The sequence below is a fragment of the Muntiacus reevesi genome, chromosome 9, assembly GCF_963930625.1.
Source record: "Muntiacus reevesi chromosome 9, mMunRee1.1, whole genome shotgun sequence".
In the NCBI taxonomy this organism is placed as follows: domain Eukaryota; kingdom Metazoa; phylum Chordata; class Mammalia; order Artiodactyla; family Cervidae; genus Muntiacus; species Muntiacus reevesi.
The window spans coordinates 32860201-32932289 of NC_089257.1; the positions used below are offsets into that span (position 1 = coordinate 32860201).

The following is a 72089-nucleotide window of genomic DNA, read 5'->3' on the forward strand; positions in this document are numbered from 1 at the left end:
TAAATACGGATCTGCAGGGCTGAACGCAGAACTGGGAGATTTATTGCAAAATCCCGAGAAGGGGGGGAAACGGGGAATGGAGGGGCAGAATTTAAAGGTGCAACACTTGCTTTTCCCCAAATCAAGAGGCAACCGGTCGGCATTTTTTTTTTCCTCGTCTGCCTGTCTCTGGATTCTAATTCACCAAGGAAGAGGTGTAAATATTGTGACATTTTGAGGCGGTTTGATGGATGAGAAAAAAATCATCTGTCACTCTAAATTGCAGAGTTCCCTGTCTCCTCGAAATGCCTTGCTAGCGAATACTCGCTGCTGCCTAATACAGTTGCTAGGGCTTCAAATGAATGCACCGTTAAGGGAATATTATCCTTTTAGTCGACTTGCCAATTTATCTGACAGCCAAATGGAGAAAATTGTAGATTTCGAGTCTTCGGGAGACAAGGAGGGAAAATGCTTACCTAATTCTTGTAACCTCGAGATCTTTAATAACTTAAACCTCAAAAGTGTCACGTCATCCTCTCTCACACGCACTCACGTACATATCCTTGACTTGTAGGTGAAATGGTTTCGCCTGGTGTTGTGAAAATGAGTATCACTTTAAGAATAGTGCACCTGATCGTCACTGTTTATGTGTATTTACATAGAGTACGAACGCAAGAAATTTCAACTGTCCTGTTTGAAACTAGAGAGAACATTAGGTGTTAAAAAGGAGAGGGGAAGAAAGAGGAAAGGGGTATTTTTGACCTTAAAAAAAAATGAACAGTTAACTAGCCTACTTTTGTGCCCCCTGGTCTTGCATGTTAATATTTCTGTGTGTGAGACTTTAGCTTGGTCTAGCTCCCCCAATGGAATATATCAGTATTGATTCAGATGAAAATATATTCATTTTGCCTGTAGCTTTTTCAGTGTCATTGATAGTAAGACCTACAACACAGCAATTTTTGGAGGATAGAAGAGAATGTCTGAAAGAGCTTTGCAAACTGGGAAGAAGACACTCCATAAGGGGGAGGTATCACTATGTCATTCTCTGTGTACAGAATTTTCATTTCAACCAGAGTGCTAGTTATTTTTAAATATCATCTAATGTATATGGTAAAGCAGTAAATGGGATATTAAAAGGAAGTTTTTGTTGGCTTACAAAATTTTGTTTGTAAAATTGTCTATCAGTGTAAATTGGAAAGAATACCTTTAAAAGATCTAAAATCAAAATTCATATGCTTCTTTGTTCATTTGCCAGACTCTTTCCCTATCGAATCTGTAATCTATATTCTTAATAAGAGGAGAAGCTAGTGAATTTAGTTTCTTTCCTTTTCCTGGCCTGTCCTCTAGGGGAAGCTTAGTAAGAAACAACATTCCAGGATCAGGCAATGTATGAGGCAAAGGCCTGGATGACCACAAAATAGATAATAAGCCACAAAAGCCAACAAATAGAAATGAGGAAAAAATCATCACTGTGGCATGACTTACAAACGATTTTTATTTTTATTTCTGTGATTTAGGGACGAGGCTCCAACTTGCTCAAATAACATTCATTTAATCAAACTGCTTACAATATGTCAGTTAAAATGATGTCTAACTGAACATAGTTTTTATTAAATATACTTCTATCAAAAGCCAGGAAAGCTAATCCTTTTCTTTAATTAGGAAAAGCTAATCTAACCATTTAACTGATTCTGGTGAATATGAACTGATATAATCTGATTTTAAGATTCTGCTTAAAACTAAATTTGTTCTAAAAAGCACTGACTTGCCAGAAAAATATCTATTTTTGTAGCTTTCTTTTCACTCTATGGATAATTTAATGAGTTGCCTATTTTAATTTTACAACTGCTACCTCAGAAGTATCTCAAATTATCTTTCTTTGGCTGGTCTCTTTCTCTGCTGATCTGCTACTGCTGTGTGTATGTGTGTGTGTGTGCTCTTGTGTGTATGGGTGTGTTTGTGTGTTTCTAGAGAATTTAACAAGCAGTGAGTCTCTTAAATTTACATGCCACGATCCATGTAAGGGATACTTTGTGGCATTTAATAAATAACAATAAACATTAACATTTAGTGAGAGCTTACCAATATTGAATCCTATGGAAATGGAAAGAGGGGCTGTTACTTTTAAGGGGAGAAAGATTAAATTCCTAAACAATAAAAAGAAATTTTCTCTCCTCTTTGGCCAGAGTGGCTATAATTTCAAAAATATTAAATCTTCTTTTACTTTGGATGTTAAAGCTACTGCTTGAACAAGTGTGTCTTGAGAGAAACACATAGTCCCTAAAGACTAATACCCCAAAAACACCAGGGTGCAAAAATAAAAATGTCAAATCTTTATCCCTGCCTCCATTGTCATTTGACAATTTTTGGAGTGTTCATTCTGAGTTTTCTAAAGTTCAGATTAACTTTTCCCCTTTTTTCTAACATTCTAAAGGAGTCCTATAATGAATTCTATATAATGCAGACTTTATTTGTATCTGCTAGTAATAATACTTTATACTCACATAGCGGTTTGAAATTTCTTCACAGCTTTCCTAATCTGATCTCAGCCAGGAGGGAAGGGTAGGAATTATCAATCACCTTTCACAAATGAGGAACCTCAGGTTCAGGGTTTCCCAAGCATTGCCAGTAAGAGGGGAAGACTGACTCAGAATCTTTCTTCAGATTTCAAGATTTTAAGCTCTCCAGCCCATGCTGCCTCAAACCCCACTCTGGCATCTGAGGGGCTTGTAGGCATTATTTGCTCCTGTTTTGATTTCTTTAATTTAAAAGGGGGAAAAAGTTATCTACAAATCATTCCCACAATTCTGTAGGCCTAATGAAAAGTTTTTGCCAGTCTATGACCTTTTCTTCCTAAGCCATTCTTTCACTCTCCCATAATTGGAGGCTTAAAGGAGGCAGGGATATTTCTAGGGTTGACACATTGTCTAAAGAACAGTCACTAATTCCCCCCAAAACAACACAGAGAATAAGAAGAGCTGAGGACAAAAAAGGACTCTTACTTGGGAGTTGTAGACTCTGGTGCCTGGGAGGGTTCTCAAGGTCATTTCTGATGTGTGAATTCATGCTGGCTTATTTTCTTGTTTAGTTGTCCAGTCGTGTCCAACGCTTTTGCAACCCCATGGACTACAGCCCGTCAGGCTTCTGTGTCCATGGGATTTCCCAGGCAAGAATGCTGGAGTGGGTTGCCATTTCCTTCTCCAGCAGGTCTTCCTGATCCAGGGGTCAAACCCAGGTCTCCTGCATTGGCAAGCAGGTTCTTTACCCCTGAGCCTCCTGGGAAGCCCTGTTTTCTTTTAACTCTCTGGCATTTCATCCTAGTGTTGGATCTTGCTTCTCTTGGTAGATACTCTGATATTTATGGGGATCATGAACTTAACAGGCCATTTTCCATTTGCCCAAGAGGAATGTTTTCTATAGAGACTATAATGTTCATAATTTTATTCTGTAAGCATTAACTGACAATCTACTATGTGCCAGAAACTATGCTAAAGTCTGGAAATTCAGCTGTGGGTAAGACTAAAAGGTACTTAGCTTGATGGACTTCCAGCTTAGAGGCCTGATTTGTCCTTTAATTTCCCTAGAAGAAGACAGACTTCTGGATTCTTTTCTTTTCCAAGAGAACACAGTGAAGTAGATTAAAAGGCTGAGTTCAAGCTCTGCTCCCAATTAATTTCCCGTAGCTAGAAAAATCAATCATTCCCCCTTGATCCATATTTCCTCATACAGAAAACAAGGAGGCTGTTCTTAGGATAACCTCTAAGTTCCGTTTTAGCTCCAAGTTTGAGTGATATGATGGCTAACTAATTTCTCGGGCCTAAGTCACCCTAATCTTTGATGATATATAATTCTGGGTGTTACCAATTTTTAACTTGTGTGTTAGGAAGTACATTATGAAAAATCAAAGCAACTTATTTGAATCTAGCATAGAAAGAATCTGGATATTGAACCAATCGTTTTTTTGAGAAACAAACTTGGAAGGTTTTCATCTGAATGATGATCTCAAACTTCTGCAGGTTATTTTTTAAAGGGATGGGCTGATGAGAAACTCACTAACAAATTACATGCTTATTTTCTTTGTGCCAGCAGAAGTTCTCATTTTTCAGGTCATTTCCTTTTAAAATCAAAGATATTACACCCTGAAATTGTCTGGGCCTCATGAATAGTGCATTATATACACATGATAATAGGTAATTAGATGGACCAACCAGGAGAAACATGAAAGGGAGCTGGTAGCCCAAGGATTGCAGAAGGTGTGTGGGCATTTTGACATCCAGGAAATGCTATAGGTCTGTCCTCAGCTAACTCAGCCTGGTGGAGATAATTAAGAAAAATGTGGGTGTAGAAAGGCTGCAAGCCATTCCTTGGGATTGGCTAGATCGCTGCAGTAGTTCAAAAACAATTGGCACAGCCACCCACACTGGACATGATTGCCCTTTGATGAGGCAGCTATTGACTTTTATAAAGATGCCATATTTAAAATAACTTCTGATGCACTCAGGATGACATGCATCATTCTCGAATTCTATTTTAGACAAATGGGAAAATATATTCCAAAGTATTAATTTAAAAATAAAAAACTTAAAAGTCGAGTTGCTAAAAATCAGCAGTTTAGCAGTGTGTGACCTCCGAATTTAACTTCAGTCTAGGAGAAACCTGTGGCCTGTGTGAGGCATTTTTGACCATTTATGAACATTCTCTGGATCACCCCAGGAGGTAGAAAGTACTTGCCACTGTTTTTAACCTCTGAGTGAATGTTAAATGCACTTAAAAACCGTCTCACACTGGAAAAGGGAAACCCAATCAATTGCCTGTAACAGCAGAAGAAGATGCTTTGAGATCTTTGTGCCCAGAGTGCGTGCTATGATGCTATGGAATTCAGGATCCCTTCGGAGTATGCTAAACCCCATACCCATCGGCACCATCAGGAGTTGGAACTGACTTGTCTTATCTCCCTCTTCAAGGGCAATAGCAACTACTATTCTCCCTAGGTAATAACGTGACTATGGGGGAAAAAAATACCTAAACTGGGGGATTGCAGAAAGGCTCCATAAAATCTAAAGCCTGTGGGAAAGGACATTACAGGGCAAGTGAATGGGAAAAAAGAGAGGGAACATGGAAAAATTGAAGCAGAGAAATAAAAAAGAAAACCAAAACAGCATTAGTATTAGAATACTGGACGTGTTATTGAATAGATATAACCTCTCTGAGGGTAATCTTCACATCTGTTTCTCCACTGAGCTAGATCTCTACCATCCTTACTCATCACTATTCTGGTTATGTTGGTAGCAAACAATGATTTCTTCTACTCTTACCTTCCTCCTCCAGTAAGGGCTTCTTTCTCCCTCAACAACTTCCATAGCCAGTGTTTGAGAAAGGCCTTGCTTTTACTTCTCCTTGGGGTGTGTTGGATTAACATGGGCTTGGGTAACCACTTCTGTGCCATGGACTCCACTCTTTTGGCAGTCTGGTCAAACCTGTAAACCCTTCTCAGAATGTTTCTAAATGAATAGAACTTAAAAGTATACGATTACAAAAGAAGTCAATTGCATTGAAATATAGTTGTAAAAATATTTAAAATGTCGATTGTATGATATAGTAATAGATATGCTGGGCTGTGCTTAGTTGTATCTGACTCTTGCGACCCCATAGACTGTAGCCTACCAGTCTCTGTCCATGGCAGTCTCCAGGTAAGAATATTGGAATGAGTTGCCATTTCCTTTTCCAGGGGATCTTCCCAACCCAAGAATTGAACCTGGGTCTCCTGCGCTGCAGGCAGATTCTTTACCAACTGAGCTATGAGTGAGATGCCCAATATATGTGCTTTCTTAAAGACTAAATAAGATGAAGCAGCAGTGTGAATACTGTACTTTTCCAGGAGTGATGAGCCTCTGTGTATTTTGGGATGTCTGTAACAACTTACGTGTGGTGTAAAGGTGACTGATTTCTATTGATGGCAAAGTCTGGCAAATACTACTGAGTAGCATTTCCCAAACGTATTTGACAATAGAACACTTGGGGAAGGGGGTGCTTATTAACATGGCATAGATTCAGAGATGTTAGTTTAGTCTCTTCCTGCCTTTCAGTATGAGCCATTGAATGTTCCATCCTGGCAAAAGGATGCTGGCATTTGGAGAAAACTTTTAAAGTTCACTTCTGCCACTTGTCAAGTTGCCAAGTGTGTGAAGAACCAGCCAATGAAATGGCTAAGGTGTAGTAGACGTGTTTCTAACAGCTGAGCTTGCTATTGTTGCTGCAGTTTAGTATGTCCGACTCTTTTGTGACCCCATGGACTGTAGCCGGCCAGGCCCCTCTGTCCATGGAATTTCCCAGGCAAGAATAATGGAGTGGGTTGCCATTTCCTCTTCCAGGGAATCTTCCCAACCCAGGGATCTAACTCACATTTCCTGCATTGCAGGTGGATTCTTTACCACTGAGTCACCAGGGAAGCCCCTGTTACTCTGAGGTTTATCCTTAGTACCGCTAATACTACCCTCACTGCTCTAGAAATCCATCACTCCACTGATAAAGAGAAAAAGTTCAGACTCTGGTCATTAACTTAGGGAGCATTCCTCAGATTCCTGGTGTGGCTTCACTAACCTCAAGAGGCTATAAAGACTCCATTTCTGTCATTACTACACTATGAGAAGGTACTTGCAAATTATGATGGGATAGCATTCATTTTGCATTTATCCAGTGCCAAGTTGTTTCCTTTGCATTTGACATTTATTATTTAACCCTCAAAGCAGTTCTCTGAGAGAGATTATATTGTTGTATAAAGAAGGAAACTGGAGCTCAGAGAGTTTATTTACCCCAAATTATATAGCAAATCTTAAATGGAAAAGCTAAAATTCAAACCTAATGTTCTCTAGTTCCAGAGTCCATTATAATATTACACTTCCCTATGGAATAGCTACCACACAGATGAGACTTGGATTTCCCATTGTCAGGTTGGCACACACATTTTTGTCAAGAGATCTTTAACACAACCCTTTGGTGTGGCTGAGAATCTCAATATCAGTGGCCACAGATGCTGCTTTAGAATTATATTGAACCTTTGATAACTAATGAAAAATTTTCAAACCACTGATTGTCCCCTATCCTTTCTGAAACCCCATTTTCACAATCATAATATGGAGAAAGTGATACTGCTTAAAGTGGGGGAGGACCAAATAAATTAATCATTTAATCTAAATTTGTTGAGTTCACCATGATGAGCGTTCTACATTCCCATAGCTGAGTTCTTGCAATGATCTTTCTAGGCAGAGATTATTAGTATTCCTATTTTAAAGATAAGGAAACTGAGGCAGCCGTTAATTCCTTAGCTGTCCTAAATTAGCAGAGTCAAAAAGTGGTTAAGCTTGAGTAAACCCATGTCTGTCTAATTCCAAGCCCTTTCTTTTACTCAGTAAGCTAATCTGTAAGTCCCTACACAGTCTTAGCTGTTCTTATTATAATTGTTGTCATGTTTAAAACACTAACAAGAGAGAAATGAGTATATATTGTCCAGAAATAAGTATATAGTCATTGAAGAGAAAGACTACTCCATGGAACGCTTCACCTGCACATTCTTCCTTCCACTTACTTTAGTTTATGAACCCCATGGATGATGTCTGACGCTTTTCTTAACTTGTTTAGGGCAGTTCCAAGTTAGTTGACTTCTGAGAGTTATTGAGTAAGAAACGTTATAAATTGTTTAGATTAGGATTTAGTATGTTTAGAAGCCTTTTCATAAATTTGCCTTTTCAAACTGTTACTGGCTATAGCACTGCAGATGCTGTGATGAGGAATGCCTTCTCCAAAAACCCAGTGGATGACAAACTTCCAAAGCTAACATGTTGTTTACAGAGATGGAGAAGAAGGGGATTGACAAGCACAATCCTAAACGTAATTACAAGGCTTATAGTCCCTGCTGGGGACTAAAATGTTTATTGGCTTTTCTTGTGCAATTCAACGTTCTTCCTCCCAAAGCCCTACTCCAAACTTGGAACTTCTCTGGAATTAGCATCTCGTTTGGGAGAATGCCAAGTATTGGTGTCTGGGTCCTTTGCATCTTTGCAGCAACTTAGAACTCAGGATAGCAACTCTAAAACTAAGCTGGAGGGTAGTCTGGGTAAAGGAGTTAAATATCCACTTGGGCATCTTCCTAATAAATTTCATCCATCTTCCTCCTGGAAAACAACTCTTAGAAAGATGTGGTCTTTAATGAGGGAATGGATGCAAACTGGTAAGTCCAAGATAGTACAAGTCAGTGGTCTTTGCAGAGTTGCCAAAGTCATATATGGAATCAAGTATCTGGAGGCTATGGAAAACCTCATCCCACTGCCATTGTGATCTATGCAAGCAGGAATGGCCTGAACTCACAATACATTTGATATGTCCCAGAGGTAAGAAACCAGTCCGGGGGAAAGAATATTAAAGGACATTTTGGTGTATGAAAAAGTCTACCTAAAACCTCATCAGAGATAACTATGTAATATAAAATATAGAAGAGTATGACTCCTTACCTTGGCTCAAGGCTCTAAATTTAGGGGAAATAATTACATGAGTTCCAAGTTTAGTTTACCAAAGATATACAGTTCCTGTAAACAGTTCAAATTTATATGGGAAAAAAGTACCTTAAAGATGATCTAGTTCACAAATTTCCTTAGTACACTAAAATTACCTGAATTATGTATTCATTTGCGCTAAAGTCAGAATGTGCTACTAGACTTGGCAACCACGGCTTATAGCCCACTGTCCTGGCCTCATTGATCAGGTGACTGAGAAGTACAGTAGTTAAAACTGTTCCACTTATTCAATAAACATTTCTATGAAACTGATAGTATTGATGTGAACAAGCTTGGGCTGGTGAAGTGACTTTCCAGGTCACATGAGCAGAGAGTGATAGAGTTTAAACAAGAATCCAAATTCTCTTGACTACTGAAGGACTTACAATCACATCATACGATAATGATACTTCTTCTATATTCTAATAATCAGAACATAAGAAAACAATAAATAGCCTGAGCAAGGTTTTAATTATCTTGATTTTTCAAAATATCTTGATTTTTGTGTATATACCTTGATTTCTTAAACATAAACATAATCAACAAAATCTTAATAACATTCCAATAAGACATTCCTAATTTCCAATTGTTGGGACAAAACTAATTATAATATTTTAAGTTTCTTAAACACTCCATTGATCCTACTGGTGGCTCAGATGGTAAAGAATCAGTTTGCAATGCAAGATGTCCATGTTCGATCTCCGGGTCAGGAAGATCCCCTAGAGAAGGGAATGGCAACCCACTTCAGTGTTCTTGCATGGAGAATTCCATGGACAGAGGAGCCTGGCAGGCTTCAATCCATGGTTTGCAAAAAGTTGGACATGACTGAGTAACACTTTCGCTTTCAGGACAAAACTAATCATAGTATTTTAAATTTCTTCAATACTCCATAGTTACTTTATGATTATTGAGACACTAACTAAGACAAGATGAATTAAAACCTCAAGTTTTCATTGATTCTTATATTATTCCCAGTGTTTTCAGTTGGTTCTAGCTTTTTATCTGAGGTTTGGCAACAGCTTTATTTATTTGTTCTTGTAGCATACTCCCCTCTTACCTAGGAAAACAAAGCAAAACAAAAAATTGATTTATTTTTCTTAAAACAACAAAAAAATAAGGAAAAAATTCTAAAATTCCTTAAAATCCTTTTTCTTAAAAATGCTAGGAAATGTTTACTAATTTAAGTTTATATTTTTTAACTCGTTTTCCAAAGAAGTATTCTTTGAGACTGTTTCTTTGTACTTCATATGACATTTATACATGTAATTCTGTTTTCAAGATTAATTTTATTATTAAATACTGTCCCGAAGTTGTATTCTTATCAATTCATTGAAGGGTAAATTAGACACTTTATAAATTTTTCCTAGGAATGGAGGGCAAAATCATATCAATAAATAACAATTTGACTTATCAAAAACACAGTAACAAAAAGTAAGATTAGAAAAAATGTTAATTAGTCAAGCAAATAGTCAAAAATATGTCAAACTTTGACATATTTTCTGAGATAAATTGGCATCATGCATGTTAGCATGATTCTTTTTTATGGAATTCAACTTATTTTTACTCACTTTAATTAGTTTTTGTGTGCAGATAAAATGAAAGGCAATGGAAATTTGGCTTGCAAAGTAGTTCTAAGATGATCTACATCCACAATCTGGTTGTAATACCATAAAAATATGTTTATTATGTGAGAATGGTAATTCAAGTTAGCATTCATCATAGACATAAAGCAATGAGCAATGCAAGTTAACTTCAGTTATTTATCCTGGGGACTTTTTTTTTTTTTGCTAAAAAGGCCAAAATGCATGATAGCATTGGCTCATTCTTCTCAAAGCCTCCTGGAAAACATGTCTCTGAAATAAAAGCTTCTCAATGCTAAAAATTTTACTGCATTTGGGAGAAGCATAAAATTTGATAATAAAGAATTGGGTCTTCATTTTTCTAATTCAGTATGGAGTCTGTTTTGAGGAAAACTGACAGTGGGATGAATTTGCATCCTAGAAATATATTTAATTTGTATCATAGACTCAAAATCTGACTTCCAAAATTGGGCATCTATTTTCCCCACCTCTTAGATATCACCTCCTCTCCCAGGTCATGACTTCAGTCCAAGCAGAGAAAAATAAATTTCCTTGAGGATATATGTAACTATAACTAAAATGACAATAATAATAATAATAATGAAGAGATCTTGGAATTTAAATGTGTGGCTCTGCTTTTCCGCATTCATTTCCCACTCTACCCCATCTCTTTGTCCTCATGTTTTATGAGCTATTATATTTGTCTTATCCATCTGTATCACCATCACTCTTTCTTAGACTTTGCACTTCTTGGTACCCTTCTTGGTACACTAAAGTCTTAGAAGCAAATGGTCTTAGTAATCTTTTGGCCACAGAGTGCCTTGACAGTTTCTCCAAATGATGTTAGGAAGGGGAAGTAAATGTCCCCCATTTCTACTCAGTTTCTTTTTAGAGTATTGATTTCATTCCATGTCTGGCTTAATTTCTTTTGGGAATTGCTGAATTGATTTTGAAGTCACCATTGAATTCCTTCAACATGGCCTAAACAGACAACGGGGAGTAGTGGGGATGATATTTATGCTAATCTTGTGCTGTTCAACTGGGCTATCAAGAATTAAAAGTCCCAGAATAGTTGGTCACATTGGATTGTGATAGGTTTGGAATGCAGATGAAATGAAAAGACATGGTTCAATTTAGGAGAAAGTTCAAAGTTCAGAAGTCATGTAGTATTTTGTAGACCTTATGTTCTGAGAGAAATTATTTGAGACTGTGAAAGTACTATCCTAATTTATCAGATAAAGGTCTACAACTTGGGACATTAAGTGGAGAACAGAAAAATTACTTGTTCTTAAACAATTTTGCTGAGAATAAATAAAAACAAAATGTCCTATTAAAGATCTGTTTCTTTTGAAAAATGTTTCATCTGAAAACTAAGGATAGAATATATAGCTTTGACATAAAGGCTCATCTTTTTATGAAACAACTGCTTCTGTCTCCAAGTTGCAAGGGAAGGATTCATCAATCTGATTGAATCTTCCCTTTAGTTTTTCCCAACAGCTGTGTTCAGCTAATTCATGACTCCCATGTTTCCTGAGCCCTGGATAATTTCACAGACATGTCTAATACAGGCCTCTACATTTTCAGAAGAGTATGGAGATCTTGGAGGAGGTCCAGGGTAGACCAAGGAACTTGATTAATGGATTGGAAGTTGGAGTTTATGAAGAAAGGTTGTGAGATCCGATTTCTCGCTATGAGAAAAGCTGAGGGGTGACTTAATAACATAAGACGGTTAGGAAGCAGCTGGTCTCTATCTTCACTAAGGTTGGATGAAATGAAGTAAAATATAAATTGCAACAAGAACAAAAATATGTTACAAGTGGGATCTTCCAAGCACTATGATGACTCGATTCTTAGAAAGGTCGTCAGAAGAAGTATGTGTAGTCTATTTTCCTGGTCTGTTGTGATAGGCCTATGAGTAGTGAGCAAGAGGAGATAATCTTGAAAGATCCCTTCTGGGTCTATCTTTTTATAAGTCTGCATGTGTGCATGCTCAATTGCTTCAGTGGTGTCTGATTTTGTGTGACTCTATAGACTGTAGCCTGCCAGACTCCTCTGTCCATGGGATCCATGGACAGGGAAGAATACTGGAGCCAGTCACCATACCCTCCTCCAGGGGATTTTTGCAACCTAGGGATCGAACCCTTGTGTCTCCTGCATTGGCAGCTGGCTTCTTTACCATTAGTACCACCTGGGGAGCCCATTTTATAAGTCTACCTAATCATATTTAGAAAAATTAATTTCCTGAGCTATGTCTCATTTTCTCTCTATCACTAACTCGACCCTAATTTCTTATCCTTTGTCTGCTTTCTGTAAGACACTGCTAACCAAAGATGGCTAGGGCACTGATCAACCATGAGGGGCCCTCCCCAGCAGCCAGCTGTCCTTTCAGCTTTGGGAGCAAATTTCTCGTCCATCACTGCTACCCCTTGACCACGAGGGTCATGTTGATGGTCATCTTTCTACACAGTAAACCCATGGCAAGGGAAAACAAAACTAAACAAAGCATAATTTCCTACTTTTAACTAGCTCATATGTGGCCCAATGGATTAAAACACAAACCTTTGGTGTAGAATTTGAGCAGCTGAAGGGCTGAGATGTGTCTTACTCATTTGCATGGATGCTAGTCCATAGAGCATTGTCTGGCAGGAGGTGCTCAGCAAGTTTTCATCAATTGAATGAATGGAACTATGAAGCAAAGGTAGTAAACTGAAGTTAAGAGGATCAAGAGTGTCAGAGGTTTCTAAATGATTGTGTATGAGGCACAAATCTAAAACCTAATCCTTGCATGGGTGCCACTGGGGACTTTATTCCTACCAGATCTGGGTTACCCAGAAGATTTTGACAAGAGTGCTTGAGTCCTTTGTCCCCAAAAAATATTCACCATAGACATTGTGTAGATTCAGAATCATGGAAAAATAGGCCAAATTCTTGGTGTGGTTTTTAAAATATGACTTTAGGAAGTTCAGTCATTATTCTTTTCTAAATTATCTTTTTTGCGTATGTTGCTAACTTTCTCCACGAAGAATATAAAATTTAGAAGTAGAAATCTCTCACTCCCATCATCACACAACCTAAATAGTTGGGTTTCAAAAATAAGGTAACCTGCTCCTTACAGCCTGATTCGATGTCCTAAAACGCTTTGGTTTAAACTTGCTAACTTTCTTCCTGGCTCTTCTTGCAAAACCAGCAATCAGCTACCATTGTCCATTCCAACACTTGTCCTAAAGCCCACAGTCAGGTCCCTTCTGACCATCCTTGTAGAAACATTGTAACAAGTAAACCAATTTATTGCTCACTATTGGTTTTCAAATGTTTTCAGGGAAAATCTGGTAACTTGGAGGGCTACAAGTTGATGACTCTCATATGTTTGGGAGTTAGTTGTTTCATAATGGTTTTTATGCTTTTTTTTTTTTTTTTTTTTTGATCCAGCTAAATATTATTCCCAGATGGGATCAGTTTTTGACCTTCTTGCGCTCCTCTCCTAATCTTGGCCCTTCTAACATTTTCTTACTGTGATTCTTTTCTTTTGTTCACCACTAATGGCCATGCCAGGTTACATAATTTCTGTAACAGGTGTTGACCCATTTGGATGTATTTCAGTATGGCACACAGTTATTCTTATGGTTCATGAAAAGCTTATGGGTAAGAAGTACACCTCATATTAAGGTACCATCTAGTGAATAGGGATATTATTTCTCCTGTAAGATTTTTCTCAGGATGGGCCTTGCTCAATAATTTGGAGGATTATGAGTGACAGTTTCACACTGGATTGGCCCTTCGTAACCATAGATCGTGAATTTGAAAACATCTTTGCCACTCTGCTCAGCAAGAGAGTTTTCTGTTTACTTATTATTTCCATTATGCCAATTTTCAGCAGTTTTTGAGGTCAGTTCATTTGATCCTAGACAATTTTTTTTTTTGCAAGGAAGACTGAAGACAGGGGTAACTAGGAAACTTAAGTAAACATAATTAAACATAAAATGCTTATAGTGATAGTAGAATTGACCTCAGCCAATTAAAATTATTAATAGAAAAAATATGTCAATGTCACATCTGAGCTTACTGCCTCTGCTCCCACTTGGATAATGAGGATTAGTTCATATTTCCTGACAAGAATAGATGGGAATTTCTCCCTGACCTTTGTCCTTCTAGAATATTGTGTTAGAAGGATTGATTAGACCCTAACCAAAAACAGAGATTTTTATTAATTCAAAATTAATTTTGTAAGTCCCACAAAAGTAGAATTGAGAGCATTTTCTTTATAAGCAGTGAAGTTTTTCCCCCTTTTGGTGACTGAGAAAATATTCAGATTACAAACTTGGAATCTTTGCTCCCACAGCAATCATGTCAGAGACCAATCTTTAAAAAGAATCAGAAATACATGCTCTATATTTTCAGCATCACCCTTGATCACAATAGGAAAATGATTTTTGTAAAGCATTTGATCTTAGACCTCTAACACTATCTCTGTATGCCACCTGAATTAATCAAATAAAAATTTTTTCAGAATTCCAATCAAGACACTGGTACAACTTTATCTTGGCATCATTGTTTTTAATGTAAGATGTATTTTTAAGGCAAATAGGCAAGCATTTAAGTCTCTGTTTTTATTGTTTTGGTAACACCATTATCACAAATCAGAAAGTTGGGAAATGCTCAGAAGTGTCCAGAGGTCTGATTCATCAAAAGGTTTATCTGAATTGGCATTTGATCTTCTTTTACTTCTAAATATTCTTGCCATTTCTGGCTCGTCTATGTTTTCCTCAGTAAAACTGCACCACACTCTGGAAAGTAAGGATATATCCATCTGTGTAACATTGAGGGAGCGTAGGAATAAGAAGATTGGCTATACATACAACCAGAGTCTCAGAAATAAGAGCACTCCTTCCTTCAGCAGAAATGCTGATATGGCTATGTTAATTTAGCAGGTAGATTTGCCATAACTTCTCATTTAGCAGCATTGAGAATGCTCAGATTCTTGATATTCACTGGTTAGGTATTTCTTCAGAAGGAACGCAATTACAAATGAGCTTAAAAACATGGGGAAATAATTCATTTTCAAGTAAATTTAAAGTTGGAAAATAAGCACCGATTTGAAGTTATCGTAAAGTCATAAATATATATATATATAGAGAGAGAGCTTAGGGTAGGGCTCCTCCAGTATTTATTTTATAAAGCAGTACAGTTTTTTTTTTTAATTTATAAACTAGCCTCTCAAATTATTTTGCCATATTAAAAGAAATTGTGTCAGCACTCAGCCTACACCCCTAGGAATCAATTTGTTGTTTAGTCACTAATTTGTGCCCAACTCTTTTGTGATTCCATGGAGCCTGCCAGGCTCCTCTGTCCGTGGGATTTCCCAGGCAAGAATACTGAAGTGGGTTGTTATTTCCTTCACCAGGGGATCTTCCCAACCCAGGGATTGAACCCAAGTCTCCTGCATTGCAGGCAGATTCATTACCACCGAGCCATTAGGAACATCCTAGGGAATCATACAGAGGTTTTTTGAGGGGGCCAAGCTGGGCTTCTTGACCTCTGTCCTTCATTGCTTCCAACTAGCCTGTATATTTCACATACATTAAATATTCCACAATATACTTCACCATCTGTGCTGAAGGGTAGTTTGTGCTGGTCATGTATACTGTCAAGTTGATAGAGGTGCAAAGCTAAATGTGTGACACTCTAAGAATATGCATATATTTGAATAATTTGACTATTCAGTCTAACAATTTGCAAAGAGGCGCTGAAAGATCGCACATCCTGATAACACTTCCAAGAAACATAGCTTCCCTTAGTGGGGGTGGGGAGAGGCAGGGATATTTCTAGCTGGAGTTCCTGATTTATTAAAGTCTTGTCTCTGGCATTTTAGCTGTGTGAACTCGGGCAAATGATTTCGTGGCACTGAGCCTCCGGTTTTCATTTATAAAATAAGAATAGTAATTTCTGTGACTGGTCTTTAGAAGCTCTAAAACAGCTAATATAAGTGCACTCATTTTTTTTAAAACTGTAAACACTTAGGTAAACTGAACTGAGTATATAATGATATTACATATTCAGTTCAACAGCACATTCTTGATAACCACAGAAGGGTTCAGGGGAGGAAACTGTTTATAATCTTTCCCTTTCCCCAAATTAATGTTGGAGTGTTTAGAGAAATTCTTAAAGCAATGAGTCTTAGCAATGATTAGGTCAGACTCCTTTGAGATTACAGAAGTAATGCACATACTCATAAAACTGCCTACCAAATTTGGGGAAAATGAGAGATTCCTATGACACCCAAATATGCACTGCTTAAGAAAGAGTGCTTCTCAAAGTGTGACCCCAAATTTTCTGCTTCCCAAGCGATTTTCTGCTTCCCAGTCGGTAGAGGTGATTGTTAAAATGCTAATTTCTGGACGCTGCCCCGCCCCTACTAAATCACAATTTCAGGAGGATAAATCTACATTTTAATCGGCAGCCCCGGAGGTTTTTTAGGCTTCCCTGGTGGCTCAGATGGTAGAGTCTGCTTTCAATGCAGGAGACGTGGGTTCGATCCCTGGGTCGGGAAGATCCCCTGGAGGGGGAAATGGCAACCCACTCCAGTATTCTTTCCTGGAGAATTCTATGGACAGAGGAGCTTGGCATGCTACCGCCCATGGGGTTGCAAAGAATTGAACACGACTGAGCGACTAAAACACAGGTGGTTTCTATGCTCGGAAGGGGTCCCAGGATTACAAGTTAAATGCCAGGGTCTTTTTCCGTTCCTTATTCTAAATTTTAAGGTCTGTACTTTAGCGCAGGAACTGGTCGAAATAATGGGAAGAAAATTGCTCCTTCAAGCAGGAACCTAGATAGACGGTTGAAAGCGTTTGTCCGATAGCATATTGAAAGTGAATATGAAGTTCTCTGCAAGGGTCTTGGCTACCTGCAACCAAGAATCCGAAAGACTGCGGCGGGGTAAGAGGGGCTAGGTGAGGATTAATTGAGTCAACTGCCCACCCCGAGACACACACACACACACGTTAAAACAGAAGGCTTTTTATTTATCTTTGCTACCCAGGTTCTTTATTAAAAGGGTTGGTTTATGTGTGTAAGCTTGCTAGGGAGGGAAGTGAAAACATCTGCAGAACCATGCAATGCCCTGGAACGGAACTCTTCTAATAAAAGATGTATCATTTTAAATGCGCTGAATTTTGATTCTGGTAATTCGTGCACTGGAGTGTCTATTTCGAGGCAGCGGAGGTATCATATGACGGCGCGCGTCAAGGCACCGTGGAGCCCTCTCGTGGACTCCCACCCACTTTCCCATTCACCCGGAGAAGGCTGCTCGCGCAGCCGCTCCCCCCACAAGCTAGCATGAAATCTCCCAGCCTCCGCCGAGATCAAATGGAGCTCTTCGCTCAGGGGGTGCGAGTATTACCTCCGCCATGCAATTTCCACTATCAATAATTTAACTTCTTTGCTGCAGACCAGAAGAAGTACATACCGGGCACCAAAGACTCCCCTCAACCCCACCCCTTCTTTTTAACCAAAGGGAACGTGAAAAAAAGAATAGAGTCTGGGAGTTTCGGGGCCGAAGTCTTCCCCAGAGCAGCTGCCTTGATGTTTACTTTGACAAGTAGTGACTGAAAAGGTGGGTTTCTTTTCTTTCTCTCTCCGTTTTTTCCTCTTGTTTGCTCGACTAGAAAGCGTGTGGCTTGAGTGAGGTCTGTCATTGCCTCGGCTTCCCGACTGGAGCAAGTAACTTGGTGTAACGTTATCTGGGGGTGTTCATGAATAAAAAATGCCGTTATTATCTTGATTGGATTCCTATTAGGCAAACTCCGGAGAGGTCAGTGCAGGAACTCTGTTTAAGCCGCGGCGTGTTTAAGGCAGCGGAGTAAAGCAATAGCCCCCCGCTCTGTGCGATTTCATTGTGTGCCATCGTTGGCAAGCTCCGTCGTGCGGGAAGGTGCGGGAAGGTGTGTCCGTGGCCCGGGAAACGCACGCCCTCTCCCACAGAACTTAGGTGCCGGGATGAAGCGGGGGGGAGTTGCCACAGAGGGGAGCGAGACCCCGGGGGCGCCCGATGCGCGCTCGCCCCCTTCAGTCCCGGCGCGGACCGCCGGGGTGTCCGCGGAGGGCCCGGGACGCGGGGCTCCCCCGGGCCGGGGCTAGGTCACCCATCGGAGCCGCGGGCGTGGCGCGCGCGTCCCGTTGAGGCGCCCCAGGGACGGCCGCGGGGCTTACGGGGCCACATCGCGGGGCCCGGGAGACTGACCGAACGGGGGCGCGCGGGTCCGGGGCGCCCGGGCAGCCCGGGGAGTCCCCAGGGCCGAGCGGGGGCGAGGAAAAGGCGCGGCGTTCCCTTTAAGCGGCCGCCCCGCACGGGTCTCGGTGGCGCGGGCGAGCTGGGGGAGGGGGGCGGGGGGCGGCGCCGTCTGACCAATCGAAGCTCAACCGAAGAGCTAAATAATGTCTGACCCGAGCTCCAGGCGCAGGCTGGAGCTCCGGGTCCCCGTCGCCGCCGCGCCCGGGCGCACCCGCCCGCTCGCTGTCCCGCGCACCCCGTCGCGCCGCGGGCTTCCGGGCGCGGCCGAGGAGCCGGCCCGGCGCGCCCCCCACCTCCTCCTCGGGAAGCGTTGATGAGACGCTTGGACTGCAGCTGCCCCCGCGGCTGTGGGTCCGGCGGCGAGCGGCTCCGCGGCGGGGACCTGGGCTGGGCGCAGGGGCCAGGAGCGGGACGACGATGTGACTCCGCCGCCGGGCACCCGTGAGCTTTGTGTGGACCCCGAGGTAGGCGAGCATCGGACGTGGGGCTTAGCTCGGGAGCCGCCGGTCCGCCGGGGAAAGTTGGCTGGGGGGTGGCGGGGTTCGAAGTTATGGGGAAGAGGCCAGAACTCCTTTCTTCCCCTCCACGAGAAGGGGGCATTTTGAGTTGTTCCTGCTGAGCTTTCTTCTCCCACCGCACGATCCAGAGGGGTAGCCAGGACGCCCGAGAGAGTGGGGACCCCGGGACGCCCAGAAGTGGCGGAGAGAAAGCCAAGAGGAGACGCAGAGCTGCGCGAGGGGAGAAGACGGCGCCTCCGGGACCCCCAGCAGAGGAGGGGTCGTGAGAGCGATTTAGGGCGCCAGCTGTGAGGGGCCCGATTGAGGTGACGGGGTTGGGGCTGAGATATGAGTCTTTCCCAAGGGCTGGGCGGCCCTTGCTTAGGTGCTGGGGGGCCGCTTGCTCCTTCAGCCCGCATCCCGCGTCCCGGGGCTTCCGCAGGGCTGCACATCATCACCTGCTCCCCAGGAGTTGAGTTAAAAGCGGACGTATCGGGTCCAGGACGAGTTTATCTTGGGAAACTTGACACACTCCTGCAGCTCGGACCTGACAGGGGCTGCGGGACTCCGGGGCTAGTTGTGCTCACACCTCTCCCCACCCCGGGCCGCTCCCTTGAGGCACCTTGCAGAAAAGTAAAAAGTTTTGGCTTTCAGGGGCTGGGAGGGATGTGTGTGTCTGTGTCTGTGTTTGGCGGAGGGTGATGTTCTGACTCGGGTAGGTCCCCGGGGATGCAATGCAGAGCCGGCAAGAGGAAATGGGTGAATGAGCCGCCCCTGGAAACAAATAGCTGAGGGTTGGAGGCTCTTTGCTCGACGGGCAGAGAAGGGGACTTGCAGACTGGTGGCACCCCCTAGGGAAGAAAAGCCTTGGGACTGCTGGGGTGAACTAGAGTCACCGTCGAAGGATGCTGTTTGTGTGTTGGGGGTGGAGGTACTCCGTTGGAGGGGCCGCGAGGAAGGGGGTGGGGAGCGCGGCGCTAGGGAAGGTAGAGGGTGCCCTCTGCCGGCCAAGCTGCCCAGAGCGGCTGCAGGGGCGGGAGGCTGGGGGGTGGGGAAGTGGTAAGAGAGGGCTTTGCGGGATCTCTTCGGTAGCTGGTAGGAGGGACTTGTTGAATGACGCTTCTGACTCCCGACTCGGATGAATTTCGACTCGTCGCGCCTCCCTGGCTCCAGTGCAAGTTTTCCTTGAGCTGGGGGAGCTTTGACAGGCTATGGTTGGTGGTGTGTTAGGGATTCCTGGATCTCATTTTAGGGTCCTTCAGGGATCTTACACTTACTCCTCAATGTCAACAGTAAACAGCGAATATTTTCTGACAAGAGTGCAGGAATGTTCTTGGCCAGAAGCAAAGAAAAGCATATTTCTGAGTGTTTATTAATTCTCCTAGTACAGTTATCTTTTTCAAGCAAAGTCATGTGTAATTGGGAACGTTGATTTCTTTTTACTGCATATAAAGCTGCATATTGATTTTTAGTAGGATGTAATGTTATTAAATGAGACCTTCAAACTGGTTTGACTTCTGGGAAAATACCCCCTTACTTTTAATTTTATCCAAAAAAAAATTTGTTTATGTGAGTCTGTTGTAAAGTCAGAGGCCATTTTGGCCTTAAAATTATATTTGTATATACTTATATTTTTTGCATCTTAATTTATTGAGGCATAATTGCTGATTTAATGCATCTACACGTGTTTATTTACCTCATGCAACATTATGATTTTCAGGTTGAAGATTTATGAGATTATGGCATGTATTATTGTAATGTAAACTCCAAATTATTATAAGCAATAGATCATAAAGTTTTGACCCGAGGGACCACACCCCTTTAAAACTGTCATTAATCCTGTTCCTGGATTTTGCAAATACCTTGCTTAAGGTCATTAACTCCTATTCCTTGATTTTGCAAATACCTTGCTTAAGATTCTTCTTTTGCAAGTTTACTGCTGGAGGTAAGGGAAGGAAAGAGACACTTGTTGAAATATAACTGTAACCTTTACTGGAATTTAAAACACGTTGGTCACCATTACTGGAATTCCCGGGTCATAAAGTCGTTGTCTTTTTTTTTTCTTCCACTTTATTTTGCAAAATGTGATAAATGTTGGTAAATATAGACTTGTACTAAGTATTATGACAGGAGAAGCATTATGTATGTAGAGCTATTTTAAGTCATTACAAAACGTTTTCTATTTATAAATGATATAAGCAGAAAGAAATGATTTCCAGATAAACAAGACTTAGGTACATGTTTTGAAGCATTAGAACATTGCAGACACACTTAGACATCACATTTTTTTAAAAAGGGAAATAACAAGAGTAATTTTTCACATACCTTTGGAGCCTTTCATTGCCTATTCAGAGCTGAATTAGTAACTGGAAATCTCATTTAAGATAATATTTAAGATTATTTAAGACTTATACCAGGTCAACATTTGAGTGCCCAGAGAATAAAGCATTTAGGGACTCTGTTTTAGGATGTCTTTTCAATAAGTGTAACTTTTACTTGCAAACAGAAGGAACCAGGAAAGTGATCATTTGCCAGAAATACAATGACCTCACCTCAAATGATTCATTTATACTCTGTGAGTTAATTGCCTCAATCTCAAAATGGCCAAAAAGGGGTGGGGAGATGCTGGAATGTTGCTGGTTCATTTGATTCACCTGGAGAGAGGGAAGTCCTGTAAATAATGCAAATTTCTGAAATCCTGGCTCAAAATCCTTGAATTTTCTGTTTAATAGGGGCACCATTAGAATGTAAGTTATTCTCTTCTTCCTGGAATCTTTTAGGAGTTCCAGCTTTTTAATAGTCAAAAAGCAGATGATTGACAGTCTCATTTCTTTTAAATATAAATAGCTCTGGTTTGCAGCTTAACCTGCAGCAAGTTAAGCATGTCCACCTCATAATACAGCAAAGAGCTTGTTGATTTTTTTGGTACTTTTGTCTTTAGAACCTACAGTTAAGTATCCAATACCTCCCTCCCACCCTGGTCCTACACACACATCCACAGCCCTATATGCAGGCAGTGAATTTGTGGAAAGTAAGAGCCAGCAGCTTTGGGTCTCAACCATAGACTTAATCTTCTACTAAGCTTTAGAATATCGAAGATGTACACAGTGGAAAGGTAATCTACAAGTACTTCATTAACATTTTAGTTTTAGGAGGTTAGTCCCACAGCAGACAGAAGAAGGATTTTAGGCTGCTTGAATGAAAACAAAATGGAAAAGTATATGAGAGCTCAACTCTGAGTATCTTTTAAAATGAAAACCATTGCCGTTTCTAAGGTCCATAAAGCTGAATTTATTTTAATGGCTGAAACATTTTCAACTTGCATCTCCCTGTGTAGAAGATTTCAGCTTGTGTGAGGGGGCTCGCCTAGCCCAGCTCTGCCCAGTGCATGTGAATATATCCCTCTAATAGGGTAATTGCTAACTTGTCTCAACTTGTTGTCAAATGATTGTTATGGTGCACTCAGTTTCCACTAATTGCAAAATTGCTGCTTAATTGAAGGACTCTCAGCCATCTAGTGCAGTCATTCAGCCACCGGCAGACTCTGTAATCTCAAGCTGTGAATTGCATTTTAAAAGAGGAATGGAGGAGAAAATTCCGGGGAATTCTGGGTTTCAAACGGCTAGCTGTTGCTTCATGGAGGAAGAAATCATTTGAATGTTTAACTGTATTGTAATAAGTTTTCTTTATTAGGATGAATAACGTGCCCAGATGGGCTTCAGAAGTAAGTGAACTTCTTGTTACACTCTGCATCCATTTACTTTGTTTAGGATGGAGTCACGTTAAATAGTAAATGATGTTGGCAAATGAAATCCGTATGTCATTTGTACATGGGGTTTAACCCTAGGAAACAGAGGAAGGCTTTGGTATTTTTAAGCTTAGACATGTGTGTCCTCAAAGTCTCCTTAAACTTCCTCTTAAGTCATAAAATTATTTGCTGCTGCCGCTTAGTCACTTCAGTTGTGTCTGACTCTGTGTGACCCTGTGGTCTGTAGCCCACCAGGCTCATCTCTCCATGGGATTCGCCAGGCAAGAGTGCTGGAGTGGGTTGCCATGCCCTATTCCAGGGGATCTTTCCAACCCAGGGATTGAACCCTGGTCTCCTGCATTGCAGGCAGATTCTTTACCACTGAGCCACCAGGGAAATTCTAGAATTGCTTACTCCTAAATAATTGTATACTTTGAATGCATCTCTGGCTTTCCAGAATACTCACACCAAAGGCTTAGAAAAGTCATGGACCTACTTATTAAATATATGGAATCATTATTGATGATAGATATGGAACAGTGGAGCTCCCTAATATATGGACTTTGGAAAACTTATGGGGGTGACGGAGTGGTAAATGGGCATGTTTTCTAAGTGAACTGGAAGGTATTTTTGTTTCTGTAAGAAAAACATGAGTATCTTGTCAAAGAAGAAGTGTGAGAACTTTCTTTAAATGAAAGTACTCAAATTCAAGTACAAACTCTGTGACACTTATGCTTCTGGTGAAACAAATCTGACCCGATAACACTGGATGCTAAGAAGTGGCTGATTGCACTGATGTCTCATCTATGCGTTGTCCAAAGTTTAAGCACGGGTTCCATTAGATGAATTGGGGGGTGGGTGTAGGACAGCAGAGTGACTGGGGGTGGGAGAGCAAAGTCATTTCACAGGGTCCCATGACAGCCATCATAAAATAGAAGTTTATTTCCAAAGAGCCCAGAGAATTACATGTGTTCTGTAGTTTTCCCCAAAGGTTCAGTTGAAAGAACTTTTCATTGGTTGTCATGGTAGTAATGTCCTGATTTTGAGAGCTCACAGAACCTAGTAGCTCTTAAATGTGCTTTCATCTTGGTTCCTTTGGTCTGGCTGAAGCTTTATGATGCCCCTCTGTGTTTCTGACATGCGTCTGCATTTTAAAGGGAGGTCAGGCAAAGGAAGATTCCTTAACTCTAAGACAACAGAACTAGGAAACGTGTGACATCAAGTGGTGAAAAAGTCACTTTACTTCAAAATAGCTTATTAAAATCAAACTGGAAGGCAATCTGTCATTTAATTACAACTAGTACATATAAAATTAAGATTTATATGACGGAAATAGAAAATAAACGGACAGTTGCAAGGAATTGAATCAACTCATCAAAAGTGGAATAGCGCCACCTAGAGAACAAAATCACCAGCTTTACCAGCCAAACGGATTCTGTGCCATATGAGCCTCTTTTCCAAGGCTGTGGTTACTAGGATTGCCTTGCCACCCTATTCAGATTTGGTGAGTGTATGTGTTGGTAGGGTGTGGTGTTTGTGTGTGGGTGGTTTAGGATGCACTTGGGATTGTAGATGAGACTTTAAAACAGGCAGATACATACCTCAATATCTACACCATGTCCTTTTAGTGTTTCAATAGTAGCCAAATGTAGAATAACCCACCAGGAAGAAGAGCCTCCTTTTAAACATTTTTTATTTTCAACGATATATGCTGAAGCACTGAGTACAAATGTTCTGATTTTATTTACTTGCTACAGGCAGTTCATTGCCCTTTCTGAGATATAATAACACCAAATAAATTGAATAGAATGACTTTAAGAATGTCTTTGATCTATGATCTAATTTTAACTTTAATGATTTGAGAGTAAAAAAAAGGGTCATATATGTAGCAAGACTTTAAACACCAAAAAAGTAAGGGGGTAGGGGGAAGACAAGAAGGCATTGTGAGAGCTGCCTCAACCTTAGATAAACCTATGCGTCTGAGCCAGCACCAAAAGTTTATGGAACCAGGAACCAATCATTACAAATTAGCTTAAAATTATTTGATGCCAAAATCTGCATTTCCTTCATTTTTGCATGCTTCCGCAATAGTATCCAAAATGGTTCTGATCATAGAAGAAACACTTCAACAAATATTGTTGAATGAACAAATAGATTGATTAATAGCTGCCTCAGATTCTGACTAACAGTGTGGACAATGAAGAAACTTTGTAATTACAGAAAAAATATTTTTTTGCTGCCGGAGAGGCAGAAATGGGAGGAAATAAGTGTAATATTTTTGTTTTCATGGTAGGTATCATAAATATCCTTCAGTGGGCTGAATTCTAAAGTTGCTTGTGCACAATTTGGTTCACTCATAAAGTTGTCATGTTTGGAACATATGAAATGTTAAAGCCGATTTAGATAGTAGCAGCTATAAACCTGTTGGTGAATTTTCACTTAATGTTTTCGATTTGAGGTACTGGTGGCGATGCTGATCGATGTGCTTCAGGGAACAGAAAACAGTGTATGTTAAGTGCGTGTCAGTTTCTGATAAGCAAATAACCAAAGGAAGTTGTTATATTGTCTGTGCATCGTGTCATGGATAGGAGCAATCAGGTGCAGAAAACTTAACTTTTCAGGAGAAAAATCTATATATCTCACACACAGAGAGAGAAATGGGGGGTGGGGTGCGAGAGGGAGAGAGAAAAAGAATTTGGAAACTCATAGAGTAAAATTTTTGCCACATGGGATTTAGTCTAATCACTCTTGGTTTGGAGCTGTTACCATCAGCATTTGCTGCCTGTTCTGATACTTGCTTTCTGCTTTTGAAAACTGAACCTATGCCCAAACTGAAACAAGTTTCCCTGTCTTTTCACATGTTCATTTATTTCTTGAATTATGGGGAGTGTTTTTAAACACAGATAAATTTCTTTTCCATCACACAGAATCTGAAGGTCGAGAAATTTGCTTCACGCTGCTGGCAGAGATGCTTGGCGGAGTCCCAGGCCACATTCCTAGACCAAACTGTTGAAGGTGTTCTCTCTTATGCAACGTGGGGAAGGCACATTCAGCCTTCTCACGCCGCCTGATAATGTATCTGAAGGCACAGACGATGTGCTTATCATCTTGAAACATAAAGCCAGCAGGCATTCTGTTGAATGATAGAATCTGGATCAGCTAAATGTAAAATACTATGATTAGTTGGGTTAAAAATCAACTGTATAAATAGAGAGAATATGGAGTTGGGACCAGATTTGGGGGGCTGACTTAGACTGCACAAAGGAAACTCAGAGGTTTTAAACAGCCGCAGCCTATGAGTGTGAGACAGTGGTGTGTCTATATGGTGGTGGGGGTTTAGGGACTTGGATATAACTACTGCAGTTAAGGGCCTTCCAGGCAGCTCAGTGGTAAAGAACCAGCCTGCCAATGCAGCAGACCCAGGAGACACAGGTTCAATCCCTGGGTCATGAAGATCCCCTGGAGGAGGAAATGGCAACCCACTCCAGTATTCTTGCCTGGAAAATTTCATGTACAGATGAGGCTGGTGGGCTCCAGTCCATGGGGGTCACAAAGAGTCAGATACAACTGAGCACACACACAGCAGTTTTGGTCTGCAGTTTTAGATTGAGGAAACTAATAATTTCCCCCCATTTTTCAAGTAGACTATACATAGAATAGCACAGGGAAGTCTGCTCAATGTTAAGCGGCAACCTGGACAGGAGGGAAGTTTGGGAGAGAATGGATACATGTTTAAGTAGGGCTGAGTCCCTTTGCTGGCCACCTGAAACTGTCACTACATTAATTGGCTATACTCCAATAAAAAAAGAACAAGTTTTTTAGAGAAAGGATTATCTTCAGTTCAAGAAATGAAGTAGGTTGCTTTTGGTACAGCAGTGACAAACGGGTATATATTGAGATCAACGTGAACAAGTTTTTAGAGAAAGGATTATCTTCAGTTCAAGAAATGAAGTAGGTTGCTTTTGGTACAGCATGACAAACGGGTATATATTGAGATCAACGTGACCAGGATGCATAGGAAGTTGGAAACCATTGCAAGTAAGCAATGACTGAGCAAACTTGGAATGGGTAGCTTGGGGACAGGAAGACTTAGACTGGAATGGCAAATGTATTTTTGTCTCCTTTGGTCTAAATTCACATGATGGTAGCTCCCAGAAGTCTGGGTTAAGAATTCTGAACCCAACCCGGCTCAATAAGAAAGAATACCCTGTCACTGCCCACCATGTCTGGGGGACTAGGGGGCAGCATGTCTGACTTGTTCTTGATGTCCAGTCTAGAGGATCATCTTCACAATTGTGAAGAACTGGCATATGGAGGAAAGAGAGAGTTTACTTTATGTTGCCCCAGCGAGCAGATCTAGAACCAGTGATATAAATTTAAGCACTGTACGTAGTATCTAGAGGAACTTTCAGTTGATTTAATTAAGTAGATATCACAGGCTCACCACATACAAAGCTTTGAATTGAGTGAATTTATGATTTAACAAAGAAAGAATATGGAATATGATCAGTTTCCTGTTATAAGCACAGACTGAAACCCTTTTAGAAAGGACAGATATTAACATGGAAGCTTGGAGTTAGGTATATTCTGAAATACCTTTGTACTCCTAAGTTTTTTCAAATATATTGATCATATCATTAGTATGCTCCTTATTTTAGTTCACATACAATCCTGATGACAATCATGTATTTCTTTGGGTCTTCTGCCTGAGATAGGTGCAGCATCATGAACTGAGCATCAGAAATCCTTCCCATTTCTTTGAAAAGTGCTGGACTTTTACTTTTTTCATACTTTCACGTAGGTTCTTAAAAGTAGTTATTTTTCCTTTGGATCATATAGAATGGAATGTTTTAAAAAAGAGTCCTGATTAGGTTCAGACACCCAAATTCCTTAAGAAATTAGCTTTTGACATTAGATTTTTTTTAGAGTTCAGTAACTGAACTAAAAAAACCCCACAGCACTCACCTTCCCCTTCTCAAACTACGGCATCCTCGGCTATTAACTGTTTTCCAAAGAGTTTCCTTTTCTAAATGTAAACTGTCAAAGACTGGCCCCTCCCTCAACCTTTTCATGTTTCAACATGGATAGATTAACTTTCTTGTTTTTTAATAACTTATTTTGATTTTCTGCAGAACAGTCAGAAATTAATTAACCCACATTTACTATGCAAGTTTAGACCAGAGGTTATACAGCCCACTCCTAGGAGTCATGACCATTTTATTCTGCATGGTCTCTCATACTGCTACCAAATATTCATATTTTCAGTCAGCAAAGCAAGCAGTTTACTGTTTACATACTCTTTAGAGCTTCACATATTTTATAGTTCATGTTGCTGCATGTATGTTTTCTCCTGTTTCAAAGCTTTTCTTTAAAGAAAGTAAAGGTGTTATATGTGGGGATGGTTCTTTTATTTATTAGTTCATCTGGCATTAATTTATGCCCAGTGGGTGCCAGGCGCCGGGCTAGATGGATCCATCCATCACCAGGTGCTCCCTGTAAGGAACTCCATTGATTCTCCCAGGTAAGGCTTCCATTACCTCCGTATATACTCACTTCAAAAGAGTATTTTAAAAAGCTGTTGTACAAATTCTCTTGAGTCATTTCAGAACTTCCTGCCTGTCCTGTATTTTCAGGTATGGATTGTAATATTTTGGAAAAACTTATGTCACTTTTAAGAGATGATCTCTTTTTTATAAATAACAATTGAGTATCATTTCATGTTCAAATTAAGGCAATGAAAATGCTTAGACATTGCCTTAAACATTTCACTATTATTTGAGGCTATTTATAGAGGAAGTCCTGTTAATGATGCTGGTAGAAGCCACAGTAGAAGAATTTCTGGACTAAAAATGCCATTCATTTCCACTGGTGTTATGATGGAGTTTTTTTCCTTATTTAGAAGGACCTTTTTGTATGTTTGGGCCTTTTAGTATCCAGGAATGTGTCTTTTATTTGACAGTGTTTATAAATCCCATGTGTTTCCCCCCTAAAGAAGCTAAAATGTGAGAATGCTTCCATTTACTAGAATCTGGTTTCATGATTATGCTGAGTAAGTAAAAGAAGGAAAAATCAGTGTTGTGAATATTATCTTTAAACGTTAGTCAATAATATGTTTAAATTTAGTAATGGTATTTTTTTAAGAGTTTACTGAAAACCACTTTTCAGTCCATTGGGTGGTCTCCTTTCATCGTGAAGTCAGGAGGTGTTTTTACTCAAATATATGGAATAAATAAGAATCCATATGTGGTACTCATGGATCATGTAAATATGTCAGTGGAACTAGAGCACAGTTTGGCACCATCAACTCAGAAATATTTAACCTCGTGATATACAACAAGGAAGCAAACTCTCACATAGTTCTCTTGTGAATCTCAAAAAAAAAAAAATAACCACCACCACCACCCAACCCAAAACTCAAAACAAAAAACCCACAAGATTAGGGAGTGGTAAGAAATCCCATTTTCCTGCTAATACCAAACCTACAGCCATGTTTCTAACCTTCTCCTTCACTCCTGAGCAGGGCAATCAGATTAAACTGTAAATCCATAAATACAAAAGAATAAGCCTTAAATAAACAGTGACAGAGACCTTTGCGTTCTTTGAGACAAAACCAGAGGAGTAAACACAATAGACACAGATCTTCTAACCTCCAAATTAGTTGTATAGATGTAAATAAGTCAATTGTAGGATTGGATTTTTCTCCCTCTGACAAAATCTCCAGTAGAACCCAAATGTATAAAACAAAATAAACAGTGCTGTGCTAGCTGAACTAGAAGTGGGAACATCAGAGTCCTGCCTTCTTGACCTTGATTTTGCCCCTTGCGAGAAGCCTCTTGATACTCTTCTCTGCAAAACCCAGTTGGAAAACTATTGTTCTTGAGAAAAGTCAATAAGTAGAAATCCCCAAGTCCTAAGTCTTTCTTCCTTCCTCATGGAAATGACTGTCCTCCTGCCTATTCTTGCATCCGTTCTCTCACATTCAGGATTGTGTTCATCCACTTGTTTAAATTATTCACAGATGTTAAGTCGGTAACATAGATATGGATATGTGCAATTTTCCCTACTGGATAATTTTTGGAAATAATTGTGGACATGTAATGGCTGAGAGGCAATGCAGGACAACCTTATCTTAAAGATTTTAATAATCATTTAAGTTTATCATCATTAATAAAATTTATCAGGAATTTCCTGGAGGGCCAGTGGTTAGGACTCTAGGCTTTCACTGTTGGGGCCAAGTTCAGTCCCTGGTCTGAGAACTAAGATCCCCAAAGCTATGTGACATGGCCAAAAAAATAAATAGAATTTGTTTTAAAATGTTCTTCCTAAAATACAAGTGTATTTTTCTGGTTTTCACATCCCTGGCAATGATTTTCTTAAAACTTGAAAGTGTCTATTATTCCAGAATATTTGATTGTTCTTCAAAACTAATCTCATGTTGAAATTTAGGGGAACCCTCGCCATCACTGCTTCAAGCAATATCAGAGGTTTTGATAGCCTGTCCTAGTGCAGCGCCCTGGTAGACATTGGTACTGGGACCAAAATTTAGTTGACTTGTCATCATTGACATTCCTACATGAATTTATTGCCATATGTAGGTAAGATTGTATGTACATGCTAAGTTGCTTCAGTTGTGTCTGACTCTGTGACTACATAGAAAGTAGTCTGCCAGGCTCCTCTGTCCATGGGATTCTCCAGGCAAGAATACTGGAGTGGGTTGCTATGTCCTTCTCCAGGGGATCTTCCCAACCCAGGGGTCATAACCCATGTCTCTTACATCTCCTGCATTGGCAGGTGGATTCTTTACCACTATCACCAAGGTTGTACATTTAGGTAAAAATCTTGTCCAAAGGCATAGTGTTCCATACATTAAGAAAATGCATCCACATGTTCCACTTGATCCTATAAATAACCCTTTGAAAAAAACTGGGCATGTTTTATTCCCATATAACAGTTGAGGAAACTGAAGCTTGGAGTAAATACCTTGATCCAAGTGGCACAGCTATAGAACCAGAGCAAGGATTACAGCTCTGTGATCGTAATCCAGCCCTCTTACCTTCACACGGGCTGTCTAAACCATGACCTGCAGAATTCAAGTAAGACATCATAGTTCACCCTTGTTAATGTGATGGAGATGGAGTGTCATCTGGCACAGATGGAGACCAGTGTCATCACCCTGACCTTGTGTCCGCTCTCTAGAGAAGAGGTTGGCAAAAAGTGATGGTGGGAAGATAAAAAAATGTTTAAGGACTTTTTAAAGTTCCTTGTTTTAAGGAAATAAAATATCTGAAAAGAGAAAAAGGGTATGTCTTGTTCTTTGAGCTTCTTAGTAATAATTTTGCTTAAAGCTGAGGATCCTCTAAGTGAACTATTGGAGAGCATAACATGGAGCCATGGTTCTTAAAAATGGTGATCATCAGAGTCTCTCCTTGGTGGTCAAATGGTTGGGGTCCGCCTTGGAGTGTAGGGGACACAGGTTCAATCCCTGGTCCAGGAACTAAGCCTGTGTGCCCCAACTACTGATCCTGTAAGCCCTAGAGGCTGTGCTGTCCAACCAGAGAAGCCACTGAAATGAGACGCCCTCGCATCACAACAAATAGCAGCCCCTGCTTACAGCAGCTAGAGAAAGTCCGCGAGCAGCAATGAAGACCGGGCACAGCCCAAACTAACTAACTAACTAAGATAGGTTTTTTTAAAGGTGATGATCATCGGAATTACCTTTGAAGCTTAAAAAAGAAAACTCGCAGAGACTTCTCTGGTGGTCCAGTGGTTGACCCCATGCTTGCGATATAGGGGGTGTGAGTTCAGTTTCTGGCGGGGGAACTAAGATCCCACATGCCACCCAGTGTGGCCAGAAAGTAAACATTCAAAAGACAAAGAGATCAGGTCCTAGTCCCTGAGATTTGGAGGTTTGGGCTGCAGCTTGGGCATGTGTTGTATTTAGAAACTTCCACAGGTGGTTCAGACTTGCAGGAAGGTTGAAGAATTGCTGAGCTTGAACCCGAATACAGTTAAAAAGACTCATCATTTACTTCATCGTCCAAATACTTGGATTTGAGTATGGTTAGAAAGGATTTGCAGCCTTGTAAATAATCAGAAACTCCAAAGCTTTGAGGTGGGAGGCCTGTTGAAAATAATATCCTGACTTGAAAGATGTTTCCTAACCGCAGACTTCCATGTGGCAGCAGAAGGCCTGGCCCAAGGATGGAGTAGGATTCCACGGCCACCACTTAGTTATAAGGTCGGGGGACTTGTACAAACTATGTCTAATCTCTGTGCCTCAACCTCCTGTCAGGGTTGTTGTAGGGATTGTTGTTGTTGTTTAGTCACTAAGTCCTTGACTCTGTGCGACCCCATGGACTGCAGCACGCCAGGCCTCCTAGTCCTTCACCATCTCCCAGAGTTTGCTGAAACTCATGTCCACTGAGTCTATGGTGCCATCCAACCATCTCGTCCTCTGTCACCCCCTTCTCCTCCTGCCTTCAGTCCTTCCCAGCATCAGGGGCTTTTCCAGTGAGTCAGTTCTTCCCCTCAGGTGGCTGAAGTATTGCGGTTTCAGCTTCAGCATCAGTCCTTCCAATGGATATTCAGGGTTGACTTCCTTTAGGGTTGACTGATTTGATCTTCTGTCCAAAGGACTCTCAAGAGTCTTCTCCAGCACCACAGTTTGAAAGCATCAGTTCTTCAGCGCTCAGTCTCTTTATGGTCCAACTCTCACATCCATACATGACTACTGGAAAAACCATAGCTCCGACTGTACGGACCTTTGTTGGCAAAGTGCTGTCTCTGCTTTTTAATAATCTGTTTATGTTTGTCATAGCTTTTCTTGTAAGGAGCAAGTGTTTTTTAATTTCATGGCTGCAGTCACCATCTGCAGTAATTTTGGAGCTAAAGATTTATTATTGAGACTATTAAAAAGTTTATCAGTGGGCTTTCCCGGTGGTCCAGTAATAAGAACCCACCTTGCAGTGCAGGGGGACATGGGCTTAATCCCTCGTCTGGGAAGATCCCATGTACCATGAACACCAAATCCCATGTGCCACAACTACTGAAGCCCGAGCGCCTAGAGTCTGTGCTCTGCGACAAGAGAAGCCACTGCAATGAGAAGCCTTCATAGCACAACAGGCAGTAGCTCCCGCTCTCTGCAAGTAGAGAAAGCCTACACACAGCAACGAAGACCAGTAAAATTCAAAGGAAACTTTATTAGCGCGCTCCCTGTCCAAAGCTGCTTCACTTTGTTCCAGCAGTACAAAGCGGTCCCTTTTGTTGTCCTTTTTGGAGGCTAATTTGTTTATTCATTGACTTTCTCTTCTATTCATCCATCTAAATCCAACTTGTTTAAGACTCAGCTCGAATTCGACTTCCTCTGGAAAGACTTCTCCCCAAGAGAAACCAACCCTATTTGGATTCCTGAATCATTCACAGTCTCTATCTTACAATAGTTAATTATATAAGCAATAATTGTACAACTATTAAACATTGGGTACCTTCTCTGTATCAAGTTCTCTGCTAGGAGCTGTGGATGTGAAGTTTAGTCTAGAAAAACATTCTAGAATATCCTGCTTAGGATAGTCTGTGACTTTAAAGAAACATTTCTTTCTCTCTCTCTCTCTCTTTTTTCTTGGTATACCTTAAAGGTACATTGTGTTTTTATTTTTAATTATTTTAATATTTATTTATGGTTTTTTGACTGCATAGAGTCTTAGTTGTGACATGCTGGGTCTTCTGCAGCATGTGGGATCTTTCATTGTGGCACAGTCTTAGTTGCTTCATGGCTTGTGGGATCTTAGTTCCCCCATCAGGGATTGAACCCCTGTTCCCTGCTTTTGGAAGGTGGTTTCTCAAACCAGACCACTAGGGAAGTCCCTAAAGAAACATTTCTTAAATAGAAAGTTCATGAAACAGTCTCAGCCTGGGACCCTGCATCTCTGGAGCTGATAATCAAGTTTCATTCCATTGCTCAATAGATCTGTGATCTTGGGCAAGTTACTTAAATTCCTTGTGTCTAAAATAATGAGGGAAATCCTCTTGCCCCTTCCTGTGTTTCCATGAGGAGACTTGATCTGTGCTAGTAGGGAATAGGCCACGCTGCATTTTCTAACACAGCTTTCCTAACATGACTCTGACTCTGTATTATTCTCATTTGACATCTTATTTCTATTCTGTCCTCAGCAGAAAACCTTAAGGGGAGGAGGTGTGGTTAACCCAAACATGTACTAGGGGGAAGTTAAAAAAAAGTGGTAATTGTTTCAAAGTTGAATGAGCTATGTGTCCCAAGGAAGTTGTCTTCTAAGTTAGGGGTTTTTCTTTTGTGTATTTTAATCAAAAACTTTTAAGCAAAAACTACATCTCCTATATTGTCTTTAGTCTCCAGAGTGCACAGCTGACTGATGTGCACATACAAAGTAGGGGATTCCACAGCTATTTGCTAAATAATTTAGCATGTCTTTTCCCCTGGAAAAGATAAAGATTCCAGCATTGTGATATTCAGCTAAAAAAGCATTCTAAGTGGAAAATTGGTTCTATGTAAATATTCATAAATGAGCTTTTTGGTTTCCAGTTTATAAAGCTCATCAACTCTGGACTTTCTGTGGGTACTACATGGGTGGTAGATGCCAAGCAGGTAATAACAATCTTTTAGTCTATAAAACATGATCTATTTTAAACAAAAACTTGTGCCGACAATTTCCTCTCCTGTCTCACCTCCCCTTCCTTTATATTTTCTCTTTCGGGAATCCCCACGTGCACATGTCAATTACAGCGTGTTCTACACTGAACCATAATTGTCTATAATGTGTCTAACCTGTTCACCCCTCACCCTCCCGTCCTACCCTTTAATAGTGAAGTCCTCAAGGGCAAGGATTCTGTCTCATTCCTTTTGGTGTTCCCATAATCTGTGCTCAGAGCATGTCTATTAAATGAACAAAAGTTAAAATGTCGATTTTAGGAGAATGCTAAGTCATAGTCATCCTAAGTTATAGTCACCCTAAGCTATACATTTGACAAGCTGACATCCAAATAGAAGATAACCCGGCCATAGAAAGATGATGACCTTTGTAGCTATGAAGGGAGAAGAGGCCAAAATGTAGCTTTAAAAATATTTGTAAGTTTTTTTTTTCCTCGTGGAATAAACTTGGAGTACAACTTAGTTTCCTTCTCATGAGGAAATGACAGAAACATAGCCAGTTATGACCTTCAACTTCAATCAAATGACCAGAGCTCTGCTGATGAAGTATGAGCTTGTATCGTTGACCCTGACATATACTTTGGAGGTGTTAACACATTGTCCCTGTGTTTCTGTGAACATTTTTTTTAAAGAATTGCTTTTGATCTCATGAATCTCTAACTCAGTGTTTAACCATGTAATATTGACTATTTGGGCTTAACACGGAAACACCTCCCTTGAAAGCTATTGAGTTAGCTGGGAGTACACCCCCCTCCATAACTGATTTTTTTTTGTTATATTTGAAAAGCAGTGAGAATTTAAACTCAGAGTTCAGTCACTTGAAGAATCTATTAAGAGTTACCAAGTTAATTATTCCTGCTTTACAAGAAACTTACTTGAAAATGATTTTCCTAAAGCAAAGTACATCTAAACTTGGTAAGTTCTTAATAACCTGAGCTGAGTGAATAAGTGAATCCTGAACTAAAACAGAACTCATTCTGATTCTTAATCAGAGGTAATTTCAGCCTTTTGTGCAAGAGGGGACTCTGACTTGAAATAATATAGGATAGTAAGTCTCCTAGAGACATTTCTGTAAGGAAGCATGGTTGATTGTGAAACATGAAGCTGAAAGTGAGAGGGCATGGCATTTGGTGCCAAGTAGCCTGAGAATGTCTCAGCAGGGTTCATCAAAGTCATTTAAGTGGTGGGCTCAGAATGCATGGTATGGTTTTGACCACCTAGACCCAACTGGAACCAGGAACCTTGCACAAAGACCTTCCTTAATCAAAGCAGAAAGGTGTTCTTCACTTTCTTCTGAGTTCCAAAGAGGCTTCTGGTTTCCAGGCATCTAGATAGCCGTGCCAAATTAGGGCACCACCAGTGAACTTCCTCCTGTGGTTATTTCCTACTTCTTGGAATGTTTCACTTCAGGAAGGTGAGAAAAGCAACCTTGGGGTTTTCATGATGAGTTTAACATTGTGGTGTGCTTTGGCCATCCATTTCATAGGAGATCTGCTTTCCAGATGATGTACAGATGTTCATATGGAGATGAGGGGTTTTTTCCTTTTTTGCCTTTTTAAAGAGGTTTTTTTTTTTTTCATTCTGTTTCTAAATTTGGAGTGTAAGGTCCTCCAGGGAGCATTTTTAAAAGTATCTGAAGTTTGCATCTGATTTTAGAGGAAAGTTTGAGGCCTACCTGCATGTGACAGGCTCACGGCGCCAACAGCTACACAGATGGCGAAGATAAGGACCATCCTTTTGTATCATTCGTTTCACATTGATCATGCATCTGTATTCAGGTCTGAAAGTTTGCCCCGTATATGTTTCCCTAATTTCCCTGTTAAGGCTTCTGGAATTTGCAGTATATTCTGTTGCAGACGACCACATATGGAGTCATTTAACCACATGTTTTCCTCTTCAAAGTCTTTCTTTGGCATTCTCCTCTTATGTTCTGTTTAATTTAGGTCCCATCTTTTAGAAGTTTTCTTTCTTCTCCACCATCTGAGTATCTCAGAGACTTTGGGGAATGGGTCTCGTTCTCCTCCTGTGTTTGGCCATGGTCACCACTCAGCCTGGTGTTATGCTTTACTTACAAAGGTTCTTTGTAGGGTTGCCCTTTGTTGGTGACCTTTGGCGTGATGCTGTGGCAGGTGGGATGAGAACTCTAACCCTCTGTCTATCACAGAGCTGAGGCAGCAGAGTCCTTGAACAGGCCCACTCAGGAAGGTCAAATTTGCCCAATATGTTGGTTAAAAAAAAATGACCAGTTATCAGCCACTTCATAGGGCCAACTTAATAGCCAGTGGGAAAAGTAGGACCAGAACTCAGATGGGTCGCCCCCGCCACCCAGAGTTTTTCTTTAAATATATATATATATATTCAATATAGACCATTTTAAAGATCTTTCTTGAATTTGTTACAACATTGCTTGTATTTTTATGTTTTAGTTTTCGGCCACGAGGCACATGGGATCTTAGCTCCCCAAGCAGATGCTGAACCCCTGGCACTGGAAGGTGAAGTCTTAGCCACTGGACCGCCAGGGAAACCCCCCTCCCCCCGACCCAGACTTTTTATTTTAGTTACCACCAGGCGCCAGAACGGCTCTGAATCTCTGGAGTGTCTGTTGCATCAGAGCAGTGTGGGGGATTCTTTGGTGCCAAAAGTGAAGCCTCTAGATTAGACATTTTTTTTTAATTGGTTATTTTTTAAAGTTTTTGATAATTTATTGACATGATTCAAAAATCAAAATAGTATTAAAATGTCTGCATTGAGAAGTCTTGTCCCACCTGTGCTGTGCTTGCTTGTAACCCCACCTGACACATACTTCCTGTGGGTGGGTATTTGTTTCCATCTCCTGTGAATCCATTACAGTGTGTTTATATGGAAACACAGGTAAACATGGGTATTATTTATATTCCCCCATTTTAAAGCAAAAGATAGTATGTATATGTATACATGTGCTGATCTGTATCTTGCTTTTATCACTTATGTTTCAGAGAGCTTTCCATTTCAGTATATGGAAGCTAACTTGTTCCTTTCAATTGTGTGAATTTATTATAAATATGTACTATAGTTTATCTATTTTCCTTTAACTAGAAATGGGGCTTCTTGTAGTTGCTCTTCTGTGCTTTATTGCAATTAATAACCTTGTGTATTTGTCATTTTGTACATATGTACCTACCTGTTACTGTACATTTATTCTCAGTAGACTTGCTGGATCCACGGGGAAATTCATTTAAAATTTTGATAAATATTGCCTTTTTGTACTGTAGAAAGGTCTTGAACTGTTAGTATAGCCACCATCAGTAAATGAGAATGCCTGTTTCAGTACCAGCTTCACTAACAGAGTGCATATTAGTCTGAAAGATGAGAAACAGGAGGTGACCTTGAAAGTGAGGTCTCAATCTCTTCCCTGGCCCCTGGTTTGCAGTGGGAATGGTGCCCAGTTCCAAGAACTGGTGCCGGCATCAGTTCCAATGGAAATAATGCCTCACCATGGCCGTGGGTTTGTGCCAGCTCTAGTGACACACATGGAATGGACCCACGTTGCCACTCGCAGAATTTCCTGCAGTGGAAAGTAACACCTGCATTCATTATTCACCTAAGAGCAATACTGGGTCGGTGGAGCCCAACAGTGTTTACTGGGGCAGAAAAGGCAATTGTCGCACTGCAGCGCACTGCGTACCAGGCTTTCAACACTTGTTTCCCAGCTGCTAACCTTATTTCTAGGGACTGAGCTCAAGAGAGAGATCCCACATCACAGAGGAAGTCTCCCTAAGCTTGCAACTTTCATTCCCACAGGGACGCTCTTTTGAAAAATTATTTTGCACTTCCTCCAAGAATGGCAATCCACTCCAGTATCATTGCCTGAAGAATCCCATGGACAGAGGAGCCTTGGGCTACAGTTCATGCGGTTGCAAAGAGTCGGATACAACTGAGCAACTAACACTACTAGTACTAAGTCCTTTATAAGATAAATTAAAACTATAGGATACAATGTTACAGTATTGGTAGACTTCTCCAGTTGTGGGGAGTTTCCTGCATAATGCAAATAGACCATCCTGTAAATGCAGATTCATGCCTTAGACAACATCTCCAACTGTTCAAGAGCATATATTCCATGTCATCTTCACAGGACTCTCTGCCATTTTCACTTGTAAGATTGATTCTCCATTACTTTTCTCTGTGAGTTCCTGAGTTTAGGGGAAGAAACTCCCTTTCATTCCGCTGCATAGAGAAGTGTGCCAAATGAGACTGGCAGGATGGTTATTCCGTCCAAGTGAAACTTCTTTCTCATAACTTTTGATGGGGCCACTTTAAAGTGGAAAGCCACTCCTCTTCCCCTGTGAGGACCAGTTGCACTTGGGGAGTTGATTGATGACTGTATCTGGCCTACACAAGAAATATGAAATGATTCCTGGGCATAAGGGTGGACTGCCAGAAGCTAGCTGACACACCTCTGACAAATGTGGATACACATTTTCTTTTGTTAATACCTGTCAAGGCTTCACAACAGGCATTTCCAGTTTTGTTCTCAGGCTCCTTACAGCTGCTTCTCCAGAAGCCTGCTCTCTTCTGCAGGCTGACTATTGCCAGAAGCAAGGTGTTGTTTTATCCCATCATCATCTGACCCGCCACACACATTCAGGACATCATCCCAGGTATATGTTCTGCATCAACTCTGTGGAGCCACGGGGTCCGTTTTGCTTAGTCATTCACATGGAGGGCCTCAGGGTACCAGTTGGGTGGCAAAGCAGATGCGTGAGACCTGCATTCCATTATCCTTGTTCCTTTGGCTTTTTGACACGATGGTTCCTATTTGCAGAATCTGAGAGTCCGCTGTCCTGTCTACACTGGACCATCTGGTCTCCTGTCTTTGGGGCCCTAACTTGTCTGAACTGCTCCCCGAGGATAAACTTGATACTCTCTAGCCTTATTTTCACTCCCATCTCAGACCCTCCTCTCTACTCTTTTTTTTGTTTAAATTTTTGGCTTCACTGGATCTTTATTGTGGTGCTCAGGCTCTCTGGTTGCGGAGCATGGGCTTAGTTTCCCGTGGCATATGGCATCTTAGTTCCTGAACCAGGGATCAAACCTGTGTTCCCTGCATTGAAAGACAGGTTCTCAACCACTGGACCACTGGGAAGTCTGCCCACAGCCCTATTCTTGAGTAACAGGAAAAATGCATGGATCAGAAGCAGGGTAGCCTAGTTTGCCAGGTCTCCACACTTGGAAGGGATTAGGTTGAGATACTAAAAAGAAAGATTTTTATGTCACAAGTATTTTTTTAAAGGCACTTGGGTGCTTCTTGATTGAAGTCATTCTTACTCACGTGGAGTTGACAGGCTTGTACTTGGTAGTTGTGGCTCCTAGTCTGAAAAGCGTGTGGTTCTTTTCCACTGCCTGAAGAGATCACAGGGGAAAATGTCTGGCCATGTCCAACAGATTCCTGCAGAGTTTTGACACTCTGCCCTGTTAAGTATACATGTATGGTTGGTACCTTGAGGGATAATTCTATATTGGGAAGAGGGTAGTGAAGAGGAAACCTTAGGATTATATTCAACCTCTGTGGAATTAGCGTGTAAACAAACTACTTATCAGGAATGATCACATGAGGCTTTGCTTAAATAAATAAGAAGCTGCTGCAGTGGACCTCCCTCAAAATATAAGACACCACATCCACATCTGACCCCGTATGAATAAAAGCATGCGAGCCAGCCGGGTTCACATTCCATTTCACCACATGCCGGGCATATGGTGTTAGGCAATATGATTTATAAATCTCTCCAAGTCTCAATGTTCTCAGCTGTAAACTTACTATTCATAATTAGATTATTTACCTCCAGAACCAATAAATGTTAGCTATTATTTTAAATCACTTTCTAATTCCAAGAGAAGTTTGACATTACTTATTTAATGTAATGTTCCAGAGCATCTTCCCCAAATCCCCACTATATACACCACTACTGATACTGTATGTCTTTATGGTACTGTGTGGAAACACAGCCTTCTTTCCCTTGCCTAGATTAAATATATTAGTGTTAGAGTTTGCATGTCTTATGCAGGAGTCAATGTTGAGTGAAAAGAGTTGGAGGCAAGCAGATGTTCTAGTCCTCATACTCATGAAACCACAGAATTGAATGTTTCCTATAGGTACAGTCTATGATGTAGATATTTCCTGACCGGCCATATGGATCTTTTGTCATCTGAGATGTTAATATTTTCCTTGTATCTTATAGCAGCTGTGGAGCACAGCCAGTTTCTGGAAGTAGGGCCCACCTGGTTCTTTATGTTTAGGGCCCAGAAACCGGCTTCCTTGTGCTCTTCAGATGAACGGTGACACATGGACGAGTTAGGGGTTGGGGTAAGGGCAGTGGGCGGAGGAATGCAATTATTCTTGCTCCTGCATTAAGCTACAAATAATGAGCACTTTCCTGTGCCTTACAGTAAGCAATTAAAAGAAATTATAGAGTTGGATGCAGAAATAACCCGAAGGACAACTCGGTGTGTGGAGCCACCCGTTTTCACCATGTGTGGAAAAGGTTAATCCTCGTGAATGCGCAGAACACTGTTGCTACAGAAAGGGTGGCGTGTCCACACCTGTTTTGGCCTCTACCCACACGCTTCTGTGTGGTATGACTGTGCATCCCAGAAGAAGGGCTGTGGTGTGTGTATTGGTGCTTCAGTGGAATTTAACAAACCGATTCCTGAAAATGGTCTCATAAAGGTGAGCTTTCCTTCTCTTACTCACTTTATCTTTCCCCTAGGATTTCTTGGTAGTGGCTTCTACAGGAATGTTATTCTTTTGATTCTAGAGGCAACTTATCCATCCACGTTCTTCCCCTACCTGTTTTCACTTCTCTTGCTTTGTTAAAAACTAAGTTTTTGTATATTTCCGAGGATGGGGTCTAATCTAGAGAGAGGTCTCTTCATCCATCCCATTCTCTCTCCACCCCTTCTCACTTAATGACATTGAGGCCTTCCAGTTTGGACCTAAGATGGGTCTAATTATGTGCAGATACCCTTTCTATATGGAAACTGCTCAGATAACTAATTAACCACAGGCATACACTGGCTGTGGAAATGTTCAGGAGCACCATCTGTGGAAACAGGGAGAAGGGCATGCCTGTACCGCAGCGCTGGGGTCCATTAAGAGCGCGTCTGTGTGGCGACGGTGTCGAGTGGGTGTTGGCTCACAGCTGTCCAAGTCCCTACAGCATCTCCTGGCAGGAGCTCCGGAGTGTCGGTCCAGCAGCACCCGGAGAGCAGCCTGTCCATGTGACCTTGCCACTTCTGAAGGAAGAGCTGAAATAGGACAGACGGGTCTTAACTTTCTTCTCTGCTTTTCTTTTTTTTTCCAATTGTAATTGTTCTGGCATGTTCCCAGTCTCCGCATTGTGGCAAACTTCTTAAAGGGAGATTTTCTTTATCCTCTGGTTTGAGTTACTGCATGTTCTCCCCTTAGGGACGGAGAATGCAGTTGTATTACCCTTGCATTTTTTTTTAGATAGAGCCTGCTCCTTCCTGGATCCAGAAACCTGAAAGAAGATCCGAGTTCTGTGCTTTTACAACAGCCCCCGTCAGGAGGTGTGTCTTGTTTGGGGAGCCAGTCCCTTGACCATGCTGACATCTCTGTCAACTCTGGGGGCTCAAGGTGGATCTGCCTGGGAAAACAGGGTTCTGTGGCATCTCAGCCCCACCCATTCGCCACGATGTCAGGGTTCTCCGTGTGAGTCATTTGCATTTGTACCGGTGAACTTGGTGACTTCTTGGGCTTTGGAAATTAGCCATCTTTTCAGTCCTTTGTAAAAAAAAAAAAAAAAAGCCTGAACAGTGGACCAGTCTCCAGTTCTCTTTATGAAACTACTCCATCAACTTCCTGATGATGTCACTGAACTCAAATTTTTTTTCTTTTTTTTAGAAATCTTTTCTTTTTTCTTTAAATCATTTTTGGTGCTTCAGTCTTGAAAGAAATGATCCTAGATGTTGGAACTCAATTGAGGAATTGGGTTGCTGCCGGGTATCTTATTGAAATAAAGACCGACTTGGGTTGTGGAGGGGATTTTGATGCTTTATACTTTCGAGTTTGACTATTGGCTGCTGCTGCTGTTGTTTCTGTTTTGTTCGTGTGTTTTGGCCTCACCACTTGGCTTGCAGGATCTTAAGTTCCCCGAGCAGGGATTGAACCCTGAGGTTGAGCCTCAGCAGTGAAAGTGAGGAATCCTAACCACTGGATTGCCAGGGAATTCCATGTTGTAGTTTTCTTTTGTGAGTTTTTGTTTTAATTTCATAGTACTTGGTAGGAGAGAGCTGGATCTGTTTGTTTTAGGACAAGCCTAGAAGTAAGAAATATCCATTGAGTGGGTGAGTCTGTTCTTTCTGCCTCTGTTCCATTATTTCAAGACAGAAAGAACTCAGAAGGATCAGAGACATCTGGCTGAAAGTATGTGCCTGGAAATCTACTAGCTGCTCTAACTAGTCATATCATTTCCAGTGTCATCCTGATTGAGTCAGTGGTGTTAGGGTTGCAATGATGAGGGAAGCCAATTTTGCTTGTCCATGCCTTGTAGCATTGAGATAAAAATTAGTGACTGAGTGGACGTCCAGATTTAGGTCAGTAGTACTCTATAAATTTTCATTCAGCCTGTCACATTTATAGGTATCCGGCACTTTATGGCATAAACACAATAGTGGAAAAGCCAGTTGACATAAAGGGAACCCAGATTTTACTTAACATTACAAAAGCTAAACTACTTTCCCACCTAATAAATGTCCAAATAAAACAAGCTGAACCAAAGATACTTAAGTTGATGTTAACCCTGTCATTTCTGTGTCTTATCAATGAGTCCAGTGCTTCTCGACTTTTAGTTAAGTATAAGAATCACCTTGAAGTGTATGAGCCTTGTTGAAATGCAGATTCTGATTGAGTGGATGTGTGGATGGGATGGAGGAGGGGAAGCTGAGAGTCTGCTTTTCTTATTAGCTCCCAGGTTTTGCTAATGCTATAAGCCCATGGATTCCACTTTGGGAAGCAAGACTTCATTTAATTTCAGCCCGTGGAAACTAATCCCATACCTACATTTCCTAAAACTTATTTCTGGCTCCACAGGTTTTTCCTTCTGTTGTAACAGACTGGAATTGCATTAATACACTTAGCTTATAAATGTAGCACTAAAAAAATTATCTGAAGTTTGAGACTTTGGGTTGCATGAAATAAATTTTATAATTAAATTTTTTCTGTAAATTCAAAGCCTGTGTGATTAAATATAACTTAAATGTCTATGTTATAATGACATTTGTATCTCCTTATTTCCTATTTCCACAGTCATTTCCCTTTGTAGGATAATTTTCCCTATGATTTCACAGGATTTGTAGAGATCAACACTTATCAACACTTGGTAATTTTTTCAGGCCCTTCCTTACACAGTGGGTTACTAAAACTTTACAGCACCAGGTAGACAGTGCTTCATAATCAGTAATAATATTACTGTCTACCCTGTGTGGAAATTTGATAAATAATTCCTTGCTTTTGACCACTTAATAGTCAGAACATTATTAAATATGAACTTTATTTTAGTTCATTATGACAAATTCCACCAGAAATTCTAAGGAAAACAAAATCCTATTAATAATTAAAGAGGTTAGTTTTTTTAATTGAATGTTAATGGCCATTTGGTTCTTATAATCTAATAATTGGTAGTTTTTTTTAAAAAGCATTTTTTAAAGAATCTCCTTACTTGATATGCACGTGACTTGCATATGCTTGAGACTTCTTTATTAGAGGCCAGAGACGGGCCCTGTTGGGGCAGGATGAGGGGTCAGAGCCTGGGTAGGACTGCAGGCTCTGGGAGCTCTGCCTTTCAGGGATGCTCCCTTGGTCCTAGGAGAACTGCAGGTTTCCCAGGGCAGTAATGATGGAAGCACTTGGAGGGCTTCACATGGTGACAGCTGTGCCTGGGGTTAGACTGCCAGGTGGGATGTTCTCTGCCCAGACTTGGTTCATCTGCCAGGCATTTTCTGTCTCATACTCCCAAATACATTCCATCATTGTCACTCACTCTAAGTCTCACTGCTCTTACTTTAATTGGGCTCAGTCACTTCACTCCTGTCCAGCTCTTTGCGACCCTTTGGACTGCAGTCCACCAGGCTCCTCTGCTCATGGGATTTTCCAGGCAAGGATACTGGAGTGGGTTGCCATGACCTCCTCCAGGGTGTCTTCCTGGCCCAGGGATAGAATCTGAGCCTCCTCCATCTTCTGCATTGCAGGCGGATTCTTCACCTGCTGAGCCACCAGGGACCGCTCCTCACTTTAACTGCACCTCCCTACTTGAATTGTGCCTCCCTAAAAACCACGCAAATATTGCCAACACAAAGGGGATGGAGTCATTTAGCATGTGTGAGGACGTAGTTTGTGCAAGGTACTGTACAAATTGCGTTAATTCAGAAAATGCCTAATCCTTAGCCTGATGGAGAATATGATCTAGTTTGACTCCTGGATATGGTAGGTCTCCAACCAGTAGAAAAAAAATCATTTTTCAGAAATAGGGTGGGCAATAGAAAGAGTGACTAGAAGATCAGAGTTATATGGCTTTCTATCAAAGGAGTATGTACATCTATGTATTAAACTTATGCTTCAGGGAAATACACTTTCTTTCCATGGTACTCACATGTATGTGTCACTCCGGGGGTTTGAACTAAGAACCAGCAGTTTCTCTGGCACTCCTGGTGAGGCTAAGTAATGTCTCCAGGTGTCACTCATCACCATGGGCATCCTCAGGGATCAGAGAGTAGTGTGAAGGATTGTGTTTTTTAGGAAGCATAATCAGGCGCTCTTGGACATAAACTACGTTTTGGTTAAAACACTACACTATTAAAGGAACTTTCTTCACAGCTTTGGAACATATACATTATCAGATATCATTTACTGAAATATTTATTACTTTCAATTGATTGGTCATTCAAGTAAGTAGGTGAGCATCTGAGCTTTTCCCTCTCTATTTTATTTGTGGATTCCAACGACCCATTATTTTAGTTAAGAAATGTGAGGTGTTTCTGTTTTTAAGTCTTCTTGGCTAAGCAACATGTACCTAATGGGCAAATGATACAAAAATAATGCAGTGGGATGGAAGAATCTAGTCCCTGTAGGCGAAAGCCTGGTTTTCCCTTGGAATCTGAGATTCTGACCTTGTTCTATCAGGAGACCCACAGCAAGTGGACGAGTTGATTAAAAACTCTGGTTCTCTTTCCTCTTAGATGAAATGGGGATAATTATAGTTACCTGCACCTCTAGGGTCCTATGAGTCTTAATTACTTAATATTTGCAAAGCGTTTAGAGATCTTTGAATTAAAAGTGCTGAGCAGTAGAACCCAAGTTCACTGTAATCATAATTGGAAAGAGAGTTTATATTCTCGCCTTCCTTCCATCTCCCTCTGCTCTGTTCTTTTGGCCAAGACAAACATGGTTTGTGGCTTCCACCTAGCTCTACATACTTTTCTCTAACCCCTTTGCTTTTGGCAACTTAAACCTAAAAATACATACATAGAATAAGTTGAAAGATATGTCCAGGCTCTTAACCCCTACTCCACAGGTACTCCTTTAGATTTATTTTCAAAGCTCAATAGCCACTAAGAATAAGATCAATCAATTAACTTTTCTCTTCCAGTGTATCATTTCTTTCAGGTTCTCCTACACATGGTGATAAACTGAATCTCAAAGCATTCCTCCCACTCAGAAACTCTGGTTGATTCTTCCATGCTTGTTTGGGAGGTTCCAAACTCTTTAGCATCACCCTAAGAGTCTTTCAAAACCTGTCAGTCATTCACTCTTATTCCTCACTATTCTAGAACTCTTCTCTCCAGAAATGTTGTTGTTCAGTTGCTAAGTTGTGTTCGACTCTTTGCAGCCCCATGAACTGCAGCACACCAGGCTTCCCTGTCCTTCACTATTTCCCTGAGTTTGTTCAAACTCATCTCCACTGAGTCAGTGATGCCAACCAACCATCTCATCCTCTGTTGCCCCCTTCTCCTCTGGCCCTCAATTTTTCCCAGCATCAGGGTCTTTTCAAATGAGTCATCTCTTTGCATCAGGTGGCCAAAGTATTGGAGCTTCAGCACCAGTCCTTCCAATGAATATTCAGGGTTGATTTCCTTTAGTTTTGATCTCCTTGCAGTCAAAGGTACTTATAAGAGTTTTCTCCAGCACCACAGTTTGAAAACATTAATTCTTTGGCACTCAGACTTCTTTATGGTCCAATTCTCACATCCATACATGACTACTGGTAAAACCATAGCTTTGACCATATAGACCTTTGTCAGCAAAGTGATGTCTCTGCTTTTTGATACACTGTCTCGTTTGTCACAGCTTTTCTTCCAAGGAGCAAGCATCTTTTAATTTTGTGGCTGCAGTCACCACCCGCAGCGATTTTGGAGTCCAAGAAAACTGTTTTCACTGTGTTCCCATCTTTGTGCCATGAAGTGATGGAACCAGATGCCGTGATCTTAGTTTTTTGAATGATGGATTTTAAGCCAGGTTTTTCACTCCTCTTGCACCTTCATCAAGAAGCTCTTTCATTCCTCTTCACTTTCTGTCATGAGGGTGGTATCATCTGCATATCTGAGGTTGTTGATATTTCTCCCTGCAATCTTGATTCCAGCTTGTGAGTCATCCAGCCCCGCATTTCGTATGATGTACTCTGCATATAAGTTAAATAAGCAGGGTGACAATATACAGCCTTGATGTACTCCTTTCCTGATTTTGAACCAGACTGTTGTTCTATGTCCAGTTGTAACTGTTGCTTCTTGTCCTGCATGCAGGTTTCTCAGGAGGCAGGTAAGAAATGTACTCCATGCCTCTAACCCAGCTGCTGTCCATCCAGTGAGGTCTTTTCTGGATACATTTAAATCCTTTCTATCCTTTGATATCTTGTTCACAAAGTATTCCTCATTTTCTAGCTAGAAGTAACCTGTTTCTCTTTATAGAATTGTGCCTGTAATTTCCTGGCTCATTTCTACCTTTATATCTTAGTTACTTTACATATATGTCCTACTTCACTCCTAGACTATGAAGCTTGAAAACAGATCCATGTCTGATGAATGAACAACAACAGTAAGCCTAATCTATGCATGGAATGAAACTGGATACAAATGAAAGATTATTGATACTGACTTGCAGGATTTTGTTAAGGTGGCTCTTAATTGATTTGCATCACATATGTTAGAAATTAAATATTAATTGATAATTTTGCCAACATTACCATTATTCTTGTTGCTTATAGAGCTAACATGAGCAAGTATATCTTTAAACTGTATTTTCTTTGGCTACATGCTCATGGACAAAACTCAGAGGGGTTGGGGAACAAACAAAACTTTGTAGTGTTCTCCCTGTATGCCTGGATTATCCATATTGTTGTTTGGTTCCCCTTCTTAGCTCTGGCATGAAAGCTTGGCTCCAGCATGCGTAAATTTTTGCAAAGCTTTCTTCTAGAGGAGGACTGAATTGTCTGAAATTCCATCTGCTGAACTAATCAAGCCTTAAAATTGAAGGGTCTTGAAGGTCAAAATATCATCTTAATGGTTCTGCCTTTAGAAAGTTGGACTCCGAGATATATACAACCAGAGAAAACTGTGTCCACACTTGATAAGCTGCCTCTTTGACCACTTTTCAGAGCACTGCCTCTCCTCCCTGCAGTTAAATATTTTAAATTAAAAAAATATTTAGAACATATATCCTGATGGTAAAAATGTAGACAGTGAGACAAGTAGCCTTTTATTAATAGCTTTATGATGTCTGATAGGTTCCTTAACCTCTCTGAACAGTAACTGTCTCCTCTGTGTAATGTGGATAATAACACCTGTTCTGTCTCCTTGTAACAGTCAAATGCTGGTTGTGGATGTTCTGTAGTCTTTTAGACAAATATAAGCTATTGCTACAGCATGCTGTCATGGATATTCATCTGGTTGAATGTTTAAAACTTGTGAGTCAGGCTTAAAAGCAAACCTCATTTCTATTTCGTTAATTTTCTTTTTAGCCCTGTGCACTATGTTTAATTTTTCAAGAATGGGGCTAAAAACAACTTGCCTAGCATTTTATAAATGTGATTGAGTTGATTGTTGTAAGGCTTGGAACAGAATTAGCAGCAGTGAATTTTGTTGTGTATAAATAGATATATAGACTAACAATCTACTTAGTAATTTTGCATAGCCTCTTTTATCTCTTGCATAATAAAGCCTCATCTGAAGAAATTGTCAGAGAAGAAAACTGTCATGGAAGCACTTACTTAACCTTTTATGATTTCCTAATACAGTATATAGAATTACCCATTAAAGAGGTAAATAGAAGAAAGGACATTAAAAGACTGAAAGTTCTCATTTTTGTATAATTATTATTACTGCCCCCCTTTCAAGTCTTCTCTTAGAAACAGCTACACAGAAAGTAGCTGGAGCAGTTAGTGTGTTGTAGTATTATTTGTTTTTTAAAATTATTACTCAAGTAAAATTTTATCCTATTAGAGAAACTCCATGGCTGATAATTACCATCTATCAAATACTTTAGAGCTTATAATTTGGGATTAACACAACCTGTACTTGACCTAATAATTTCAGTGAGTTCACTGGTATGTGCCATGTGGAAAGACTTCCTATGAAAATGATGTCAGAACTATGTTTTCTCATGATTTAATAAAACTGTCAGTAAGTTTTGACTGAGTACTACTATTTTATTCAGTGTTAAGCATTACGGGGGAATCACCTATGATTCAGCGAGCTTATCATCCAACTGAAGAGTGGCCATAATTAACAAACACTGTTAACAATTAACAAATGAGTACGGAATGAAGTACTAAATGAGACGTCATGTGGAATCTTAGAGGCAAAGAAGGTCAGTGTGTGCTGGAGGAATTAGAGAAGGTGGCATGTATGATTTGGTGCTTGAAGTGGGTCATGAAGAATAAGCAAGATTTAGTCAGAGAAAAAAGAATTTGCCAGAAGAAGAAAGAAACAAGTCACTTCCAGGTAATGATGTATGTGGGGCTCCCAAGGACACTGGCTTGATCAGAGCAGAAGTGATGGAGCTCTGAGTAACATAAGAAAGTCAGCTAAGTAGGATGACGCCAGGCTTTGGAAGGTGTTGAATACCAAGTAAAAAAAGGCTGGATTTGATCTGGTGGAATAAATAGTCATTGCAAGTCTTCATATAAGAGCCTCAGATGAGAGGTTAGTCAGACAGTGGTCATCAGAGTTAAGTGGAGCAGAAAGGATGTCCTGTACATTGAAGGGGATGAGAGGATTATAGTCAAAATAAGATGGTGAGGGCTGTGCCGAGATAGTGGCAGTGGGATGGAGAAAATAGGATGGACAGGAGACACATTTTAGAAAACGAGCAGGATTTCTTCATTGACTGGATTTAAAGGCTCTGAAAGAAATACATTATCAGGATTGATTCCAAGATTTTTAACCTGCAGCCTGGGTGGTCCAAACTATCAAGAAACCATTGTCAGAAACAGAAGAGTTAGAAAGGAACGTTGTTCCTACAGGAAGTATTGGCCTTATAAGCCAGCAGGCAGTTAGCTTTATAGAAATGGGAGGGGGGGGGAGCGGGATGGGAAGGGGCTGCCTCTGGGGGTTGGGCTTTATCACCAGGTAGGTTAATTGCTGAATGTCTGCAGATGTTCTGCTCTAAGGAAGGCCCATGTTTGGGCTGAGGGTGAAAGCCAAATTATATTTACTCAGATGCCATTTGTTCCTATGGAGTACTTGCTTGTGGAACTGATGAGAAAGTGATATATGAAGTGCTAACTACTTTTATAAGCAAAAAGGTTTTAATAAAAAGACAAATGAGACAAGTGAAAAGCAGTAACTTTACAGTGTCAGCTTCTTTAAGCTAAGTATAGAAAAAAGGATCATTTAAAGGCTCAGTATGATAGTGATAATAAAATAATTTTCCAACTGTATAGTTTAAGATATCTCAGTACCTTGGGCCATTTTAAGCAGCGAGTGTGGGCACTTAGTAAACACTTACTAAACTTACCCATTTTGTTAATTCTAAGATGCACATTTTCTTATTCATTTTTTTAAACATCTCTGAATTGGGTCGTGTCTTACAGTTAATGTCATTTTATTGTCATGGGCTGTGCAGCAGCTGCAACATAGTTGTCATTGCCTTAACCAAGTTATTTTGCTTAATTTTCTTTTTTATATATGCACAAAAGTTATCTATGATAAAATATGTCCAAATAAGTCTAAAAGAGCTCTCTTCCGTTCTAAGTGGTACTGAGAGCAATAGTTTATCTGGCTGCATTTTTTGGTATCCTAGTGGTACCTAGAATGATGTGTCTTATAAGGATGGTATCTTAGATTTCATGAAATATGGTATTAAAAGATAGCTCAGGGACTTTTCTGGTGGTCCAGTGGTTAAGACTCTACACTCCCATTTTGGGCACCCAGGTTCGATCCCTGGCCAGAGAACTAGATCCCATAAGCTGCAGCTAGGACCTGGCACAGCCAAAATAAATTAAAAAAAGAAAAAAGGGTAGCTCATCACAGCAAATCCCAGCCAGTATGGTACAGAGGGCAGGAGTAAAATATTCTAAATTTGTCTTTTTTCAGTGACCTGCATTTGAGGTCCCCCTTGGGTTGCTTTAATTTGGACAGGGAACTCTAGGAGAAAGGGTTTTCATTCAGTGTGTAAATACCGCCTGCCAGGAATAGAAATCTCCTTGGAGGATCCAGTTCTTTGATGGTGCAGAATCCAGAACCTTTCCAAAAGTTCAGGTATTAGCAGGATGGATATCTGTGTTTTCTTTTCCAAACCATTGTGTCTGTGCTAATCTGAGATTGTGCACTCCAAGTAGCTCCAAGCATGCTTGCTATTTGCACAAAGCAAGAGTGAATCTGCAAGGAAATTGCTTGGTGTCTGGGGACAGTAATTAAGTCTCATAGTAGTAGAAACTGTGATTTCAATAAAAGTGGAGAACAGACACCTTGGTTCCTTATGCCCAGAGTTTCAGCTCTTTCTGCAGTATGACCTACTGACTGGAGGTAGGCCACCTTCCCTGGCAAGTGACACTTCATGGGCAGACAGGCAATCCCCTTTCCTACTGATTGACACAGTATAACAGCTATAGCATATGAGTGTCTTGTTGTAAGTCCTTGCTCCAGAACTGAGGAGTAGGAGTGAGTTAGAGTGTCCAGGTGGGGGGGAGGATGCTTCTCGTTACCACTCAGGGACGCGATGCCTCAGGTAAGTGACTCTGACGTCCTCCACCATCCGATGGTAACCTTGTGTCTGTAGGTATGTTCTCACTTGTTTGCTCATTCTAATTGGCTTCCCAGAGCATGCTTGTAGAGAGAGAGTCAAATTTAGAGTATAGCTACCCTCTGGCAAACAGGAAAAGATTAATTTTATGGTGTGCTCTTAAGGGACTTCCCAGAAAACTTCAAAAGCCCAGAAAGAATCACCAGCTGCCTGTACCAAAATGTATACAATGCCACTAGGCCTTTTAAAGGCACGATCAGCTCAGGGCTTGCGTGTATCCACACGTGCGCATAGGCCACATTCCAGTAAAAAGAGAGGCTGCGCTCTCCTAGATGAGTCTGCACATGAGCCAGAAAAGCAGAGGGGCAAGGGGCCAGGGGAGTTAGTAGAGATAACACATGGATGCGCATATGGCAGGCGTTGGAATCCGCCTTCCAAGCTTTTCGATGCTTCCTTCTTCAGCTCTCTCTTAAGCAGACATGTTGCTTTTATGATATCAGCCCCAGGCATAGACACGTCATTACAATCAACATGTCGAAAATGATTTCTGTTTGGGAATAAGCAAAACTTGCATTCATTACGGCCACCCAAAGTGTAGTAAGGAAAACCAGTCGAAAGACACTAGAACTTGACTTGGGAGCCCTGAGTCCTAACAGAAACTTTCTTCATGATGGGAGGCAAGTCCTCCGTGGCCTTTGGTTCTTTATCAGTAAAACTGGATGGCTTGATGAAATGATCTTTCTCTGTTTTGTGTGTTTTTTTTTTTTTTTTGGCCATGCCACACAGCTTTGGGGATCTCGGTTTCCCGACCAGGGACTAAACCCAGGCCACAGCAGTGAAACTGCCAAATCCTAACTACTAGACCACCAAGGAGGTCCCTCCTTTCTTCCAGTGTATCATCTCCACGGGAGGAAAGAGAGTCAATGGGAAGACTCCTTGTAGCTCCCTGACTCGTTTTTTCATTCAGGCCTGGATGGTCCATAGCTCGAAAGACCCACTCAGACCCCCGAGGCCACTACTGGTCCCATCACACATTCCTGCCTGAGAGCCATGTTGCTGAGTTGAGGGGAAAAAATTAGGATTACCCCTGCAGTTGTTGCTTGGTAACATTTTTGATGTTGTGTTTCTTGTGACAGCCTGAGCAGAGATCATTAAAAATTAAACTTACAAAGCTGCTCAAGCAGGAGGAAGGAAGCACTCTCAAAGCCATAGTTTTTTGTTCACTTGCACGGGAGCCATCTAATCTAGGGTTTCCATGCTCAACCTTGGGGCCAGGGCTGCGCAGCTCTGGTTTATATTAAATCCCACTGCACACACCGCTGACATTAACCCATGCCTGGTGCAGCTGCAAGTTTATCACCAACACAGCAGAAACCCTGACCCTGCAGAATGGCCTGGACTTACAATCAGATGGCTGCCTTGCCTCCCAGCAAAAGAAAGCCCTAAATCGTCTTGTGTCCTGTTTCTGCTCTCTCCCTACAGTTCCACCAGGTGAGAAGAGTGATGACCATCCTTTTCCTTACTATGGTTATTTCATACTTCGGTTGCATGAAGGCTGCCCCCATGAAAGAAGCCAACCTCCGAGCACAAGGCAGCTTGGCCTACCCAGGTGTGCGGACCCATGGGACTCTGGAGAGCATGAATGGGCCCAAGGTGGGTCCAAGAGGCCTGACGTCCTCGTCGTCCTTGGCTGACACTTTTGAACACGTGATCGAAGAGCTGTTGGACGAGGACCAGAAAGTTCGGCCCAGCGAGGAAAACAATAAAGACGCGGACATGTACACCTCCCGGGTGATGCTCAGCAGTCAAGTGCCTTTGGAGCCCCCTCTCCTCTTCCTGCTGGAGGAATACAAAAATTACCTGGATGCCGCGAACATGTCCATGAGGGTCCGGCGCCACTCGGACCCCGCCCGCCGCGGGGAGCTGAGCGTGTGTGACAGCATCAGCGAGTGGGTGACCGCAGCGGATAAAAAGACTGCCGTGGACATGTCGGGCGGGACGGTCACGGTCCTTGAAAAGGTCCCCGTCTCGAAAGGCCAGCTGAAGCAGTACTTCTACGAGACCAAGTGCAATCCCATGGGTTACACGAAGGAGGGCTGCAGGGGCATAGACAAGAGGCACTGGAATTCGCAGTGCCGAACTACGCAGTCGTACGTGCGGGCCCTCACCATGGATAGCAAAAAGCGCATTGGCTGGCGGTTCATACGGATAGACACTTCGTGTGTGTGTACACTGACCATTAAGAGGGGAAGATAGTGGCTTTATGTTGTATAGATTATATGGAGACAAAAATGATCTATTTGTATATATACATAACAGGGTAAATTATTCAGTTAAGAAAAAAAAATAATTTTATGAACTGCATGTATAAATGAAGTTTATACAGTACAGTGGTTCTACAATCTATTTATTGGACATTTCCATGACCAGAAGGGAAACAGTCATTTTTTGCGCACAACTTTAAAAAGTCTGCTTTACATTCCTCAATGTTGTGGTTTGTTGCCGTTGCCAAGAATTGAAAAACGTAAAAAAAAAAAAAAAAAAAAAAGTTTAAAAAATACTACTAATAAATTGCATGCTGCTTTAATTGTGAATTGATAACAAACTGTCCTCTTTCAGAAAACAGACAAAAAAAAAAAAGAGAAAGAAAAAAAAAGTCTAACAAAAATTTGAACCAAAACATTCCGTTTACATTTTAGACAGTAAGTATCTTCGTTCTTGTTAGTACTCTATCTGTTTTACTGCTTTTAACTTCTGATAGCGTTGGAATTAAAACAATGTCAAGGTGCTGTTGTCATCGCTTTACTGGCTTAGGGGATCGGGGATGGGAGGGGTATATTTTTGTTTGTTTTGTGTTTTTTTTGTTTGTTTTGTTTTGTTTTTTAGTTCCCACAGGGTGTAGGGATGGGGAAAGAATTCCTTCCATCTATATTCTGGTTGATAAAAGATTCACTTGTCTGTTGCAGAGATGTTGGCAGTATCAATCAGATGACTGGAAAGTGAATAAAATTATGACAAATAAATGAAGTGCTCACTCCACTTCCCATGGCGCACCACTTAGGCGCCCGCTCACCCTCTGGGCCTTGGTTGGTGGGTGAGGGTCGGGGGGAATCTTCTTTGATCAGAACGATCTTCATTTACTCTGAGCACATTCTTTCCCCCCCACCCCCTCTGGTCCCCTCCTTGTTTTGTTTTCTCTTAAGGGAAAAAAACCAGTTGCACGCTCTGAAGTAATTTACCACTGCTGCAAATGAGTAGGCACGTTTTGTCACACCGTGGCACTCATAAGCCTAGAGAATGATGATTTCTTTCTTTTCTTTCTTTCTTTTTTTTTTTAAAGAGGAGAGAAAAACAACAAAAAATAACTCAAAAATGAAGATTCTTTTAGATGAGGGGTAAACATTTGGGTCAATCATTATAAGGACTTAAAAAAATCATGGTAAAGTTTAAGACTGTCTTGGAAGCAAAAGGTAGAGTTCTAAACAGACCAGAAACACCTAGATAGAGCAGGAGTTCACACCGCCAGTGAAATGAGCCTAAACAGCCATCTGGAAGCTGTGTGGAGCTGATGTATCCTTTCCAGGTGGTGCAGGAAAAATTTCTGAGTGGTCATGCTGAGGTCTAGGTGGGGGTGGGGAAGGGTACTTGAGACATTCAAGAAGGGAAACCTCTAAAGGACTCATCAGGGGTGACTCTGGCATGACACGTATCAAGTTGCTTGGACCTCGAGCTTTAAGTGCCTACATTATCTAACAGTGCTAAGAGGTTCTCGCTGGAGGACCCCGCTCAAGCTGATTATACCCTCTGCCCCTGAATAATTTTATATAAAGCTGGATTAGCCCAGAGCATTTTTGGAACCACATGGGTGGCGTTGTGATCATGTAATGGATTCAATGAGATGGGAGATGTTTGCCACATGAACATTGATTGCTTTGAAATTAGACATGAGGAAACCAGGGTTTTGTCTTTTGAGAACTTCGGTAAAGGGGAAGGAAAAACAGGAAAAGTTCCCCCCAAAACTCAGGTTGGATGACCACAGTTACCAATAGAAAATCTTGTCCAGGGACAAGACTTCGGAACAGTGTCTGCCCATCCAAGATACCAAAGGCTTAAAGGCACCTTGCTCGGTGGGAGAGACCAGGAAGAGCTGACAAAATGTTGCTCCCTGGTGAAATGATGCTCCCCACCTCCTGACCATCCTGTCTGTTCATGGAGAGGGTCCCTACCTTCCCTCTGCCATCTTGGGTTAGGAGAAATCGAGTTGGGAGCTGGAATAGTGGTCCTGGGCAAAAGGGATCCCAGTGAAAATTAACGCTAAGGCCCATTTAGCCCATCGTGTAAACTTGAAAATCTCCTGGGCCAGTTCTGGAGTATCAGAAAGCCTCAAGAAATTTGCTGCATCTTAGGGTAAGGGATAAAAAAAGAGGCTGTCTACCACGACCCAGGGAATGAAGACACCATCAGCAAATAATGTGTAACTTGTTCAGTCTTTCATTTAGAACGAGCCTATCTTTTATCGTACCATCTGAATACCTGTCTTTAAAAGAAGGGATAACTTTATGTAGTATAGGTATGTTTTGTGCTGTTTGGAATTATCTTTGTAATTACCTTTAACATGTAATGAATTCTCGGAATATCTGCTGTTAATTTTTCCCAGCCTCCTTTCAAGGGACAAAATTCTAAAACCAGAAAAAAGTCCCCATCACAGTTTCAAAGTGTTTTACAAAGGCCGAATCTGTGGCCGAGTAGGAGACATTCAACAATCATGTGATCCGTGGCAGTCTCTTACTCAACAACCCACATCACAGTCACATGCTTGATGGTTTACATTGACCTAAGGTTGATTTTGTTCAAATCTTTCTCTGTTGCTGTTCATTTGTGTTCCGTTTTGTTTGGTTTTGTTTTTTTTAAAGTCTTGCTGTGGTCTCTTTGTGGCAGAAGTGTTTCATGCATGGCAGCAGGCCTGTTGCTTTTTTTATGGTGATTCCCATTGACAATGTAAGTAAATGTCTGTGGCCTTGTTCTCTCTATGGTAAAGATATTATTCACCATGTAAAACAAACCAACAAAAAAATATTTATTGTATTTTAGTATATTTATATAATTATGTTCTTGAAAAGAAATTGGCATTAAAACTTAATCGCATCAGAAGCCTATTGTAAATACAAGTTCTATTTAAGTGTACTAATTAACATATAATATATGTTTTAAATATAGAATTTTTAATGTTTTTAAATATATTTTCAAAGTACATAAAATCTGGGGGTTCTGGGTTTTTTTCTCTTCACTGTAAAACAAACATGAAAACGTGTTTTGTTAAATACGTGTGTTCCTTGCTTTTAAGATCAACCTGGCTAGTTTCAGTAATTGCACAGCCCTCTAGAGAGGTTGCTTATTTCAAAGCATGGGAGGCCAATCCTGCAGTCTGCAAGCTTTCAAGAAGCTCTAGGATTGGGCCTGTCTTCCACAGTGGAAGACGGGGGAGTGTCATTTTCTAGGACACTTGAAAGTTTTCCCCTTTGAAGTGATATACTTTCATCAAATACCAAGCCATGTATCCTAGCAACACCAGGATCCATGAATCAGGGCTGGCTGGCTCTATTTGATTATAAAATAACTGTTTAAAAAAATCAAAGTAGGTTTACTTAGGGATAATGAGGATAAATTGGCCCAAATTTAGAAAGTCAATGACTGAAAAAAAAAACATAGAAATTCAATATTTAGAGGCAGGTCATGTACCCTTGGTTTAGAAATGGTGCCATTTGCATTATGTGCTCACATCCTTTGCACTGATTTAATTTTTCTACGTGGAACACGCAGATTTTATATCACAGTACCCACAGTCTAACAGATTGCTAGGATTTCTAAAAAGATTTTGCCTCATTCATGGCTGCCAAGCCACTGGGTAATTTAGTTAAAGTGTTTAAAGTTATCACTAAATCTTAGGGAAATAAATGGAAGGATTTTACATGAGAGAAAGGGCCATTAAGGGAAAAAAGCATCTGTTCCTGCTCTTTAGACTCCCCGTTTGAACACTGACAACCCACCCCAGAACGTGGTGAACTATATCTGTGCAATGTATCATTTCTATTTCAAACATATACACACATGGTTTCCTCTTGTATTGTCTTATAAAGAAGGATCAAGGAAGTCACAACAAACAGACCTGTGGATATGGAAGAGCAGATCCAAAGACAGAATTCCTCAATCCTAAAAGGTCCATTGAGTTTGCAAAATACTCTAAATTCTACAAGTCCCAGCAGCCAATCAAGGCAGGAGCCCAGCCATGGAATTAGAACTTTGGGAAACTTTGAATCTTGAGTAAAAAGAAGTGAGAATTCAATGTGACATTCAAACTCCTTAAAGTTAAAGGAGTTTGGTAAACATGATGGGAAGTTTTCATCAGAAGAGGTCCAAGGAACAAGCAAACAACAAAAGATGGAGATATCAAAATTATCCAACTTGAACATAACAGGAGTAGTCAATAGGTACTCCAGTCACTGTGTAAGAAGGTAAACCTCTTTCATCACAAAGATGCCGGGAAATAACCCAGACCATCACTATTGTTTATCACCTTATTGATAAGCCTCTCTGGTCATAAGCAGTGTCCATGAAGTCTTTTTTATTAGTTATACTAATTCTGAATACTGAATTCTGTCACAGTTCTGAGCGAGAATCTGAATTCTTAGAATAGATCAGTGTTAAGTTTTCCCTGATTCAGTGGTTATTAGACTCTGGATAAAATGTCAACATCTTATGAACTGTAATAGAAGCCTTCATGCCTGGCCTCAGCTCAGCCAGTATCCCAGCAGCGTTAGGGCTTAGGCTTAATTAAAATGTACATGTCTTCTCCATGTTCATCAAGCCTGTTCTGTAAGTCAGCTAAAGTGGAAGTGGCTGCATGTTTTGGTAAGCCATGGTTAAATAAAGGACATTGATAACTCGGATAAGAAGCAACTTACGTACATAATGTAGGTAGATAAATTATTTAGCTTGGAAACAGTGATCCACAGATTTGCTCCAACCTTAAAATGTTGAACAGCAAAATTAGTGATGGAATCTGGGCATTTTCTTTTTTAAGCTGTGGATTGTTTTAACTTGTTTTAAAGATTAGGTTGTTGGTTTGGGGGAGAAATGGAGACTGACTGCTGGTGGTTGGGGCTATGAACTCCCCACGTAAGAACCAAACTCTGGCTAGATTAGATGCAGCCATTCCAAACCAGCCAGCCTTTATGTACATTTCAGCTAATAAATACCTGACCCACACCTCTATCCCTTGTTCCTTCAGTTCTAGCCACTGTTTAATTTGCACGGGGTGGGTAGGGGGTGGGGGTGGGAAAGGAGTCAACCTCCTTGCTTTTTGATTTGTGAGTAGATGCAGTAAATCGCCTGAAGAATATGTTTAAATATTACAAAAATATGTGGCCTTACCCATGATGTTCTTCATTAAGAAAAAAAGCCGTTTATGTGGCTCTATAGGATTTCCATAAGCCTTTACCTCAATCCCTCAAATTATTTGCTAGGCACAAAATCCTAGGTCAGGAGCTACGCAACCTGACATGTGCTTCTCTGTATGCTTAGTAATGTTAGTAGCATAGACTTGTAAAAGCTGGTCTTCTGGTCCATTCAATCTTAACCCACCCATCACACACATGCAAAATAAACAAATAGGACCTTTGCATTCATTGTATATTTAACTGTGAGCTGCTAATTTTTGTATCTGGCAAAACCAAAGTACTTTTCCTTTGCAAAAATAAGCCCTTCTCTCCTAAAACACCACAAACAGAACACTGTAGTAATGACAGGGTATTAATAATCATAAGCCTGTAAGTGACAAGAACAAAAATGTTGGTAGAGAGACTGAGCTTGGGGTATATGTTCTGCATTTAGAAATCATCACAAGGATGCTTCTGCAGCATTGCATTGTGGTACTGTATGCCGTTCAGATGGTTCCTTAGGAACCAGGAGCTGGTCTGCACAGAATGGCTGAACTCAGGGGAAATATTTTTGTCTAGCTTAAGTGCTCACATTTTGGAAAAATCCATATCAAGTACTGAGGTACACAGTCAAATTAATTTAGTCTACAGTCTCCATTGAGCCTTAACATTAAAAAATAATCACAATAGTTTCTAAACTCTAGTTTGGTGCTTAGCGACAGGGGAAAAGCAAAAGACACAAAACAAAATAAAAACCATCAGATAGTAAAGAGTCTGCCTCCAATGCGGGAGACCCGAATTTGATCCCTGGGTTGGGGAGATCCCCTGGAGAAGGCCATGGCAACACACTCAGTGTTCTTGCTTGGAGAGTCCCATGGACAGAGGCGTCTGGCGGGCTCCTCTGTCCCGGAGTCGGACACTACTGAGAGACGAACATCAGAGACCTTCTTCAAAAAGTACCAAGCTGTGTTTATTTGGAGATTGTTCTACCTGTTGTAAAGTCACTCGGTCGTGTCCCACTCTGCGATCCTACCTGTATGTGCCTCTCATTCAACTAAGCAATGGTTCTCAAGGTGAGCTCTCCAAGCAGCAGCAGCAGCACCCTCAGAGACTTGTTATAAATGCACATTCTCAAGTCCTACCCTAGATTTACTGAATCAGATGCTCTGGGGGCAGGGCCAGAAATCAGCGTTTTTAACAAGCTCTCCAGGCAATGCTCTTGAATCCCTGACCTAAGGGGAGTAAACACCCTGCTACATTTGCTAGACAATTGGAAGACTCCACAGCCCAAGAAGTCGGAACTGTGAGTTTCAATCCCAGCCATGCCTTGACCTCTTTCCAGGGCCCTGAAAACATCATTCAGACCATCTAGATTGTCATTTCCTAAAATACACCAGGGCAATGGCTGCTCCCAGGTGGAGCAGTGCTTAGTGGTGGGAGATGGCAATGTTGATTTAAAAATCGAGCACGAAAATAAGTGCTGGGAAAGCTCACTGCAGTTGACAGTCAATTTTTTTTTTTTCCTTTTCTTCCAAAGCTATAGCAATAGTGGATTCAGGACCCAGAGCATGTAATCGTTTGTAACACATTTGGAGTGACTGTGAGAAATGAGAAGCAACATACAGCAAATTAATAAGCAAAAGATTATTCCATCTGGGGAGCTGGTCTCTGCATCTGCCAACACAGCCCTCTCTGCGAAACAGAGCTATATTGGTCACAAATTAAATAAGCTTTCTGAATTAATCAGCTATTAACGTCCAGCTGAAGAGTCCTAGGTTCACCCCTCCAGAATGGCCAGATTGCAAATGCAAAGGGCTTCTTCAGTCTCCGTGGCAAACCTTTTCCTAATCGTAGGAACTATTTCTGGAAAGGAGGACAGGAGAATAATGTATTCTCACCCTCACCCCATCTGTGTGCGAGTGTCTGTGTGCATATTCCTGCACATTTAAGACACTGCAAACTGCATTTGAAGAGTCTCCATTTATGGGCTGGGGTGGAGGGTGTCCACATATGTTACCTATTTATTAAGCAACATGGAAACCTGAGCGCTGACAATCCTACCTTAGGAGCCAGGAGTTCTGGTAGTCCAGTCTTTAACTAGAATGGCCAAAGCCTTATCTGATCTCCGCACCTTCAAGCCCTCATCTGTTGCAGGAAGAGACTGAATTGGATGGTCTTGGAGGTAAATTCCACCCTGAGTCTATCATTCCGACCTGGGTTCGATCCCTGGGTCAGGAAGATCCCCTAGAGAAGGAAATGGCAACCTACTCTGGTATTCTTGCCTGGAGAATCCCATGGACAGAGGAGCCTGGCATCCTACAGTCTATGGGGTTGCAAGAGTCACACAACTAAGTGACTAAATGCAGAGTGCAGCACTTATCACGAGACTGAAATCAGGAGGCCCTGTCAAAATGAGAGTTAAGGAAGCGGGGGAGATGCCCCAGGAAGTGTTCCCTTCATATTTAACTATGAAACTGTTACCAACTCTTTGACAATTGGGCAGGAAATGCCTTGGAAAAGACACCCGTATATTCTTCAAGGTGCAAACATTTTCTGCCTGGCTCTAAACTTGCTTTCAAAGCCAGACAACGATACGTGCCTATGTTTTATGTCACTCTGTGACATAAATGTTTCCTGGGAAAGAGAGATCTGGTGTGTTTTGGTGAGTTATGGTCAGGAAACCCCGGATCAAGCTGCAGGATTTGCATCCTGTGAAGTCACTGTTATAGAACCTCCAAAACAGAAGAGGCCTGCCTTCTGATTCCTTTGGGTTTATAACCTCACCAAGGTCATGCAGCTCTCAACCTGCTTCTCCCCCCCAGCCCTCTAGGTATAGCCTCTTTCTGGAAACAATGGCATTGAAAACAAGGATGTCACATGGTAAATCATGGCAACACCACACCCAATAGACTTGTTCACAGCAACTTTTAGGGAAGGTCAGTCTGAGAAAAACTTGGCCTGCTTAGGAGACAAACCTCTCTAGGCAGGCAGAGTCTGGAATTCTTTGTCTAGTCTCCCAACTTTGGCTTATTCCTGGCCCTTTGGGCCTGAATCTCTGAAAACATATATTTTCCTTCTAGTTTCTTGTATGTCTGCTCCCAGTTCATGCTGATTTTCCCTTCTTGGTGACCTCAGGACACTATTTATTCTGGGATCCAACTTGTCACCCCATCAGAGCCCAGGACCATGGATTTTGAAACCTGAGGGCAGGGTTCTGAATATCAGCTCTGATACTAGAGTTGTGTGTCTGTGGGCAAGTTACTTAAATTCTCTGTGTCCCAATTTCCTCAGTTGGAAAGGAAAGATAAAAAATACTATCACTTACCTCATAGTATTTTGTGAAAATCAAATAGGTCAATACACATAAAATCCTTAAGAAAAATGATGGACCCATAGAGAAGTCCCAGACTCTATTGACTGCAGGTAAGCTGGGCTTATCTAGAGCAGATATTAGAGACTGCTCTCTAATATTCTCTGACCCCTAGAGGGTATCCTATTTCATCTGTGTTTCATTAGCATCTAAGACCACTTTGTCTTTTCTGGAAGACTCAGGGAGGCAACTCTAGTGTAACCCCTTGCAATATTCCTTGGCAGTTAAACTGTGGCCAGTACACACACTTGGGCAAATGGAGAAGGAGATGTACTACAGTCAAAGGTGTCTTTCTAGACTGTACATTAGAAATTATCCTTTAAGTGTCCATCCCAATTGAAAGGAAAAAACAGAAGCCAGGGTAATATGGATGAACTCACGGAGTCATCCTCGGAAAGAAATAGAAGGCGCAAGAGTCACACTTGTGAAAATAGCCACGTCCCATCAGGAAGGTCCCACCTCATCGTTGAGCTCTGCAGGTCATCCAGCCCGTCACACGGTAAGAATGATTCATGCTGACTGTGAGCAGGCAACATTCGAGGCACCTTGTGAAGACGTGCTCACTTGATCCTCCTAAGAGTCCATAGACTAGATGGTTGGATTAGGCCTCCCATTTTAGAGATAAAGACACAGGATAGAGAGTTCAGTGACATTGCCAAAGGTCATTAGTGAGTGACCGAGCAGGGTCTGGGATCCAGACAGTCTTGGTCTGGAGCCAGTCTGTTAACCCCTGCAGAATTTAATAGAAGCTGTGTAAGGGCAAATATGGAAACAAGAGAAATGGAAGTAGCTATGTATCTCAGAAGAGTTGGACCTCCATCAAAAAGGTGGATCTCTAGTGGCGCTTACAGTTTTTATCTTTTGAAAGAACACTGGCTTTCTCTTTTAAGGGTTAACATGCCAAGAGGCTCACATTGGCTGGCGGCCCTTCCAGAAGTGGACTGGCTCAGTCTGTGCTGAAAATCATGAGGGCAGGGCTTCTAGAGCTCTGTGCCAGCTGTTCCCAGCACCTGAAGATGAGACAGCTGTCACCCCTTCCATCTCACGGCAGCTCAAAAGGGCTTCCTGTGAGTGGCCAGGACTGGGTAGACAGGCAGAGTATTCTAGAGCCACTTACTAAACTTAGGAATGCCCCATCCTTCTAGGTCAAAACTTTACCAACTTGTTTTGTGTTTGGGCTTGGTGGAGGAGAGAAAAGGTGGTGATCGAGGCCCTGCTGGGTTGGCATCAGGAGAGGGCCTCTGTTCCCTACTCATCCATGTAGTCCTAGCAGAGTTTAGCTGTTGCAGCCTCATAATCCTCTTTAAGGTCATGCTCTGTGACCTTAAATGGGACAGAACTGACGCAGGAGATGAACTCAGTTTGCTGCTCTGATTTCCTCAGTTTCTCAAGAACAGATCCAATAGGTCATCGATGGGATCCATCAGGCAGCAAAGTCAACATGCTGAGGATTGGATGTGCCCATCAGGTTGGAGCAGAATTGGGGCATTAAAGGACAAAGCATGTTCTACAGAAATGTTCACAGAAAGTGAATTCCATGGGCTTCAGGCAGGTGACCTATATGCGAGAAGCCCAGAAAGAAGGGATGACTCTAGGACTTGATTGAACACGGGAAAGAGTTTGACATACGCAGTAATTTACATCACTATTTTGTATCAGATGCCAGGCTAGGTCCTTTGCATGCTATCTAAAATACTTGTCTACTGTGTGATACATATAATTTTAGAGACAAGGAAACTGACAATAGACAGCCCCAAGGTCACACAGTTAGTAAATGATAAAGTCAGATTTAAAGCCTCATCTATAAAATCTCAAGGTCCCATTTTTTTCAAATCAGCATTGTTTCCTTTCATGTTCATATGCTACCTACAAGTTGCTGCTGCCTCCATGTTAATAATCTCTTGGCATTCTCATTATGACCTTGGCATTTTTCTGCCCACCTAGCTTTATTAAGGTATAACTGACATGTAACATTGTATAAATTAAGTACAATGTGTTGCTTTGATACAGTTATATATTGCAAAATGATAACCACCGTAATGTTAGCTAACACCTGCATCACATCACATAATTACTGTTCTTTTTTGTGGTAAGACTAGTAAAGATCTATTCTCTTAGCAACTTTCAAGTGTACAATATAAAGTATTGTTAACTATAATCACCATGCTATGCATTAGTGTCCCCAAAACATATTCCTTCTAATAGTTGAAGGTTGTATCTTTTGCCTCGACCCCCAACCCCTGGTAGACATCATCTAGTCTCTATTTCTATAAGTTCAGTTTTTTATTTTTGTTTATTGTATAATTGATTTACAATGTTGTGTTAATTTCTGCTATAGGGCAAAGTGATTCAGTTATCTATATTCTTTTATAAAAGAATATAAAATAGACATATGCACATTCTTTTTATGTTCTTTTCTGTTATGGTTTATCATAGAATATTGAATACAGTTCCATATGCTATAAGCTTGTTTATCCATTCTCTATATAAAAGCTTACATCTGCACACCCCAACCTCCCATTCCATCCCTTCCCCAACTCCCTCCTCCTTGGCAACCACAAGTCTGTCCTCTATGTCTGTGAGTCTCTTTCTGTTTCATAGAGAAGTTCATTTGTGTCATATTTGAGATTCCACATATAATTGCTATCATATGGTGTTTGTCTTTCTCTTTCTGATTTACTTCACTTTGTATGATGATCTCTAGTTGCATCCATGTTGCTGCAAATGGCATTATTTCATTCTTTTTAATGCTGAGTAGTATTCCATTGTATATATGCACCACATCTGCTCTATCCATTCATCTGTTGGTGGACATTTAGGTTGCTTCTGTGTCTTGGCTTTGTAAATAGTACTGCAATGAACATTGAGGTGCCTGTGTCTTTTTGAATTAACGTTTTTTTCTAGACATAGGTCCAGGAGTGGGATTGCTGGATCATGTGGCAATTCTATTTTTAGTTTTTTGAGGAACCTCCATACTATTTTCCATAGTGGCTGTACCAACTTACATTCCCACCACAGTGTAGAAAAGTCAAAGTGCAAGTCACTCAGTCATGTCTGACTCTTGAGACACCATGGACTGTAGGCTCCTCTGTCCATGGAATTTTCCAGGCAACAATACTGGAGTGGGTTGCCATTTCCTACTCTAAACAGTGTAGAAAGATTTCCTTTTTTCTCTACCCTCTCCCGTCTGTTATTTGTTGGCTTTTTAATGATGATCATTCTGACTGCTGTGAGGTGGTACCTCATTGTAGCTTTGATTTGCATTTCTCTAATAATTAACAGTGTTGAGCATCTTTTCCTGTGCTTATTGGCCATCTGTATTTCTTCTTTGGGGAAATGTCTGTTTAGGACTTCTACCCATTTTTGATCGGATTATTTGATTTGTTGTTGTTGTTGTTGAGTTGTACATGCTGCTTGTGTGCATGTATGCTCAGTTGCCTCATCGTGTTCGATTCTTTGTGACTCTATGGGCCACTCCTCTGTCCGTGGGATTCTCCATGTAAGTTCACTGGAGTGGGTTGCCATGCCCTCCTCCAGGGGATCTTCCTGACCCAGGGATCAATTGTGCATCTTAAGTCTCCTGCATTGGCAGGCAAGTTCTTTACCATTAGCGCCACATAGGAAACCCAGTGGCTTATGTAGTTTGGAAATTAAGCCCTGGTTGGTTGCATTGTTTGCAATATTTTCTCCCATCCTGTAAGTTGTCTTTCCGTTTTATTTATGGCTTATTTTGCTGTGCAAAAGCGTGTAAGTTTAATTAGATCCCATTTGTTTATTTTTGTTTTTATTTCTAATGCCTTGAGACTGACCTAGGAAAACACTGGTCTGACTTAAGGTTCAGCTTTTTTAGACTCCACGTATAAATGAGATCATACAGTATTTGTCTTTCTCTGTCTGACTTATTTCACTTAGCATAATGCCCGTATGGTCTATTCCTATTTTTACAAATGCCAAGGCCCCCAATCTTAATCACCAGACCAGTGGCTCTTGATTAGGATCTATACACTTGAATCATTAGGGAACATTTAAAAAATATTTATGCCCAGGCTCCACCCCGGATGAGTTAAATCAGATTCTCTGGAGAGGGGTGCAGGCATCTATTAAAGTTTCCCAATGGTTCTCTTGACCAACTAGGGCAGAACCACTGCACCAGATTCCACTTCCTCCAGGTAAGCATAACTAGGAAATATCAGAGAATTCTAGTCCTAACCTGGTGCCTAGGACTTGGGCATGGTAGTTTAATGCCTATATATTAACCAGCTAAGACCCTAGGACCAGTGAAAATCAAATAAAGTAGAAGCCTTATCCGGAGAAGGCAATGGCAACCCACTCCAATATTCTTGCCTGGAAAATCCCATGGACAGAGGAGCCTGGTAGGCTGCAGTCCATGGGGTCGCTAAGAGTCAGACACGACTGAGCGACTTCACTTTCACTTTTCACCTTCATGCATTGGAGAAGGACATGGCAACCCACTCCAGTGTTCTTGCCTGGAGAATCCCAGGGCCGTGGGCTGCCATCTATGGGGTCGCACAGAGTTGGACACAACTGAAGCGATTTAGCAGCAGCAGCAGAGGCCTTACCATAGAAACAAGAAAAACAATTCTAGATACAAAAATCAGCATTCAGAGTCAGGATGGGATGACCAGAAACCTCCAACACTGAATCCCAAACTAGGGTCCTCAAATTTCTTCAGATTCACTGTGATCAGCAAACACAAACTCTGGGGACTGAGCCTGCAGATGCAGGTCCGGTGGCCAGCATCGCAGAGAACGAAGCTCCATCGGCCAGGCCAGTGGGCAGGCAGGTCATCACCTGTCCCACCTCCGAGCAGCCTGCTCTGAGCGAGATGAGCTCCCATACATCATTTCACTAAAGCTTGGATAATTCTGCAGGACTCCTAAAGACTTTGCAAAGCTCAAGCAACACTAAGATTCAATTGTTTGAATGTCTTCCCTGCTTTCAGATTGACCATTAGGTTTACACTTGGGTTTGTCTTCTGCCCCTTCTAATTTTTCTGTCTCCCTCCCACCTCTACCTCAAATTGCCAAGCAATCAGTCTGATTGACTCCTAGTAGGATAAACAGTTCTGCATATCTCACCCCTTCCAGGAGGGCTTCTTTGAGCAGCAATGTGGGACATGGCCAGCTTTGCTAGCCCACAGGGCTCATCGGAGTTGGCACATGCTCTGCGTCAGCAGGCAGCAGGGTCAGCTGGTGAGAGCGTGAGTGGGCAAGTGCCTGGCTTCTTCCCCGAGTTTTTCAGAACAGGAATCTGAGTCCCAGGAATCACCCGCCTGTGGGACCAGAGGCTATTTTGGGCCTTCCCTCATCCAGTGGAAAGTCAGGGGTGGTGTCATCTGAAACTGCCAAGGAATATCCAATTTCACCGTTATCTAGGACATGTCCCTAGAGGAAATGGAAGCAATGTCAAAGGGACCAAATACTGGGGTCAGAACTTTCGTTTGTTTTTATTTCAGGGTCATTTCTCCTCATCCATTTCTTCCATTTTCAGCTCACCCTTTCTACTACTCTAGTTCAGGTCTTCATTACTTCTAGTCTCGACTCTCAGAATAGTCTTCTGGTGGGTTCTCTGCCTCCAATCTGTTACCCCCATCCCAATCTATTCCCTCACGATAGCAGGAGGATCTCCCTGAAGCTTCAATGGAAATCATGAGGAAACAGTTTGTAGCACATTTGAAGGAATAGCAACACCTGTGTACTGACTTGGCAGGAGAGAGGGGTGCTGTCCTCACTCACTGATAAGGGCACTGTAAGGGGTAAAGTCCAGTGCTTTTGCAAAAGGCTGAAACTGACAGGCTGAGTGGGATGTTTTAGGGTAATAAGGGGAACAGTTGGTACACACAGCACTGGAGCTTTCGAGGAAGGCCTCAGGAGGTCATTCAAGATGACCTTGTTTGCTGAGCACCTGTGTGATAGCATGACAATCCTGATGAAAAGCATAGGATGAAGACCTAATTATGCCCATTTCTCAAGAAAGAGAGACCGAGGGAAGCTGGATGATTTGCCACACATCGTTCAGTAAGCATGTAGCAGAATGAGAATATAAATTCAGAGGGTGTGTGCTTTCCAATATGCCGCATTCATACAGATACGTTGATGCGACGATGGATGGATGGAGCAACGGATGGATGAATAGATGGATGGATGAGCCATGTGATTTCCCATCCTTTGACATATTGAAGGGATTTCCATTGCTGACAGAGCATACCTCAGTCAGACCAGCATTCAGAGCCTTATAGATATGTTTATAGATTTTTTTCCTACTATATTGCCCAGACAACTCCCAGCCTACCCTTCCCTGTCCCCCAATACACTTTGCATTCTTCCGCCTCTGTGCCATTGTTCACTTCCTGACTCTCTGATTGTGAAAGCCCCACCAAGCATAAACCACTGCCAGATAAAATACAGGATTCCCAGTTAAATTTGAATTTCAAATAAATATTGGATAATATTTAATAAAAGGACGTCCAAATATGCATGGGACGTACTTAAAATATTATTTGTATTTATTTAAATTCAAACTAAACTTGATGGAGTTGGAATTTTAATTGCTAAATCCAGCAGCCCTGCCCTTGGGATGTTGCCTCATATGTATCCTCCAGTTTTACTCAGCCCATCTCAAAATGGGACTCAGCATCCTCTTTGTATTTTCCACACATAATTCACTCTTACCAAATCATTGGTGAACAGTGTGGATTTTATTGAAGGTTTCTTAGTAAACATGAAAGGTAGAATTCCCATTCCATAATACCTAAATTTTCATCTTCAAAAATCTTATTTGAAATGGACTCCTGAGCCACATTTTTTGTTTGCTTGTTTTTGTTTTTACATTTTTAAAAACTTTATTTTGTACTGGAACATAGCCAGCTGAGTTTCAGGTACATAGCGGAGACTGAGTCATACATATATAAGTATGCTGCTGCTGCTGCTGCTAAGTCACTTCAATCGTTTCTGGCTCTGTGTGACCCCGTAGAAGGCAGCCCACCAGGCTCCCCCGTCCCTGGGATTCTCCAGGCAAGAACACTGGAGTGGGTTGCCATTTCCTTCTCCAGTGCATGAAAGTGAAAAGTGAAAGTGAAGTCGCTCAGTCGTGCCTGACTCTTAGCGACCCCATGAACTGCAGCCCACCAGGCTCCTCCTTCCATGGGATTTTCCAGGCAAGAGTACTAGAGTGGGGTGCCATTGCCTTCTCTGATACAAGTATGCCTTCTCCCCCAAATTCCCCTCCCCTCCAGGCTGCCACATAACATTGAGTAGAGTTCCACATGCTATACAGTAGGACTTTGTTGGTTTTCCATTTAAAATATAGCAGTGTGCACTTGTCCGTTCCAAACTCCCTAACTACCCAGTCCCCTCCCCTTCCCGCTCACCCACACCTCCAGACAACCATAAATTCACAAGTCTGTGAGTCTGTTAATGTTTTGCCAGTTCAATTGTATCATTTCTTTTTAGATTCCACATACAAGGGATGTCTTACAATATTTCTCCTTCTCTGAATTCCTTCACTCAGTATGACAGTTTCTAGATCCATTCGTGTTGCTGCAAGTGCTGAGCCCTAGATCTTGGTGAGAAAGTCATCAGGTGTCCTTTTGAGCTCTTCTCTACAGGGGATTCAGCCCTGCTTTCCAGCTCCCACTCTCTGTTATGCAGGGACACTTCCATCTTGCAAATCCAGACACTGGCCCAAGGCGTTTTTGAACACGATGATGGACTTATCGAAGCACCCTTCCCATTAAGCAGGCCTCTCCTCCCTATAAGTGAATCATCTGCTAAGAAGATAAAATTGTTCCCACATGCTATAGAATCTTCAAGGTTCAATTTTATAAGGCCTTTAGGATTTTCCCAGGAAAAAGTAATTGCTACCTTCCCAGGCAGTAGTTATTAGTGTCTAAGAGATTGAGGCCCTTGTTTTACCCTATGTTCTTCTAGGACCAGGGACATTTTCATTCAGCTCTTCACCCCCTGCAGTCCATCTAACCATCAAGCACTCAACAGGTGTCTGTGAAATTGAATGTTGCTGTGTAACACCACATTTTAAGGACATTTAACCCTAAGTGGATACAAAAAACTTCACAGCAGCAAAAGAAATGGGTCCCAGCAGTCAGGGAAAGCTACTGGGTCATCCAATTGAGTGATTTTCCATCCTATTTGCATGTTAGACATCTGGGGAGTTTTGTAAAAAAATCTTGAGGTCTAGATGCCATCCCAGATCACGTGAACCAAAATCTCTAAGGATGGAGCTCAGGCATCACTATTGTTTTCAAAGCTCCCAAGTGATTTTACTTGTCAGACAAGGTTGAAAATGATGACTGGTTGGGAAAGATCAGGACCAATATTCTTGTTTAGATCTAATCTATTTAAAGGAGTTAGAATGGAGTGTGAGGGAGAGTTATGGATTTCTTTTCATTTTTTTCTATATATTATGTTTACTAGTTCACACAGTGATTTCACACATGTATGGACACATATGCACATGGCACACCCATGACCCAATCTAGCCATTGAGACTTCACCATCTGTTCCCTTTGTGAGTGTGAGAATCAGGTGGATGCAGACATGGTGTGTAAATATGAAGTTTTGGCTTTGACTGGGTTGGGCCCAGTTCAAAGTTCCAGATTCCACTTTCACTGACTTGGGCTCTGGTTTCATGAAGACGTCAACAACTGGAATACATTTCGGGGAGGAAAGGATGAAGGATTTACCAGAGCAGAATTGGCCAGCTTTCCACACCTCCACCCCACCACATACCAACTTGAACTGACCATCTCAGGAAAACCAAGGACACAGCTTCATCCTGGTGTGGATACATTCTACCTGAAGCTCCTCCAGGCTTTGTAAAGAGATGGATTCTTGAAGTGGAGACTCTGAGGAATAAGGATGAACGTGTACAGATAGAAAACATGGGCCTGAGAGTCAGTGGACTGGAATCCCTGACCTAACTCTGCCCCTCTCCAGCTGTGAGATCTGGGCAAGACCCTCTTCAGTTCTCTCAGTCTTGGTCATCTCCTCTGCAACAGGAAGACAGTGGATTTGATGATATTAAATCCCCCCAGCTCTAAATACCCCATGGATTCTGTTTTGAAACAGCGCATGAGAAGTCTGTTGGAACTCTGCGAACCAACCACTCCTAAGAAACTAAATTCTCCCCCGAGCCCTGCTTACACGTGTGCTCAGATGATGAGCTGAAATGAGCACTGAGTGGGGAAGAGGACAGGCTCAGGGCCCAGCTCTGCCTTGCTGTTGTTCAGTTACTCGGTTGTGTCTGACTCTATGCAATCCCATGGACTGCAGCAGACCAGGCTTCCCTGTCCTTCACCATCTCCCGGAGCTCGCTCAAACTTGAACTGGTGTCATGGTCTTGAGAAAGACACACTCCCTCTCTGCACCTTAGTCTTCTCAGCTGTAATCTGAGGTTATATCCTCTCTTCACGGTACCTTTCAGCTTGGTCATGCCGGGGATATTGGATGTGCTGGTGGCTGAGAATTCACATTGCAATGAGTGTAAAATTTATTTATTTAAAAAATTTTCTTTGGCATATAGTTGCTTTACAATGTGGGTTAATTTCTGCTGTACAGCCAAGTCAGTTATATGTATACATATATCCCCTCTTTTTTGGGTTTCCTTCCCATTTAGATCACCACAGAGCACTGAGCAGGGTTCCCTGAGCAATACTATAGGTTCTCATTAGTTATCTATTTCATACATA

The 72089-nt window shown here is 41.4% G+C and overlaps 1 protein-coding gene across 2 annotated transcripts; it reads left to right on the plus strand.

Annotated features, from left to right (window-relative positions):
• The first annotated feature begins 17436 nt into the window (after positions 1-17436).
• Positions 17437-54520, plus strand: BDNF (brain derived neurotrophic factor). 2 transcript variants are annotated; one of them, XM_065945315.1, is made up of 2 exons: positions 17437-17720; positions 53039-54520. In XM_065945315.1, the coding sequence occupies exon 2, from the start codon at positions 53060-53062 to the stop codon at positions 53810-53812; it is 753 nt and encodes a 250-aa protein (XP_065801387.1). In that variant the 5' UTR covers positions 17437-17720; positions 53039-53059; the 3' UTR covers positions 53813-54520. The 2 variants fall into 2 exon arrangements, with proteins under 2 accessions (XP_065801387.1, XP_065801386.1); XM_065945314.1 differs by lacking the exon at positions 17437-17720 and adding an exon at positions 18561-18862.
• The last annotated feature ends 17569 nt before the right edge of the window (positions 54521-72089 follow it).

Coding starts and splice junctions, on each gene's coding strand:
- BDNF (XM_065945315.1), top strand. CDS start 53,060: ATGACCATCCTTTTCCTTACTATGGTTATTTCATACTTCGGTTGCATG.